General features: G+C 40.3%; 1 protein-coding gene across 2 annotated transcripts; it reads right to left on the bottom strand.

The window, feature by feature from the left end:
• Positions 1–12,997: 12,997 nt before the first annotated feature.
• LOC124242226 (cytochrome P450 3A12-like) lies at positions 12,998–49,794 on the bottom strand. Of its 2 annotated transcripts, XM_046667032.1 has the most exons (14): positions 49,636–49,684; positions 49,149–49,200; positions 45,818–45,911; positions 43,855–43,907; positions 43,171–43,270; positions 39,035–39,148; positions 38,684–38,772; positions 37,198–37,346; positions 32,461–32,588; positions 31,374–31,440; positions 27,753–27,913; positions 25,058–25,284; positions 15,728–15,890; positions 12,998–13,540 (listed from the first exon to the last, which is right to left on the bottom strand). In XM_046667032.1, the coding sequence occupies exons 2-14, from the start codon at positions 49,175–49,177 to the stop codon at positions 13,445–13,447; spliced, it is 1,470 nt and encodes a 489-aa protein (XP_046522988.1). In that variant the 5' UTR covers positions 49,178–49,200; positions 49,636–49,684; the 3' UTR covers positions 12,998–13,444. The 2 variants fall into 2 exon arrangements, with proteins under 2 accessions (XP_046522988.1, XP_046522987.1); XM_046667031.1 differs by lacking the exon at positions 49,149–49,200 and having other exon boundaries at positions 49,636–49,794.
• Between the last annotated feature and the right edge of the window lie 22,295 nt (positions 49,795–72,089).

The raw sequence follows: 72,089 nt of genomic DNA, 5'->3' as shown, positions 1-72,089 counted from the left end.
ATATAAATATGGCCAATAGACACATGAAAAGATGTTCATCATCACTGATCATCAGGGAAATGCAAATCAAAACTACACTAAGATATCACCTTACACCCATTAGATTGGCAAAAACATCCAAAACCAAGAGCAACAAATGTTGGAGAGGTTGTGGAGAAAAAGGAACCCTCATAGACTGTTGGTGGGAATGCAAACTGGTACAGCCACTATGGAAAACAGTATGGAGATTTCTCAAAAAGTTAAAAATAGAAATACCCTATGACCCAGCCATCCCATTACTGGGTATCTATCCTAAGAACCTGAAAACAGAAATCCCAAGAGTCCCTTGCACCCCTATGTTCATCGCAGCATTATTTACAATAGCCAAGACGTGGAACCAACCTACATGCCCAGAAACTGGTGATTGGATAAAGAAGATATGGTATATATACACAATGGAATACTACTCAGCCATAAAAAAAGACAAAATTGGCCCTTTCGCAGCAACGTGGATGGACCTCGATAGTATTATGTTAAGCGAAATAAGCCAGTTAGAGAAAGACGAACACTATATGACTCCACTCATAGGTGGAAGTTAACATATTGACAAGGAGATCTGATCGGTGGTTACCAGGGAAAAGGGGGGTTGGGGGGAGGGCACAAAGGGGGAAGTGGTGTACCCACAGCATGACTAACAATAATGTACAACTGAAACCTCACAAGGTTGTAATCTATCATAACATTAATTAAAAAAAAAAACCACATGATCATCTCAATAGATGCACAGAAAGCATTTGACAAGATGCAACAGCCATTTATGATGAAAACTCTGAACAACATGGGGATAGAAGGAAATTACCTCAGCATAATAAAGGCCATATATGACAAACCCACAGCCAACATTATATTCAATGGGCAAAAACTGAGCTCCAACCCCCTGAACAGGAACAAGGCAAGGATGTCCACTATCATCAGTCTTATTCAACACAGTACTGGAGGTTTTGACCAGAGCAATTAGGCAAGAGAAAGGAATAAGAGGAATCCAAATAGGGAGGGAAGAAGTGAAACTTTGTTGTTTGCAGATGACATGATCTTATATATAGAAAACCTCCAAAAAATCCATCGGAAAACTAATAGAAATAATTTACAACTACAGTAAAGTTGCAGGGTATAGAGCCAACTTACAAAAATCAGTTCCTTTTCTATACTCCAATAAAGAACTTACAGAAAGAGAACTCAAGAATATAATTCCATTTGCAATCGCAACTAAATAAGTAAAGTACCTAGGAATAAATTTAACCAAGGTGGTGAAGGACTTATGCAATGAAAACTATAAGACATTACTGAGAGAAATTGATAATGACTTAAAGAGATGGAAAGAGATTCCTCGCTCATGGATTTGAAGAATAAACATAGTTAAAATGTCCATACTCCCCAAAGCTATCTACAGACTCAATGAAATCCCTATCAGAATCCTAATGACATTCTTCACGGAAACAGAGCAAAGAATACTAAAATTCATATTGGGTGATCAAAGACCCTAAATTGCTAAAGCAATCCTGACAAAAAAGAACAAAGCTGGAAGTATCACAATGCCTGACTTCAAAATATACTACAAAGCCATAGTGACCAAAACAGCATGATATCAGTACAAAAATAGCTACACAGATCAATGGAACAGAACTGAAAGTCCAGAAATAAAACCGCATATCTATGGACATCTAATCATCAATAATTTGCCAAGGATATACAATGGAGAAAAGATAGTCTCGTCAATAAATGGTGTTAGGAAAACTGGACAGCTACATGCAAAAGAATGAAGGGAGACCACTATCTCACACCATACACAAAAATAAACTCAAAATGGATCAAAGACTTGAAGATACAACCTGAAACTATAAAATTCCTGGGAGATAATATTGGTAGTATACTCTTTGACATCAAACTAAAGAGGATCTTTTCAAATACCATGTCCTCTCAGACAAGGGAAACAAAAGAAAAAATAAACAAGTGGGAATTTATAAGACTAAAGACCTTCTGCAACACAAAGAAACTAGGATCAAAACAAAGAAACAACCCACCAATTGGGAGAAAATATTTGCAAATCATATATCTGACAAGGGGTTAATCTCCACAATATATAAGGAAATCACACAGCAGAACAATAAGAAAGCAAACAACCCGATCAAAAAGTGGGCAGAGGTGATGAACAGACATTTTTCCAAAGAAGATATACAGATGGCCAATAAACACATGAAAAGATGTTCAACATCACTAATCACCAGGGAAACACAAATCAAAACTACACTAAGATACCACCTTAAGCCTGTTAAAATGGCTATAATCACTAAGACTAAAAATAATGAATGCTGGAGAGTGTGTGGAGAGAAGGGAACCGTCACACATTGCTGGTGGGAATGCAAACTGGTGCAGCCACTATGGAAAATAGTATGGAGATTCCTAAGAAAAGTAAAAATAAAACTACCATATGACCCAGCTATCCCACTACTGGGAATGTACCCAAACACTTTGAAATCAACAATCCAAAGGAACATATGCACCCCTATGTTCATTGCAGCACTATTCACAATAGCCTAGACATGGAAGCAACCCAAGTGCCCATTGACTGATGATTGGATAAAGAAGATGTGGTATATAGTAACAGTGTAATACTACTCAGCCAGAAAAGAGACAAATTCATCCCATTTTCAATAATATGGAAGGACCTAGAGAGAATTATGCTAAGCAAAATAAGCAAGTCTGAGAAAGACAAACACCAGATGATTTTACTCATATGTCGAATATAAACAAGTATTGGGACAATGAAAACAGTTCAGTGGTTACCAGGGGAAGGGGAGTGAGGGGGCACAGTAGTTGAAGGGGAGCACTTATGTGGTGGCAGTCAAGAAGTAATGTACAACTGACATCTCACATTGATGTAAACTATTATGAACTCAATAAAAAAAGTATAAAAAAAGAGACTTCCAGATTGCTCCTTTTATGGGGTTGAATAGTGTCCCCCACAACATTCACGTCCACCAGCATCCTCTAAATGTGGTGCTATTTGCAAATAGAGTCTTTGCAGACATATTGTGTTAAGGTGTGGTCACACTGGGGTTTCTGGGTCCTAACTCAATGACTAGTGTTCTCAGATGAAAGACTTAGAGACACACACAGATGGAATCCAGCTGTGTGAAGATAGAAGCAGAAATTGGTGTGATGTTGTCACAAGCCAAGGAACACCAAGGATTGCTGATTACCCCCAGAAGTTAGGGAGAGGCATGAAGCATATTCTCCCTCAGAACCTTCAGTACGAACCCACCCTGTGCCCACTTTGATTTCGGACTTCTGGCCTTCAAATAGTGAGAGGATGTATTTCTATTGGTTTAAGCCACTCAGTTTTTTATTTTTGTTTCTTTTTTTTACTTCTTACAGTCACCTCATCTATCATGCATAAGACAGAGAGACTCTTCTCTGAACATGTTCAACTGGACAAACTCTGGATTGGTACACCTGGCAGAAAGAAGGTAGGATGTTGGACTGAAAGCAGGAGAAACAAAGGGATTTCCATCATCCTCTGCTACCGAGCCATAAGGCTAGACTTCCACCTCCTGGGCAGAAGACCAGCGAATTCCTCCATGAGAATCTATACAACCTAAAGGATCTGCAGATTCTGGTATTTAGGGGATTTCCAGCCAGACGACCCTACACCAAAGCCAACCACTGACAAATCTCAGACACTCTCAAGTTCAAGTAGACAGGCAAGGACGAGCCAACATTCAAGGGAAAGAACAAAAGCAAAAGAGAAAAGAGCTCAGACATACTGAAGCAATGCAGGCGGAGGAAGGGAGATTTGAAAACTGATGCAGTGGGCTGAGAGTTGTGCTCATGTGAAATAAGAGCAGAGAACAAAAAGGAATTTGGGGAAATAAAAAAATATATAACAGAAGTGTATCTTTCTGTAGAAATGTGAGAAGATCAAGTTAAGTAGCTCACCCTAAAAGAAAAACAAAGAGATGGAAAATAGGAGAAAAAAATAACAGAACTAGAGAATCATTCCAGGAATTCCATCATATGACAATATGGGGTTTCAGAACACAGAATAGAAAAAAACAAAATAAAGGATTCAATAAAATTTCCCAGAAATGAAGGCCAATACACTGCATTGTTCAACAGAGTAGCCCTAGACACATGTACTTAGTGAAATTTAAACATAAATTTGTTAAAATTAGATCATACAACTCATTGGGCACACCAGCCATGATTCAGATGCTCAATACCCTGGTGTGGTGAAGGCCACCACATTGGACAACAGACATACAGAGAATTTTCATTGTCAAAAAAAGTTTGATTGGACAGCTCTGGTATAGAGTAATGGATGAAGTCAGATGCACCAAGGCACATAGATATGGAATTTCAGAGCACCAGAGATGAAACGAAGATCCCAAAAGCTATGAGAAAGTGTGAGGGGAGCAAGGAACGGGTCACACACAGACTCAGAAATCAGAAGGAGACTAAATTTCTCAACAGTAGTATTAGAAGCAAGACTCTATCTCTTCAAATTCAGAGAAGAAATTCTAGCCTGCCTAGAATTTTGTTCCCAAACTCTCAATTAAATATGAGGGTAGAACAGATAATTATTCAGACAGGCTAGTTCTTAAAAACATAATGTACTCCTCTTCATTGTTCGTCATAAAGCTACAAAAAGATGCCCTCTAACAAAATGAGGGAGAAAACTAATAAAAAGACAGTCACAGGATCCAGAAGCAGGTAATTCAGAGTATCAGAAAGGTGAGGGGAATGCCCAGGAAGATCAACCTACAAAAGCCACCAGAGCAAGAATCTGGACATCTGGACAGAAGCAGGGGGAAAGTCTCAGGAGGGCTTGAACTTGCAGACAGCAGTTACCCTCCTGGTGGAAAACAGATGATGGGGCACAGAAGACTCATCAAATTACAAAAAGGAGCTATTGATTTCAAAGAAAATTAAAAGTTGTCAAGGACAGAAATAGAAGGATAGCAGTGTGCGTGGCTCAAATGTGAATAATACCTATTTAAGTCATATTGATGCAAACACTGAACTGGAATCCCATTCCTATCCCTGTTTGGGGAAGATAGAAAGTGGGTGTGAGGCAAGGGGGATAGCAGAAGATTAACTCTCCTCTTCCAGAGCCATCAAGACAGTAGTATAAGCATGCCATTTAATGACACAGCTGTGAACACTTGGAAGAAGCTAGAAAACAGGTTGAAAGCAGATTCTGAAGGGAAAAACTGGAGTGGGGGATCAGGTAGAGAAAATGTGTGCATATATAAACTATATTTTTAAAAACAATGTTTTAAAAGCCACAGATCATGTGTCATCTTCTCCCTTGGGACAAGTGCTCCATCTCTGTGCTCTGAAAGACTGGCATTGATCTCCTGCCATATTGAATTAGCCTACTATGGATCTGAATTTCCTCCCCCCAAACTGAGCACTACTCATGCCTAACCCAGAGTGGCTCTCAGGAAATGTTTGTGGATCTAAACAGAACCCTACTAAGAACCTTCCTACAGACCTTCCAGGAGTGTTTGAGGTTCAGGTGAAACTCCTGATAGCAGGTGTTGGGAAGTCTTCAAATGACATAAGAATGAGGGGTGCCAGTGGGAATCCACGTGGTGTTTCCAATAGGTGTTTCACAAAAAGCCATGAGATGTATTCACTGAAGGCCTATTATGTGTTCAGTAGCATTGTAGGCCCTGAGAGGACACCACTGGGGCCCACATTAGCCTCAAGGCCAACGCTGCCCTTTGTGTGCCTCCTGGTCACCATCCCAGCAGTGGGACTAATGAGGTTATTTGGAAATGCATAATAGTAAAGGCCACAGGTCTGGAGTGCTCTGTCTTTTCCAGCTCCCTCACCTTGGGCAACTCATTAATCTCTCTGGGCCTCAGTTTCCTCAGTGGGCTATTAGGAGTATTAAATGAGACATCTGTAGAATTAAAAGCTTGTACTCCAACACTGAGACTCCATTCAACTCTCTGAATCTTCTATTTGATCTTCGTTTGTCAATCAACTGTGTTATGGTAACAACTGTAGAAATGAGACATACGGTGCTTTTGAAACTTCACACAGATGCTTAAATAAAATGTAGTATTTTAGCTTTTCATAACTGAGAGCATCTTCCCCATGGGGCCCTACCTGGGGTGGGGTTGGGGTGGGAGAATTTCTTGTTACCAGAAAAGAACTTGTCGATCTCATTTGGGTAACGAGATTGTCTGAGTTTGTTTTTTCCGATTTGCCCCCCTGTTCCCCTGTTCCTGTTAGGATGAGGTCAGGATGTTTGTGGGTATAACTTATGGGAATGGGAAAGTGGGCTCAGACCCTCCTCCTGCCCTGGGCCTTGCAGGTGACAGTTGCTCCATGCCCTGGCTCTGAAGAGGGTCTTCTAGTATTAACTGCTGCATTCATGGTCCTATCAGGCCTGAGAGTCACCCCTGCTAACCTGGGCCCTTCTTGCTGGCACCCAAGTACCAGTACCACCCTCCACCCAGCCTTGATGAGAGTACACATTCACTGCTTTGGGTCCTCTTAGCCCTCCTGTGACAGCCACCTGCAGACCCATGGGCTCCCTTCTCAAATCATATTATAGGTTGAAATGTGTCCCCTCCAAATTATATATTGAAGTCCTAACCTCCAGCACCTCAGAATGTGACCACAGTTGGAAAATAAGATCTTTAAAGAGGAAAGTAAGATTAAATGAAGTCATATTTAGGTTGGTCCTAATCCAATTTGTCTGGAGTTCTTATAAAAAGAGGAGATTAAGACACAGACATGAACAGAGGGAAGACCATGTGAAGACCAGGGAGAAGATGGGCATACACGAGAGACTCAGAGAGGCCTCAGAAGGAATCAACCCTGCTGACACCTTGATCTTGGAATTCCAGCCTCTAGAATTGTGAGAGAATAAATTTCTGTTGATTAAGCCACTCAATCTGTCAGACTTTGCTATGGCAGCCATAGTAAATTAATGCAAATGCCTTCTCCTTCCCTCATGGACCGGAGCAGAGTGTGTCTAGGGGCACACTGGTTGTACAATTGTGTTACCGTCTCTCCAACTAAATTATGAGATCTTCCTGGTAGGAACTTCAATTTATTCATATCTCTATTCCTGAGGGCTGAGAGTGCTATGGCTGGATGGTGATTTCTGAATGAATACATGAATGAAGGAATCATCTCTATTTTGCACAACTATTTTCAAATTTTAGTAAGATGGAGGGTGCAGAGGTCACATCACTCTGTAAATAGACTAATTAATTAATCATTGGTACCAGCGCTCATGGAACAACACGAGAGTCATGGTGTGCAATGATATAAGACACTTGCAAGTCCTTGGTATAGGGAGGGTAAAGTTTTGGGCAAATACGGCACCTGAAGCAGCTGGTTTTAGGGCCAGTGCATGCTTCTGTTCCTTCAACTGAAGTTAATACAAGGTAAGTCAATTCACCAAAACTGTAAGACATTAACACATAAGATATTCTGTCAATGTCATTTTTCTGCCAGAGACAGAGACATAAATACACAAAAACAGAGAATACAATCCTTTGGGTTTAAGGGAAAGCCCACAAATTCACCATTATGCCCATTAAATAGGGGCAGCAGGCTGGGCCAAAGAAAGGGACAGTGAAGGGGATGGGGCAGACATCAGGTCAGGACATAAGTCCAGAATAAAAATATGAAAGTGTTTTTACAGGAAAACCCACTTCTTCACATCTCAGTGCAACACAGCAGAGGTTGGGGGTGGGAGAAAAACTGAAACCTCAGAAAGATCCTCAGGAATCCAGTGAGTAAGTCATTCAGCAAATTGCCTCTCCAGCAAATTGATCTGTGGCACATGCTGCTGCTTTCATCAATTCTGCAGCTCATAAATATAAATCTTTATAACAATGGGCAGCACTGTTTTTGGTTCACCATATGCCTGGAATCATTCTCAGGCTCTCAATTTTCTTAACTTTCTTAAACCTCCCAAACATAGGTGATCTTATCATTATTTCTTCAGAGAAGAGGGAACTGAGGCTCACCGAAGTTAAATAACTAGATCCCCCAGCTTGCAAATAGTAGAGTGTGTTAATGGATCCAGCCAACCTAGTGCCTCGTCAACCACTACATCTTATTAGCAGCAGTAATCTTTACTTTCCCTCAGGAAAACTGCTGGATCCCTACTCTTTCATATGTGTTTACATACACCCATGTACACACACAAGCACACACACTCACACCACCACCACCACCACTAACACCAACTCCTTCCCTTGCCCAGAAAGTCCAGCTGACAGTCATGCCACTGGAGAGTCTTCCGAGTTCTCTGCTGCAGCCATCCGAGATGATGTCTCAGTTCCTTTGTCTCTGTATTAGTTACAGTTTTTTCTATAACAAATTACCCTAAAGCTTAGTGGCTTAAAACAACAATTTTATTATCTCAGATTCTGTAGGTGAGGAATTCATAAGTAGCTTAGTTGAGTGGTTCTGGCTCAGAGTCTCTGATGAGGTTGCAGCCAAGCTGTTGTCTGGGGCTGCCATCATCTGAAAACTGGACTGGACTAGATAACCTATTAAAAGGAGGCTCACTCATGGGCCAGGAAAGTCAGTACTGACTGTGGAAGAATGTCTCATTTCTTTGCCAAGTGGAAACTTGTGTGTCCTCACAACATGGCAGTTGGCTTATCCCAGAGTGAGTGATCCAAGAGAGAACAAGATAGAAGTGTCCATGTCTCTTATGACTCAGCCACAGAAGACCCACACCACCATGCCCAAAATATCCTAGTGGCTTCAAAGGTCAACTCTATTCATGTGGGAGGAGACTATGTAAAGGTGTGAATTCCAGGAGGAAATAATCATTGAGGGTACTTTTGAAAACTGGCTACCACAGCCTACAACCACAGTGTGCCCTACTGAGAGGTATATTGTGGTAACACAAAGGCATGGTGTCAAGTAGACCCAGCACATGGTAGGTGGTCAATAAATTCAGTTCTCCCGAACCATGTGACCCCAAGACTCAGCCCTGCTTAGACCTTAACACTCCTCCCTCTGAGCTGAGCAACTACCCCATTCTGCTTCCAGTAATTCATAGTAACTTAAAAGTTTACTATTTTCTCCAATTTCCTTCAGTTTTCATCTCTCTTCTGGGTCCTATACATCTTACTCTATCTGAAATGGATGGATGTTCCACTTGTCTGTTGTAGCATAATAGACTACCCCAAAAGAGTAAATAGTAATGGTCTTTTATTTTGCTCCTGAATATGGAGCAGCTGGACTCAGCTGGGCAGCTCTCCCTTGGCCTCTCTCATATGGTTATAGATGGGGTGGAGTGAGGGTCATCCCAAGGCTCTCTTCACATATCTGGCTGGAAAGACTCAAACAGCTAGGGGCTGGAATCCATGGGTCTCCTCAAACATTTCTGTCTTTCTATATAGATGCATAGATGATGATAATAGATAGACATAGATTCATCAATAGAGATAGGTAGATGATGGATATAGTTGGATGAATGTAGACAGATGATAGATAAATAGATGGATATTGATGCATGTAGGTGTGGATAGATGCAAAGTAGATATAGATGGATGATAGATGGATAGATAGATGGATAGATAGATGTAAATGATATATATGTAAATAGGTAAATATAGATAGACTATTGAGAGATATAGATAGAATGATATATACAGACAGACAGACTTACACTATGACACTTAGAAATATATTTTGCATTTTCAAACAAGATTCCATGGAGAAGACACTTCTTGGCCTAAAGAGGTGAATATGGAAATTCAGATACCCAACTGAGGGCCTTCCAGTCCCATAGATAATCACCCACTCTGCAGACGTTCTCAGCCAGTCTGTCACAAGAGAGGAAGTGAATCCCTGAATTAACCAATGTTAACACAACAATTCCTCAGTCCTGCCTATCTTTGAGCCCTTAAGGGATAAACCTGTCTCACTCTAGCTTTTCATGTATCCTCGACACTACACAGCCTGGACATGACAGAAAGACTTGTCAGAACTCTGGGACCAGAAAAGTAATCCTAAGGGAAAGAAGGAGACTACCCACATGAATGCAGTGGGAGTGTTTCCCTCAAGTCACTCCAGCGCATCTGCCTCAAGGTTGCCCATGCTTAGTTCTGATGACAAACGTACTCCTAGAATGGGGATGTTTATATTGTTGTTCTTAGGGAACTTATTGAACAGCATCAGCTCTGAAACCAATGATTTCATACTTAAACCTCAGTGAGAGATGTGTGTATTTATTTTCTAAAATAGTTGATGAAGCTGGAGTTGATAATGCTGGAGCCCAAATTTCAAAACCAATATTGGTTTCCTGAGGACCGAGGATATTTTGATGAAACAATAGCTGATATTTATTAAGTGTTCACATCATGCTCAGTGATCTGTGTCCTAAATACTTCACACACATCGTCTGATTCCATCATCACTTGATATAGGTGCTTTGTTATCCCCATATTTGGCAGATAGGGACTCTGAGGCACTAAGTCCTAAGGTACAAAGGTATTAGTAACGTGTTCAAGGTTTTACTTGTAAGCGTATGTAGTGTTGGAAGGCACCAGATCCCTTTGACTAGGCTGCGTACCCATCCACAGTTGCTGGGAGTGCTGGCTGTTGCTACCTCACAGCTTCCCCATTCTCTAGAGAATCACCATTGGCCAAACTAAAGCCACTTCACCTGGAAGTTGCAAGCATTTTCCAAAAACCACTGCTTGGTCCAGACTCAGCCCTGGACTGAGCTTGGATTCAAAACCCAAGAGCTCCAGCTTCGGAGCCCCCCATTTCTCAATCACTGTGTGGTGCACTCTACTTACATTAAAATAACACAAGTAATACTAAGGTGAGAGGGAGAGAGCTGTGTAAGCCAAAAAGTATTGTTGTGGCTCTTTCCCAGCAAACGATGAAACACTTACAGAAGAGTCTGTTCCAAGAACTATTTTTCTGAACCATCTCAGTGTAAATTGCTGACCTGATACTCCATAAACCCTGTAGTTTCTACAAACAAGGATATTTCCCTATTTTACCTCAATATGACCATCCAAGTCAAGAAGTTAATGCCACTACGTTACTGCCATCTAATCCTCTGACCCCATCGAATCCTCCCAGTTGTCCCAATAATGTCCTGTACAGCAGAAGGGCCCAGCCCACTTGTTGTTAGTGTCACCTCTCTATACTCCCTTCGATCTGGAACATTTCATCAGTCTTCAGCTTTCACAACCGTAACTCTTTTGAAGATTACACATCAATGAGAAACCAGGAGTAGATATTCCTCAGTTTGGGTTTCCATGACTGTTTCAGGATTTATTTCAGGTTTGTCTCCTTGGTAGGACTATTACAGAGGTAACACTGAGGTCTTCTTACTGTGAGCCATCAGGTGATGCAGTCAATTTATCCTGTTTCTGGTGATGCTCTCTCTTATCATTTGGTTAAGGGGGTGTCCACCAGGTTTCTCCACTGTGAAGCTATCGTTTTCCCTTGTAATTAACTGGAATTTGGAGCAACAGCACTTTGAAACTGTGTAAATATACTCATCAAACTGCAATTTATCCATATATATATATATATATGTTTTATTTCTTTACTTAGTTTTTTAGTTTATTCAATGGGTCATCATGTCTTACCGTCTTTCTATTATGATGGTCGAATTGTTCCTGATTTGGTCATTAGAAGCCCCACAGGCTGGCTTCTGTGTCCTGTTGACATGCCCCCTCCCTGTTTAGCATTCTCTTGCTTTCTAGTACAACAAGATGTTCCAGGTTCATCTTGTACTTTCCCAGTCCCAGCCCTGGAGTCAGCCATTTCTCCAAGGAGCCATGGCTCCTTTTAGTGGAAAATGGCATGTTTAAACCAAGATCTGGGCACTAGGTATGCTTATTTCTGTTAGGATGTCATTGCTTCTAAGCTCTAACAGTGGAGACAAGTAGAGATCATGTGTTTTTATATCTACATACACAACACAGCCACACATCTATCGATCTATCAACCATCTACTATATAGAAAGAATGAATTTACACTGATACATTAAGTTCAAATCTATGACTCCACAGGGTTCATTGCATTTTCTCTCCTTATCAGTGACTTCCTTCCCAACAGTTTGAAACCTGGCTCCCATCATCCTTAATATATTGACTTATTTGATCAATCCCCCTTTATGTGATCAATCCCTTTCTACTCACTGATGCCCTCCTCATCCTACTAGGCTTCTGCACACCAGTTTAGGCTCTGGTTGCTCTACCCAGGCCACTCTTCTACATGGAACCCCTTCTCACCTTTGTTGGGCTCCCAAACCCAACACAGGCTGCCCCTTCATGTGGACACTCTCACTATCCTACTTTGTCTCAGACATGGAGCCATTGTGACTCCCTTCTCTTCATGCCCATAAGAATATGGCTGCCCACCTTGCTGTTCCCCACATATTGGCTTTAGGACAGAATTATCCAGGAAAGAAAGAGGGAAGGGATGGAAATTAAAGGGAAGTGGCAGAAAAGGAAAAGGAAAAACTTATGTAGCTTCTGAAACCAAACAAAACTGATGAAATTTGTAGCCTGTCTGCCCAACCAATGATCAATCAATCATTTTTTTTTAATTTGATCTCCATTGTATTAAGACAGTTGGGAGCTGAGGAAGGAGTATAAACACATATAATAAAACATCTTTCCTACCTTTCAGAAACGTCAGGGGAGATGAGATGAAAACTAAATCAAAGCTAATATTATAATAATGAGTGCCTCATTTGAGTATTACAAAAAATACGCACTCCAAAAATGGGAGCACTAAAGTATGAATACACTTTCTAAGAAACAGGCAAAGTCACAGTAGATTAACTCTCACCTGTCTTAATATATCAAATGAAAGCTCTGAAAAGTGCCCACCCACTCAGTCATTGTGATGGTTAAAAACGTTTAGTCACTGACTCTCACTGATTCAGTTCTATAGATTTCCCCTAACGTGCAAGAAGGCATCAAAAAGTACTTTTGTAAGGAGAAGTTTATTGATTTGCTCAATATAATATTTTATAAAATATTCAAAATGAATGTGTGATATAAATGTCTCTACTACAGTCACCACACTAATCATTGTGTTCATTAAAAATTGTTGATAAAATTGTTGAGAAATTTTATTCTCGATCAGTGTTCAGCAGAAGTAGATAGTACTAAGTGTGGGAGGATGGAGATCATCCTGCAAGAACCAGACAAGCTGAGTTCACATACCCGGCACTCACTTGTCCCCTGCTTCATATCACATAACATGTAATACTCTACATAGACACTTGGAAAATCAATAAACGTAAGAATCCTCAGGCATCCATCACATGCAGTAGGTTAAGCCCACCTTCATTCTGAATTGTATTCACAAAGTAAATTAAGATCTCTGGTGTTCTGGGATACAGCTTCCTTGAAGAACAGTGGAAGTCCTTAGGGAAAGTCAGCCTCCAGTCACGGTCCCATCTCTGGGCTTAACTTTTAGAACAATGGGCTTTTGTGGTTTCACAATTGCTTCAGTGCCTAATTTTATGGGTATCTGCAACAGTTAAACAAGCATATGAGAACTGATTGAGGAAGCACTGCCAATAACAGAACAAAGTAGACAAGACACATAAAGAACGACAATGTTTTACAAACATATAAACTACTTTTAACATCACATAACTTTAATTCTTTATATTTAGTCTGTAAGTTGCATCAAGACCAAATAGCAAAAGCATTCATCCATCCATCCATTTATTCAAGAAAATATCTATGGAGCACCCATTCTGGACCAGGATGGAGACAAATTCATGTTGGCTTGTATTCCTTTTTGATTTAAATTTTAAGTAAAAAGTATGAACTTCTACAATTAAAACCAGATTCTTATGGATTATAGGAAACTTTTTTGAAAAGCCATATAGAATTAACTTTGTCTATGATGGACTTATCAGGTGATCCAGAGTGTTATTACACATTTTAATTATATTGCTTCATCCTCAACTTCTAGAATTCAGTCACCTCTCCCAGTGGAAGCCATCCAGTTTCATGACTGGAAAGGTTCTTTAGAATATTATTCCTGCTCTCCAACATCTCTTGGATCACTTGAAGAGTGCAAATGGTGAACTTCTGAAATACAGTACTTTCACTGATAGTTTTCGCCCCTTTCTCACCCAGTCACTCCTTAAGTGTTGGGGAGGCCAGCAGCAGAATCGGCTTTGGGACTCAGTTGACTGAAGCGTAAGCAAAGTATCATAGAGAGTAAGAAGTGCCAGCCTGTGGGTGACTAGGAGTTCACAGGGAGTGTCTGTACCATCCCAGGTGTGCCAGAGATCTGCTTTCTCTCTTTATGGAATCTCTTTTGTCATACTTACAGCATTGCCACACAGCTACCCTAAAATCATAAATAAGATGGGATCCATCTCTATCCTCTCCCCTGCAGGGAGCCTACTTAAGGGGAGGAGCTGCACATTACGTGCATGAGTCCTAGAAATAAACCTTATTATAGGGCCTGATTTGTTAGGAATCAAAGGCTAAAGTTCTTCTGTATTCAGAAGAGATATTCCGTATCTTTCTATAAATTTAAAACCTTGTTATTTTATGATTATATATGGTATGCATACTTCTCCCCTGCAGACACATACACACAACACGCACATACAAAAATGTCATTTGTTAAAATTTTATAGTTAAAATTTTTCAAAATTTGTATCCAACAGCTCTAAATAAACTTCAAATTATTCCTTAACCATTTGCTGAATGACTACAAGACACCGATGGAAGTTTATGATGGGAATAAATGAGGTGCAGGAGTTAAAGACATTCATAGACACAAAGAAAACATACAAACCAAACTGGATGGTTGAATAACAAAGTATTAAGTTAGGCGATCTGACCAATGATACCAGCCTGCAATAACTGATAGAGCAGAGGAAAGAATGGGCTCTGGACTAGATGGGAAGGCCCCATAGAGGGGCTTTGGGATTCATCTAAGACTTGAAGGATGAGAACAGAATGAGGAGGAGAGTGAGAAGAACATTCATGGAATTATTACTAGGATGTAAAAGGCACCCAGTTTTACTAGAGCAGGGCTCCTGGAATATGAGGTCAAATAGGTAGGAAGGACCTAGACTGTGCGAGTCTTTCACATCTGGCAGAAATTATTTAAATTAGTGATTCTCAACCTTGCCTGCACATAAGGTACAATAGGAGTGCTTTTAAGCCACACTCTAGGTGAATTATTTTAAAGTCTGAGATTTCTTAAGCATCAGGAGTTTTAAAGATCCGTGGTGATTTCCTTATACAGACAGCAGTAGAGAACTGCTGTCATGAATCTTCTGTAAGTTTTGGCGGAGAAGACCATCCTTCAGCAGTCATGACATGGTGATCGCTGCACTTAATAACTGCACAAGGTTTTCCCTTCCTTCCAGTGGACTTGAAACCAAATTTAAAATTTTACTCAAGTCCAAAGGACTGGGCATAATCCTGTCACACTAACTGCATTGGCTCCAGATGATCTTTATAGTTGGATCTTATAAAGTCACAGACTTAGCAATACAGAGCTAAGCGCCTTAAAGGTCACAGATGGCTCCAAATAGATTCTTCAGCTAATAGAATAAATTTACCTTTGGATAGAATACACACACATGCACACACACACACACACACACACACAGACCCCTTGACATAAAAAAAAAACCCCTCCCAATAAAACGTTATTTGTGAAGAAACTTGACTGTCCAACCTCTGTTTCTTTACAAGGTTTGAAGGAGAAGTTCTGCAGCACTCTGACGACAGCAAGTTTCATGTTCATCAGAGCAAATCTCATGCCAATGCAGTTTCGGGGTCCGGTTCCAAAAGGCAGGTATATATAAGGATTTATGCTGTCCTTGTTCTCCTTACTGAACCTGGATCCACAAAAGTAGATGAAAGCAAGTTATTGAAACATAAAAACCACAAAAGCTACAGGTTTGGAATTCTCACTTAGCCTCCTCAATCAGTAGTACACAGGATACTGTTGTGGGCTAGTCATTGACATGCAGCTATGGATATTTTTTGTAAGAACTGTAAGTTACAGACCATTTCTATTCCTCTTCCCTATAGTAGCTTTCAGTCTTGTTGAGGAGATGAGATGAATGTCATTTAAAAGAAAATTTATCTTTAAACAGGAAAACTACATTCAGGGTGGTGAGATGTTCACAAAAAGAGATGAGAGTGATTCAAGGAAAAGTAAGTCTCTGCCTCCAGTCACTTATGTTGGTCATGTGCACATGCAGGAAGGAAGAAGGAGAAATGCCTCCCATTATTTACAATGTTATTTTCCCTTCTCTTCCCTTATTTTCCTTCCCCTCCCTCTCTCCTCCCTTCCCTCTCTCTCTCTCTCCCTTCTTCCTCATAGAGTAGCTCATTTCAGAAGACTTACATGGGCATATGATGCTACTTTACTATAGTATAATCACTGATTTCTTTATCTTTCTGTTCCACTAAGCCATAAACTCCTTGAAGGTTAGACCTATTTTTATTTCATTTGATTCCTCAATATGTGACTACATTAAGAAAACTTGTGGTAGAGGTGTCAAGATGGTGGCATAGGCAGACTCTGAACTCACCTCATCCCACAAACACAACAAATTTACAACTATTCTTGGAACAATTAGCCCTGAGAGAGAACTGAAAACTGGTTAAATAGAACCCTCACAACAAGGGACAGTCATGACTGCGGTTGAAGAGGCATAAATGCCTTATGCAGAGAAAAAAATCCACATTTGCAAGCTGTGGGGCATCATGGCCTGCTGGGAGCAATCCTAAGGTATGCAGCCTTCCCTGGAGGAGTGGGGGACCTGAGCAGGGGAGAGTTACTGCTATAAGCATCTATTAGACTCAGCACAATCAAGACGAGTCTCATAATATCTAGCTTTGCTGGCTCTTAACAACAACAGGGAATACCCCCAGAAAAGCTATAAGACATAGGAAAAAAAGGCCACCTCTTAAAGGGCCCACAGACAAATTCACCCATTTTGGAGAACAACCTAAAATCAGCAGGAAGAAAGGTACACAGTCCTTTTGTGAAAAGAGACCCCCCAGTAGGCTCTCAGTGCATCTTGGTGGAAGGTGAGACCTCTCCAGGGACTGACACATTGGCAGCAGCCATCATTGCAGCCTAGTACAGATGTGCTGACACAAATGCTGGAAAACGCCATTGGCCTGTTAGCCCAGGGTCTCCTCCACCTACTAGAGTACTGATTTAATCCAACTCCACCAGGGCAAACATCATACACAAGGCACTGGCCACATCCAACAGCAAGCCTTTGGGCAACTTGTGGGCCTGCATTGACTGGGTGCCTGGATAATCTGCAGGCAGGCAAGTGCATCTGCCTCTGTGGGGTGGGGCATGCATAAGGAACAGGTGGAGTGTGTGGGGCCTCTGCAGTGTGGGAACTGGTTCTGCTTCAGGAGGTCAGGTTGTGTGCACAGGACAGGACTGTGCTGATGTTGTGTGTGGCCCTGTGGGAAGTGGGGCTAGTCAGCTGCAGAACATTTGTATTTCTCAAACAGCCACATAGGGATCAGATGCACCTTCCAAAGCCTGAAACAATTGGGTTCTATGTGGCTGGGGCCAGCCCGAATCAGCTGCAGTCCTAAGAGAGCTGACAATAGCCTTGCAGGCCAGGTGTCTACACAATTGTAAGCCCTTGAGCCTTGCAACCAGCCACACTGGGGGTCTACTCACTTAGCAGAAAAACCGCAACAGAAATGTGCTATTAGACCTTGTAGGCAACTGTGCTGGGTCTCCCCTTGCCTGATAAAATGACTGCAGAGACCATAGCAGCCACAGGCAGCTGAGCATTACAACCAGCCAGCCTGGGGGACAGCCTAGCCTCACTGGGCATCTGCAATAAGAGCAACCTTGCCACAGCAGAAGGATACACATAGGCCACACAAGTGTCACTCCTGGAACATTTGGAACTGGTGGCTAGAGGGAAGCACTCTGCTGGGCTTCATAAGGCTTCTCTTACATAAGGAGACCTCTCCAAGGTCAGGAGACGTAACTGACTCACCTAATACATAGGTGACACAAAACTACATAGTCACAGAGAAAGAGGCAAAATGAGGAAGCAAGGGAATATGTTTCAAGTAAGGGGACAGCACAAAACCCCAGGAAAAGAACTAAATGAAATAGAAATAAATAATCTAACTGACAAAGAGTTCAAACAAAAAGTCATAAGAATGCTCACTGATCTTTGGAGAAGGTTGGATGAACTCAGTGAGAACGTCAACAAAGAACTGGAATATGTAAAAAAGAACCAGTCATAAATGAAGAATACAATACTGGAAATGAGAAAATCACCAGAGGGACTCGAAAACAGAGTAGATGATACAGAAGAATGGAACAACGAGCTGGCTGGAAGACTAGAGAAAATCCCCAAAGCTGAACAGATAAAAGAAAAGAGTATTAAAAAGAACAAGAACAATGTAAGGGACCTCTGCTACAACATTAAGCGAGCTCACATTCATATAATAGGTGTCTCAAAAGGAGAAGAGAGAGAGAGACAAAGGAACAGAGAATCTATTTGCAGAAATAATAGCTGAAAAATTTCCTAACCTAAGGAAGGAAACAGACATCTAGGTACAAGAAGCACAGAGAACACCAAACAAGACACAACCAAAGAGGTCCACACCAAGAAACATCATAATTAAAATGTGAGGAATTAAAGACAAAGACACAATCCTAAAAGCTACAAGAGAAAGGCACAAGTGACATACGAAAGAAAACCCATAAGGCTATCAGCTGACTTCTCAGAAGAAGCCTGACAGGGTAGAAGGGAGTGGCATGATATATATAAAGTGCTGAAAGGAAAAAACTTATGGCCAAGAATATGATACCCCAAAAGGTTACCATTCAGAATGGAAGGAGAGATAAAGAGTTTCCCAGACAAGCAAAAATTAAAGGAGTTATCACCAAGAAATCAGTTTTACAAGAAATGCTAAAGATACTTATTTAAGTGGGAAAGAGAAGATCACAAATAGGAATAAGAAGAATTATCAAAAAAAGCAATAAATTCACTGGTAAAGGCAAAAATACGGTAAAGGTAGCAGATCAACAAACTATGAACCTAATATGAAGATCAAAGACAAAAGTACAAATATTACCTATTTCCATGGTAAGAGGGTAATGGACACACACATAAAAAAAAGTTAGATATGATATGAAAAACATAAAAAGTGGGATGAGGGGAGTAAAAGACTAGGGCTTTTGGCAAGAGGTGCAAACTAAAGAGACCATCAACTTAATACAGATTGCTATATACATAGGTTGTTGTATGTGAACCTCATGGTAATCACAAACCAGATGCCTATAATAAATACACAAAAATTAAGAGAAAGGAACCTAAACATAATACTAAAGAAAGCCATCAAGCCACAAGGGAAGAAAGCAAGAGAAGAAGAAAGGAATAGAGAAGAACTAGAACACTCAGGAAAAAAGGTAACAAAATGGAAATAAGTACATACTTATCAACAGCTACTGTAAATGTCAATGGACTAGATTTCCAATCAAAAGGCATAAGGTGGCTTAATGGATAGAACAACAAGACCCATGTATGTGCTGCATACAAGAGATACACTTCAGGCCTAACAGCACACACAAACTGAAAGTGAAGGGATGGAAAAATATACTCCACGCAAATGGCAAAGAAAAGAAAGCTGGGGTAGCAATACTTAGACAGAATACACTTTAAAGCAAAAACTGTAACAAGAGGCAAAGAAGGGTACTACATAATGATAAAACCCAACAAGAGGATATAACACTTGTTAATATCTATGCACCCAACATAGGAGTACCTAAATATATAAAAGCAATTATTAACAGACATAAAAGGAGAAATAGACAGTAATGTATTAATAGCAGGGGACTTTAACACTCCACTTACATCAATGGACAGATCATACAAACAGAAGATCAATAGGGAAACATTGGTCTTAAATAACACATTAGACCAGATGGACTACACAGATATATACAGAACATTCCATCCCAAAACTGCAGAATACACATTCTTTTTTAATGCACATGGAACATTCTCCAGGATTGATTGCATACTAGGCCACAAAACAAGTCTCTTTAAATTTAGGACGACTGAAATAAGACCAAGTATCTTTTCTGACCACAATAGTATGAAACAGGAAGTCAACTACAGGAAGAAATCAGAAAAGAGATAAATACTTAGGGATTAAACAAAATGCTGCTAAATAATGATTGGATCAATGAAGAAATCAAAGGACAAATAAAAAATATCTGGAGATAAATGAATATGAAAATATGGCATTCCAAAACTTATGAGAAGCAGCAAAAGTGGTTGTAAAAGGGAAGTCTATAGCAATACAGGCCTACCTCAACAAACGATCTAACATTGCACCTAAAGGAACTGGAAGAAGAAGAACAAACAAAGCCCAAAATCAGTAGAAGGAGAGCAGAATTAAATGAACCAGAGACTAAAAGAACAAAAGAAAAATCAAGGGAAAAGATCTGGTTCTTTGAAAAAAAATAAACTAAATTGACAAACCTATAGCTAGACTCACCAAGAGAAAAAGAGGGAAGTATCTAATAAATAAAATCAAAAATTAAAGAGGAGAAATTAAAATAGATACTGCAGAAATACAAAAGATTATAAGAGAACACTGTGAAAAGCTATACACCAACAAACTGGATAATCTAGAAGAAATGGATAAATTCTTAGAATCATACAACCTTCAAGACTGAGTCAAGAAAAAATAGACAATTTTAATAGAACAATCACCAGTAAGGAGATTGAAACAGTAATCAAAAACCTCCCAAAAAATAAAAGTCAAGGACCAGATGCTTTCCCTGGTGAATTCTACAAAACATTCAAAGAAGACTTAATACCTATCCTTCTAAAATTCTTCCAAAAAATTGAAGAGGTGGGGAAGGTTCCTAACTGCTTCTACAAAGTCAACACTACCTTGATACTAAAACCAGACAAGGACAACCCAAAGATGAAATTACAAGTCAATATCACTGATGAACATCAATGCAAACATCCTCAACAAAATACCAGAAAATTGAATATGACAGTACATTAAAAAGATCATACACCCTGATCATATGGGATTTATTACAGGGATACAGGGATGGTTCAACATTTGCAAATCAATCAATGTGATACACCACATTAACAAAATGAAGAATAAAAATAAAATGATCATCTCAATAGATGCAGGGAAAGCATGTGACAAGGTACAGCATCCATTCATGAAAAAACGGTGAATAAAATCTGATGGAAAGAAAGTAGCTGAACATCATACAGGCCGTATATGACAAACCCACAGCTAATATAATTCTCAATGGAGAAAAACAGAAAGCTATCCTTCTAAGACTAGGAACCAGACAAGAATGCCCACTTTCACCACTCTTATTTAACATAGTATTAGATGTCTTAGCCAAAGCAATAAGGCGAGAAAAAGAAAAGGGATCCAAATAGGAAAGGAAGAAGTGAAACCATCACTATTTACAGATTGCATGATATTATACATAGAAAATCCTAAAGAATCCACAAAAAAACTTTTAGAAATAAAAATTGAATGGCAAAGTTGCAGGATACAAAATCAACATACAAAAATAGGTTGGATTTCTACACAGCAACAATGAAGTAACAGAAAAAGAAATTAGAAATACAATTGGGTTTACAACTGCAACAAAAAGAAGAAAATATCAAGGAATAAACTTAACCAAGCAGGTAAAAGGTCTGTACACTGAAAATTATAAAACATTGTTGACAGAAATAGAAGAAGAAACAAAGAAATGGAAAGATACTCTGTGCTCTTTGTCTGGAAGAATTACCATAGTTAAAACGACCATAATTCCTACAGCAATCTACAGATTCAATGCAATCCCAATCAATGTTCCAACATTTTTCACAGAAATAGAACAAAGAATCCTAAAATTTATATGGAAGAACAAAAGAGCCTGAACAGCCAAAGGAATCCTGAGAAAAAAGAACTAAGCTGGAGGTATTACACTGCCTGATTGCAAAATACACTACAAAACTATAGTACCAAAAACAGCATGGTACTGGCACAAAAACAGAGACGCATATCAATGGAATGGAACTGAGAACCCATAAATAAACCAACACGTATATGGACAATTAATTTTTGACAAGGGAGCCAAAACACACAATAGAGAATGGAAAATCTCTTCAATACATGGTTTTAGGAAAACTGGACAGCCACATACAAAGGAATGGAAATAGACCATTATCTTACACCTTGCACAAAAATGAACTCACAATGGATTAAAGACTTGAATGTAAGACCTGTAACTATTAAACTTCTAGACAAAAACATAAGCAGCATGCTCTTCAACATCAGCCTTACCAGGATACTGGGTCTGACTGGGTCAGGGAAACAGTAGAAAAAACAAACAAATGGGACTACATCAAACTAAAAAGCTTCTGCACAGCAAAGGAAACCATGAAAAAAAAGAAAAGACAACCTAACAATTGGGAGAAGATATTTACAAACCATATATCTGATAAGGGGTTAATCCCTAAAATCTATAAAGAAATCATACATCTCAACAAAAATAACCCAACAACCCAATTAAAAATTGGCAAAAACATCTGAACAGACATTTCTCCAAAGAAGATATATACATGGCCAACAGGCACATGGAAAGATGTTCATCATTAACTACCAGGGAAAGGAAAATCAAAACTATAGTGAGATACCACCTCACTCCAGTCAGAATGGCAATAATTAACCAGACAGGAAACAATAAGTGTTAGAGAGGATGTGGAGAGAAGGAAACTCTCATACACTGCTGGTGGGAGTCCAGACTGGGCAGCCACTATGGAAAACAGTATGGAGATTCCTCAAAGAACTAAGAATAGAACTGCCATACGATCCAGCTATTCCACTGCTGGGTATTTATCCAAAGAACATGAAAACATGAATGTGTAAGATACATGCACCCCTATGTTCATTACAGCATTATTCACAATAGCCAAGACTTGGAAGCAACCTAAGTGTCCATCAAGAGACAAATGGATAAAGAAGATGTTGTAAATATACATAAAGGAACACTACTCAGCCATAAGAAAAGATGAAATCTAGCCATTTGCGACAACATGGATGGACCTTGAGGGTATCATGCTGAGCAAAATAAGTCAGAGGGAGAAAACCAAATAGCATATGATCTCACTCATAAGCAGAAGATAAAAACAACAAACAATCACATAGAAACAGAGATTGGATTGGTGCTTACAAAAGGGGAAGGGAGGAGGGACGAGGGCAAAAAGGGTGATTAGGCACAGGTGTGATGATGGATTGTACTTAGTCTTTGGGTGGCAAACATGATGTAATCTACACAGAAATTGAAATATAGTGATGTACATCTGAAATTTATGTAATGTTGTGAACCAATGTTACCACAATACAGTAAATAAATGAATAAATAAAAAATAAAATCCAACTTCACAAAAAAGAAAAAGAAATATTGTGGATTTGGGGAAAGTGATAATGGTATTGTTGCATGTACTTTTTAAAGAGTCCTTATATTTTGGAGAACATGATGGGATAGTTATACATGGTATGTCTTAAAATAATATGGGAATTAGGAAAAAGATAGCAGTGGCGTCTGAATGAGGCAGCTGACATGGGCTTATGGATGTTGGACAGGTAGTGGTCACATATAGATGCATTAAAAGTATTCCATAGACTTATGTCTATGGGATATGCTTGTATATATGTCAAATACACATACACTTGTGTATTTGTCAAAATTCCTCATGTTAGGCATTTTTTAACGTTTGTATTTCTCACTGCCTGACCCAGTCCCTGACAAGCAACAAGCACTCTCCGTCTATTTGATGAGTAAATGAATCAAAGAGAAGTACAGTTAGTGGTTTTATGGTCAAGAAGTTTAGGAGGGGGAACTGCTGAGCTTGGAGGAACCGCAGAGGTCCTCTGGTCCAGAAACAGAAGATTTGGCCAACTCTGACTTCTTCTTTCAATGAGTAGTACATGTAGACACTATGCCAGCACTAGGGACACCATGGCCAACAAGAAAAGTCCCTGCCATTAGGGAGCTTATCCTCAGGGGCTAATAAAAGTTTAGATCCAAGCCAAAGCCCTAGAAATTTTGTTTCAAATTTTGCTCACAATAAAATAAGTGGGAAAGCATTAATGCTTTCCAGAGTTCAAGCTGTGCCCAAAGTCGGATCTTGGTTCTGAATTCCCAGAAAAGCATCCTCAAGACCCCTCCAAGGAGGATGTCTCAGACATCTAGAGAGCAGACATTTTGCTTTGGAATTGTCAACCAATAGTAAGAGTAGAAGGGAGTCGGCACAGGACCGCAGCCACAAACAGCACTGAGGGACCTGTGCTTACCTCCATCCTCGATGAGGTTGCTTAAACTATCAGAGATGAGGACCTCTCTGGTCATTACCTGCACACTTACAAGAATGCTAGAGGAAATGGCAGCGAATGTTTAAAAATATGGAATGTAGGAATGTTGGTGGTAAATTCAGAGAGGTGAAGCAAATAGCACAGAAGAATGTAAAGGAAAAATGAACCTATGTTCCCAAAATCAGATAGTGCCTCAATAAATTCTGGCAAATGCATGCAATCATACATAAATATATATATATATTTATGTAAATACATATACATATATAGAGTAACATAAGATGGTTATAGTTTACTGGTAAATAAGGTAAACAGTTCAAAACAAAATAAAATATAATATCATTCCATATTTTAAAAAATTTATATATGCATAAAAAAATTCCATACATAAATACATCACCTTATTAACAAGGCCTATCTTAAGGTATTGGGACTGTGGACAGCTATAATTTTCTTTTTTCTAGTCTATGGTTTGTAGAATTTTGAAAACAAATAATAACCACTCTTGTAATAAAAAAACCTCCCTAAAATAAAAAGATGTACAAATAAATGATTGTACAATTACAAATTTGTCATCTATACTAAGATGTCAGAATATGCTGAAACCAGACTGAATCAGAGCGGGTTCCCTTTTCCAGGGGCCCTGTACCTTTCAGGACGAAACTCTTCAGGCTCTGGCCAGAACTCTGAGGCTCGGTGAAGAACAAAGGTTGGCACAGTCACCAGTGTCCTTTTGGGAATGAACACCCCATTGAGTTCCACATCTTTCTTACAGATCCTCTGAAGTCTACCAGCAACTGGGAATAATCTGAGAGATTCATTCAACACCATGTCAAGATAGTCCATCTGTAGCAGGGCATCATAGGTGGGAGGTACCTGGGAAAAAAGAAACAGATTTTGATAAAGTAAGATTTAGGATCAACTTTCCACGCAGGCTCTACAGTGTTATTGAAAGTGTTAGGTGCACAAAAGATTAATTTATTTTGATAAAGTACCTTAGCATTCCTAGGCATTTTAATATCTACATGTCCTTTGACCTGTTCAGTGGCCCATTGAGATGTGTGGAGTATTTTTGACTATGGAAGACCATTAGGACAATCCTCTATACAAGGCCTGAAATCCCTCACATTAGCACGTCTATCAGATTGGCTTTTCTTCTTTCTCTTGTGAACAAATGTGACTAATGGACTATAACATTTACTCTTAAGTGAAATATGCCCAAGTCATTGTTTTCTTTCAAAAGAGAGACCACACACCTGCACCAAGGAAAGAGAACGTATAAAAAAGCCAATTCCCTATTGAACTTAAGGTTTTTTAGTTGAAAAATACTACTTGTTAACTCTTTAGGTTATATATATAAAATTTTAAGATATGTGCTCTATTATATAAAAACTCTATAAGTAATTTGGGAAGAAACCTGTTCCTTTCTAAACCAAACATGACCCAAAAAAGGTTAAGATGGGTGATACCATGGCACACAATTTCATTTCTAGGAAAAGGTGTAACAAGAACTTTACTCTCAGCCCTACCCTCTGTTATTTGAACAGTTTCCTGGTTGGCCCTTCAGGATTTGACTATAAACTCTGAAAATCTAAACAACACACTTCAGCCCCACTTCCGCCAGGTCTCTTCTCATCATAAAGAAATTCAGTTTGGGAAGAGATCTTAAGACAGTGCGGACAATATGAGCTATCACCTGGTATTATATTGAAGATGGAATATTGTAGAGGTTAAGAGTTTGGCTCAGGAGCCAGACACCTTATTAAATGATTGGTTATATGACTAGCATGTGAAAGTTCTTTCATTTCTCTGTAGTTCAGTCTTCTGATATCTTCTATGGATATAATTAGAGCTGACATTTCATAAGGTGGTGTGGCAGAGACATCACTGCTTATCCAACATTCATGTATCCCCTACATTTCCCAGCCCATTGAACTTGGGGGAAATCACATTTGCCAATGGGCTGTGAGCTGAGGTGATGTATGTCAGTTCAGGGAAAAAACATTTGAAAAGCCAGTGAGCAACAATCTACTTCTTTATTCCTCCGCCAATAGGAAGGCCTCATGTTCCATATAACCAGCTATAAGAAGGTAGAGATGTACAACCTGTATCTCTGAGCGCTACGTGGGGCAGAGACTCCCACTCCCATCCTCGACTGGGGTCCAGTTGGAAATGTAAATGTGAGTTAGAAGTAAACATTTGCTATGTAAATCCACTGATATTGAGGGCTAATCCCTTAGTGAGGCATAAGATTGCCTATCCAGACTAATACAGCATTTTATGAATATTAAGTTCATTTATAAATAGAAATCATTTAAAAGAGACATGTATACTAAGAAGCAAATGTTAGCTATTTGTGTTGTTATTGTCCTTGTAATTATTACTATAAAAAAGGGAGAACAAAATGCTTAGCTCGTCTCCGTCTCTAAGTGAACTTTTCATTATATTGCAATGAAAAGAATCCCAATATGGGCTTAAGCAGATAAAAGAAAGAATCTCTACTTTGGTAAGCCCTAAACTGTATCCTTACTTTACATCTGAAGGACCTATGACTGAGAAAGATCATAAAACTTGTCCAAAACCACACTCAGGAAAGTCATGTCTTCCTTTTCCTACACTGTGCTCTTCCCTGTATACCAGGCTTCTCGTAGTCTGCAAAGTTTACCCATCGTGGTAGATTGCACTAATAGTCCCAATTCACCCCTTCCTGTGTCCATGGCCTTTGCCATCTAACTTTGTGGGGCCTCCAATTCTGACTCTTGGGGTGGCCATCTAGCTTGCTTTGAACCAATGGAATGTTGGCGAACTGTTATGAAAGCACGGTTTTGAAAGGTACCCATATAATTGTGCTTTTTCCTCTTGCACTCTGCCATTGCCCTAAGAAGAACAGGTCCGGGCTAATTTTCTGGAGTATGAGAACTATGTGGGGCACACGCAGAACTGAGTCAGCCTATCCAGCTTATCTAAGGCCAGCATAGATCAGACAATAGCCAGAACAAGTCAAGTCCAGCCAACATCAACACAGATAACTATCCAGAAACTTGACAAATAAATGCTGATTGTTAGATGCCACTGAGATTTTGTGATTTTTACTTGGTATTATTGTGGGAACACTAGGACCTGCACTTTTTTCAAAGATCTTATATTTATGTGAGTAGCATACATTACTTAGATTTCTCTCCCCCCTTTTTTTTTGTCTCTTTACACACTTCCTAAAGAGCACACGTGTAAGAATTGACACACTCTTTTTTCAAATTTCTTTTAGTTAGGGGGAGAGAAAAAAACTTTTTTTCTAAGGGTTCACCCCCCCCCCCCCCCCCCCACTCCAAGTAACATCCATTCACCTTATTGGGGAAAGTCACATCAATCTCCTTCTGCAGCTTCTGCTGGACATCAGGGTGAGTGGCCAAAAGATACATAAGGAAGGAAAGAGAAGTGCTCGTAGTCTCATAGCCAGCAAAAATAAACACAATAGATTGGGCTACAAGCTCGAGATCAGACAGAGCTAAAAGGAGAGGAAAGTTATTTTAAGTAAATTATGTAAATATAAAACATCACAGTTCAGATGATTAGAAATCCAAATGAAACTCCCCAACCACTAGGGAAAAAAACAGAAAAGTAGTTCTGAGTCAAACTGGGAATGGTTTGCACTCTGGTGTCTATCTAACACAACCAAGAAAAGGCCAAAATGGTCTTAATCCAGTTTTTCAAGGGTCTATAGTGTTTTTGGTCTTTTCTCCTGGTTATGCCACACTCCCACCAACACAGCTGGGTAATTTCCAAGAGATACCATTTCTATCTAACATATACACTGATATTAGTAAGTCCCTTGGAGAATCCTAAAAGTACTTTAGCTACAAGTAATGTAGGGTAGCATTCTCCCCCAGGAAAAATTTAAATTATTCTAGATAAAATATAGTTTGAATTTTTTTAAGAGAGTCTGCAATACTAAGGCTTAATTGTAGAGAAAACTAAAGGATGTTGCCTCTAAACATGTTTCAGGGAATTTAAGAGAATAATGTTGGACTACAGATAAACTCCTGTTACTCAGTGTGGTCCATGGAACAGCAGCATCAGCAACATCTGGGAGCTCATTAAAAATGCAGAAATTCAACGCCCACCCTAGAACTAGCAAATCAAAATCTGAACTTTCATAAGGTATGGTGGTTTGTGTGTACAACCTAGCTTGAGAAGCATGGATAGCACCATGAGAGGCATCAGGTAATGGAAGACCTGGGTAAAGTCTTTGAATGGAAGATCCAAGATATGTACCAAAGCTACAGAGACAGAAAAAAAAAAACACTAGAAGAGTGATGATTGACCATGGTCTAACCAATGGCATTAAAATAGCAGAAGACAAATGGTGTCAATAGACGGCATTAACCAGCATAAGACATAGAAAAATATGATCCATTGTGTGGAACTACAATACTTATTCAATCATGGCCTGACTGTCATCTTCCTCAGCACATCCGGGCTCTGTTTGGCTCTACTTTATGCTCAGTAAATAGTCCTTGAGATACGAAGTTGTCTTCCCTTTTGACCTTCTCCTGGAAGAAACTAAGCATGGTCAGGGTCTAATCGATTTGACTGGAACTGGATTAGGACCTTTAGACACCCAGAATACTGAAATAAGCATGGTACCTTCCCCAAACATGTATTTTACAACTAAAACTCTACAAAATGACTGTAAAAAAGGTCTACAGAGTTCTGATCTCCCAATGATGATTTCTGTGATGCTGTTGTCAGTAAATTCAACTACCAAAAACTTTCCATCGGTTAACATGAACCTCATGATACTCAAAGTTTAGAGCTGTGCTCTCCTATATAGTAGCCATATGTGTCTATTTAAATTTAAATTTAAATTTTGACTACTTAAATATAAATATAACTTAAGATATAGTTCTTCATTCACACTGGCCACATGTCAAGTTTCAATAGCCATATGTATCTAGTGTTTACTGCATTGAACAGTGCAGATATATAGTATTTTCTTCATTGCAGAGAGTTGCATTGGACCAGATAGATAGGCAGATAGATAGATAGATATATAGATAATACACAGCTAGATAGAACTAAATGTAGACATAGATATAGATGTATTTATAGCAGTGTGCTGGACTCAGATCATACTTGCACTCTAGTACCAATTATTAAATACTCAGAAATTATATGAGATGATTGTCAAACAACTGGTAGCTTTAAATTAACTATATGGGAATATTCATGTCATGGAAATAAACTATAAATCAAGTCCTGTTTTAGGGAGGCAGAGTATGTTTAGATTACTGGTTATGGGTGGATATAGAAATATTTATGTTTATCAGTTCTGTGTAAATATATTTGATGTTCTTAGCTTTGTCCACTGAGAAGATCTAGAAGCAGTGAAACCCTAGTAGCAATGAGCACTCCTAGACACCCGATTTGGGTATCTAAGTACCATTACACTAAAAGGAAGTGGAGTTCCTTGGAGAAATGGTTGATTCCAGGGCTAGTCACAGGAAATAGAAGAGAAACCTCAAATGTCTTCCATCAGAAAGCAAGGCAGTGGTCAGAAAATGATAGGTGAAAAGGCACAGGATAATCTGTATACCATAGTGATGGGTATACATCATTATACGTTTCTTAAAAACCATAGAAAGCACAACACTGAGAGTGAACCCTAATGTAACCTATGGGCTTCTGGTGATAATAATGTGTCAACATAGATTCATACATCGTTAGAAATGTACCACTCTGGCGAGGGATTTTTATAGTGGAAGAAGGTGTATAGAGACTGTATCATAGAGGAAGGAGCAGGGGTTGAACGGGAAATCTATGTACCATCCACTCAATATCGCTGTGAATCTAGAAGTAGTCTAAAAAATAAAATCAATTGAAAAAATAAAATTTACAAAAAGGACAAAAAAAGAAAGGACAGAGGATCCCAATTGGAAGGGCTTCCAGACGACAAACCTGAGAGAATTTGAGAATCAAAATCAAGAATGATGGAGAGTCACCCCAGTGGCATAGTGGTTAAGTTCGTGCATCGCACTTCAGCATCCCTGGGTTCACGGGTTCGGATCCCGGGTGCAGACCTGCACACAGTTCATCAGGCCAAGCCGTGGAAGTTTCTCACATACAAAATACAGGAAGACATGCAGAGATGTTATCTCAGGGCCAGTCTTCCAAAAAAGAAAGAAAGAAAGAAGGAAAGAAAGGGAGGAAGGAAGAAAGGAAGGAAGGAAGAGGTGTAAGAGAGTAAATTAGCAATATATGAGATCATATTGATATAAATGTACAAACAAATGTAAAGGAGAGAATGAAAATCTCCCCTTACAAGGGAACATCAACTCATAAATGTAGAAAAAAGGATGGAATTAGAAAGGCATCATTTAACAACCATTGCAGTAATAATGGTTTCAGTCAAAAAACATCTACACTGATAAAAGTACTAAGTGAAATTTGAAGAGGAACAGAATGTTAACATGTTCTCAAAGGCTTCCTCCAAAAGATACTTATTAATTAAAAAGGGAAAAATAAAATTTAACAATAGGTTAAGTTAGTGAACACAACTTCAACCAAGAGTCCAAGTTAAGGTCACCAACACCGGGGCAAAGGGCATCAGCTGTGCTGAAGCCTTGATGCAAATTCCAGGCAAAGGTTATAATTCAGTGAGTCTGCATGAGTCCTGATAATTGACAAGGAAACAAGCTCCCCAGAGATTCTGATGTAGGTGATCCACAGACCACTGATTGACTTTGGGGCATGAACTACTTGTATAAGGTTGCCCTCCAAGCGTTGAAGAAAATTCTGCCTACATGCTTCTAGAAAGTGTCTCTGGCTACTATTAATGTCTGAACATGTGTCTTTCTTCAGTTTGGTTTAAAAAGTCATTTGTCTGGAAAACTTCCTTCATGTTTTCAGAACCACTCCCTCCCCCTGCACTTCCCCGTCAGTGGTCCTCTGAAGCCTTCTTTGGTTACCTTTATGGGTGTCCATTTCTTTGGAATTCTGGGAGTTAATCATCAACTGAAGAAAATCCACTCGGTTCTGGAAGCAGAAAGAGACATTTCAATGACAGAAAGACACTTGTGAAGTCAGAAATATATCAGGAATGTAGTGCTTAACCTCTTTCCTGAAAATATGGCCCTTTAAGTCCAGGAGTCTGATTAGTGTTGCCTGAGTCACCGGTAAACAAAAACATCCAGCTAAAAATCTGGAACAGGATGTTGCTTCAGCATTTCTGGCTTTTGAACACAGCTTCTTGGCCAAAGAGTTGCCTGCTCCTGTCATGCCTGCTTGCTCAAGAAAAAGGCCCTGACTTCAATCCTGTTTTTCTTCAGCCTTAATTTTAAATGAATGCCCACATAGATTAATTCTCTGATATTTTCAGAGTTTATTGAAAGCTTTTATGCCAGCATCTTCAAATGCTTCACCCTCTCAGAACACTACATGGTCTTCAGTAACATCCTGGGGGTACCCAACCCTTTCTCCTTGACCTGTAGACATCCTTGTGTTGAACTCCAGGCCTTATGAAGGCAAAGCTGGGTTAGCCATCTTGCAGCCTCAATGCCCAGAGAAGACTTCTGTCCACTATGAGGGGGCTCAAATATAACATAGACTATACTCCACCAGGTAGCCTGATGGGGGCTTCCATTAAAGAATGCGTAAAATAAGAGGCCTGGAATGAAAGTGATTTTTTTTCCCAGTATAAGATCTGGGAAAATTGTAATGTAATTTAAGTATAAATAATTTTAAACAGAAATTTTTAGCCTTTGATAATTTATTGAAAGGAAGTGATAAATTTTTTACCTCATCAATATTCATGCAGTGACATACTAATTGTCATGCATATTATTAAATTTTAAACATTGCCCTCTGATTCATTTTTTTATCTCCCTCCCCATCCTCCACCTTATTCATTTTCCTGAAAATATTAGAACTCTCCTGTCCTAAAACCTAGAAATCTCCCCACCAGAAAAAAAAATACACCGAAGTGCACAAATCCTGAGTACAGCTCAATAAATTATGAAAAGTGAATAGCTTCGTGTAACTACCACCATATTTTACCGTTTCTTTATTTTTGAGGCGACTTTCTTTCATCCTTTTTACAGATTTTATGAAAAAATCAGTTACACTTTTTGGAAACACACTGATATTTAATGCTTCATAAACTGGGCGAAGAAATGGAAAGAGAGCTGTAGGGAAAAAGAGAAAAGAAAGCATGATGAAAATGAAAATTTCACCTTGAGCAATTATAATTTGCTTTACCAATCAAAAGAGTAAAAGACACCAAGCTTCTCAACCATAAGCCAATTCCTCCATCATCTTTGCTCAGACTTCCTAGCTAATGGCTAAGCAAGGGAAAGTCCACACATAGGGGCCATCACTATAGCAGTGAGATCAATGACCCCTTTTGCATCTTTGAAGTGACAGAAAGAACAAGATTAAATTCCTTGACCACTTAACCTTTTATCTATCGGACTAGAGTTTCTTTGGATAAACCAGACCATAGTCTGCTACCTTAATTAATTGTGCTGTTCAATAAAAGGAGTCAGGAGAGGAATAAAACATGATGGTTTTCTAACCACAATGGAATGAAATGAGAAATAAATAACAGAAAGAAAATTGGGAAACTCACAAATACATGGAAATAAAACAATACACTCCTAAATAACCAATGGGTCAAAGAAGAAGTCAAAGGGCAATTAGAAATTGCTTTGGGAAAAATAAAAGTGAAGACATGTTATACCAAAACTTACTGGATGTAGCAAATGCAGTGCTCAGAGAAAATTAATGAATACAAATTTCTACATTTAAAAAGAACTAAGATCTCAAGTCAATAACCTAAATTTCTACCTTACAGCAGTGAAAAAGGAAGAAAGAATGAAAACTAAAGCAAGCAGAATGAAGGCTATAATAAAGACAAGAGGAGGAACTAATGAAATAGAGAATAAAAACCAATAGAGAAAATCAATGAAACCAAAAGCTGATGCTTCAAAGAGACCTTTAGGTAGATTGACCAAGGAAAACAGAGAGAAGAATCAACTTAAGAGCATCAGAAAAGAAAAAGGGGACACTACTACTGACATTAAAAAATAAAAAGCACTATGAAGAAATTCTATGAACAATTGAATGCCCAGAAAACTTAGATGAAATGGAAAATTTCCTAGAAAAACACAAACTACACGATCTGACTGAAAAAGAAATAGACAATATGTGGTAGTCGCCAGAGGGGAGTGGTGAAGGGGGAGGGCAAAAGGGGTAAAGGGGCACATGTGTATGGTGACAGATGGCAGCTAAACTTTTGGTGGTGAACATGATGCTGTTATAAACAAGTTGAAACATAATGATGTACTTTTGAAATTTACATAATGTTAGAAACCATTGAGACTCCAATAAAAACAATAGACAATCTGAATAGACCTGTAACGAGTAAACGAAAATTGAGTTAGTTATGTCTGGATGGTTTAAATGAGGAATTCTATCAAATATTTTTAAAAGAAGTAAGAAAAATTTTTCACAAACTCTTCCCAAAAATAGAAGAGGGAGGAATACTTCCAAACTAATTCTATAAAGCCAGTATTATCCTGATACTAAACCAGACAAAAGCACCACAGAAAAAAAAAAAAGCTGCTGACAAACATGTCTTATGAACATGTTTGCACAAATCCTCAACAAAATAATAACAAACTCAATCCAGCGACATAAAAAGAAGCATACAGGGTAACCAATGGGGTTTATTCCAGGAATGCAAGGCTGTATAATACCGCACATTAACAGAACAAAAGACAAAAAAACACATGATCATCTCAATAGATGCACAAAAAGAACTTCAGAAAATCCAACACTCTTTTGTGTTAAAGAAAAAACTTCAACCAACTAAGAGTACAAGGGAATTTCCTCAACCTGATAAAGGGAATCCACCAAAAAAACATAGCTAACACTGTACTTAATAGCGAAAGGCTGGATGTTCTCCCCTGAGATATGAGCAAGACAGGGATGCCTCTTTCACCACTTCTATTCAGCATTGTACTAGAGTTTATAGCCAAGGCAATTAGGAAGAAAAAGAAATAAAAGGTATCTATATAGGAAATGAAGAATTAAAACTATTTCTATTACCAGATAACATGATCTTGTATACAGAAAATCCTAGGGAATCCACTAAAAACCTATTAGAAGTAATAAACAAGTTTGGCAACATTCAAGGATACAAGGTCAATATACAAAATCAATTGTATTTCTATACATTGCAAAAAAAAAAAGATTGAAAAGTGAAATTAAGAACTTCATTTATATTAACAACAAAAAGAACAGAATAGTTAGAAAGAGACTTTTTAAAAAGCAGTGCAAAATTTATGCTCTGAAAATTGCAAATATTGTTGAAATAAATAAAAGGATACCTAAGCAAATAGAAAAGCATCCCATGTTCATGGATCAGAAAACTTAATATTGTCAAGATGGCAATAATTCCCCAAATCGATTGACAGCTTTATCACATACTCTATGAGCATCCTACCTGGCTTCTTTATGGAAATTGACAAGATGAACTTAAAATTTGTATGGAATTGCAAGGGCCCAAGAATAGTGAAAACAATCTTGAAAAAATAAGAAAGGTGTAGGACTCACACTCCCAATTTCAAAACTTACCACAAGGATATAATAATCAAGGCATTGAGATACTGGCATAAGATTAAACATATAGATCAATGAAATAGAATTTAGAGTCCAGAAATCAACCTACATGTCCATTATCAACAAAATTTTGAGAAGGATTCCAAGACCATTCTGTGGGAAAATTACTCTTTTCAATAAATCATGCTGGGACAACTGGATAGTCACATGCAAAAGAATGAATTTGGTCTGTTACCTCACTTCATATACAAAAATAAACTCGAAATGGATCAAAGACCTAAACAAAGAAAACTATAGAACTCTTAGAAGAAAACCAAGGATAAATCTTCATGATCTCATATTTGGCAATGGATTCTTAGATATAACACCATAGGCTCAGGCAATAGAATAAAAATTCACAAATTGTATATCATCAAAATTTAAAATTTTCTGCTTTGAAAAGCATTATCAAGAAAGTGAAAAGACCCCTACAAAATTGAAAAAAATTCAAAACCTATATCTGAAAAGGAACTTTTATCTAGAATATATACAGACCTCTTACAACCTGAGAATGAAAAGACAAACAACCCAACTGTAGAAGGGCAAACACTTTGAATAGACATTTATCTAAAGAAGTTATAGAACTAGCCAACAAACATGTAAAAAGTTGCTCAACAGCACTAGGCATTAGGGAAATGCAAATCAAAACTGCAATGAGATATCACTTCACACAGACTAGGATGACCATAATCAAAAAGATAGAGAAGTGTTGATCAAGTGTTGGTGAACGTGTGGAGAAATTACAACATTCACACATTGCTGGTGGGAATATAAAATGGTATAGCTATTGTGGAAAACAGTTGGGCAGTTTCTTAAGTGGTTCAACAAAGAGTAATTATATAATCAGCAATTCTACGCCTGAGTACATACCCAAAAGTACCGAAGGCAGGTATCAAAAAAAAAACCCAAAAAACTTGTACATGAATGTTCATGGGAGCACTATTCACAATAGCCAATAAGTGGAAACAACTCAAATGTCCATCTACTGATGAATGGATAAACAATACATAATATGCCCATACAATGGAATATCATTCAACCATGAAAATAATGAAGTACTGATATATGCTACAACATGGATGAACCTTGGAAACATTATACTAAATGAAGAAAGGCAGCCACAAGAGACCACATATTCTATGATTCCATCTATATAAAGTGTCCAAGCTAGGTAAATCTATAGAGACAGAAAGTAAATTAGTGATTGCTTAGGACTAAGAGTGGGAGGGGTGGTATTTAAAACATACAGGGTTCCTGAGATGGCAAAAATATTCTAACAGTTCACTCTAGTAATTGTTGCACGTATTTTAGAATATAATAAAAATCATTTTTAGTTGTATTGAACTATAATTGACATACAGTACTGAATAAGTTTAAGGTGTACAGCATAATGACTTGACATATATATACTGTGAAAAGATGACCACAATTAGTTTTGCTAACATTCATCATTTTATGTATTCCAAAACATTTTTTCCCTGTGAACTCTTAGGATGTGGTAAGTACAGCATCAGCTCTTCCAACACAGAATTGAGGACAAGGGCCATGTTCTATGCCTACCGTGAGAACAGAGCCTGCAGAGGGCATCCTTTCAGAATTGACTCTCTTAGTAGCTTACAAGTATACCACACAGCAGTGTTAGCTATAGACATTGTGTTGTACTTTACATCCCCAAGTACCTATTTATCTTATAACCAAAAGTTTGTATCTTCTCACAACCTTCATCCAATACCCCAACTCTACCTCCAGCAGCTGGTAACCACAAATCTGACTTCTTTTCTCTATGAATTTAGTTGCTATTTTCTTTTAAGATCCCACGTGTAAGGGAGATCACACAGTATTTGTCTTCCTTTGCCTGACATTGCACTTAGCATAATGCCCTCAGGGTCTATCCATTTTGTCACAAGTGGCAGGATTTCCATCCTATTTACACAACATTTTCTTTGGTCATTCACCTGTGGATGAATACTCAGGTTGTCAAAAGAATTGAATTGTATGTTTTAAATGGGTGAATTCTATGGTATTTGATGATATCTCAATAAAGCCATTATAGAAAGAAAGAAAGAAAGAAAGAAAGAAGGAATGAAGTCAAGAGGAAGGAAGGAAAGTAAAGAAAAATAGTAGTCCACATACTTATTGAGAGAATGAGTGGATCAAGGAAATCAAGTCTTAAGAGCCTCTTGGCATTGTCCACAAAGGGATCTTGTGGGTTGTTGAGGGAATCTACATTCACTCCAAATGATGTGCTAGTAATCACATCCATGCTGTAGGCCCCAAAGATGCTGAGGAGAGAAAGAAAGACATGGAAAATTAAAATCATCACCTCTTTACTGTCCTTATACAAAATACGCAGCAAGAAGAACATGTAAATTCATAAACACAGGCAAGACAGGTAAAGAGCCACACACCATCAGAAGTTTCTGTTGGATCATCTAAAGAGTCTATACTACCATTACACTCATTCATAAGGTGTTTATCAGGTGCCGTTGATGCAGCTGTCCCTGTGCTAGTGGTGATAGGGACACTAAGGGTAGTTAGACCCAGCTCTGAGTTCAAGGAACTGAGTCACAGAGGGATAGACACCCATAACAAGACAAATTACTGTACTGTGTTATGAGTATGGGCAACAGTATGTATATAAGCACTGTGTTTAAGCAGAACAAAGGGTAGAATAAGTGACTCTTCCTAGGGGACTCAAGAATGCTGAAATTGATCTGGTATTGCCTCACCACAGTATCCACACTCAGAGTTGATTCCTTTTTTGTATATTACAGAATAGCAGCAGCCTGTTCTGCCTTGCCAGGAATGTCATCTCTCCTTCTCTACACCCCTGTTAAGGGTCCTGAAAGACAGTCTTCCTCAACTCTAGTAATCTCAGGTTGCCCTGAGGGTAGACTCATTTCCACAAATATAAAAACTGTGGATGTTCCTAGTTAAAAAATAGTAATAACAAATCACTCTAAAATTGAATTGGGGATACTATAGCTAAGAGATTATGTATCCCTAGTTTTCCAAGGACAGTCCCAGTTTACACCAGTTGCTCCTGAAAAATTTTTAAAAATCCCATTTTAGAGAATATGTGACATGGTCACCCTACCTGTAGCCTATATAGGGACTTCTCTCTTTTGAAACGGAAGGAAGGAGAATTGGTGGTAAGATTTATTATCTAGTATTTGCTGGTATATTCAGCAGAGGATGAAGGTGTATAAGTTGTTCCAAGTTCCACATTGTAACTTTCCTGCCCCACCCACTGCTCATCAATAGGTACCAAGTACCTCCCCTTCTTTTCATTCCATATCATCTACACTCAAATCCTTGGTATGATCATGTTTCTTCTTTATAAACTATGTAATTTTTTCTTCCAGAATATCCAAGGTGGCAATTAACCAGATAAATTAATTCTGGCTCATGTACACAGATGAGAAGACCCTTCATCTCTTGGCGCCCTTCTTCTTGGGTGAACATCTCCTTCTTGGGTAGCCCACTGAGGTGTAACACCACATACCTACTTTTGTTTAGTCACTAGAGGAACTGAAAAGTAGGAATTTTGGTTCCATGGCAGGCAGTTGGAGGGTCTCGTGACAGAACTCAGAATCCCAGCAGGTGCACTCCTACTTACTTTTTCAAGGTGACGGGTTTGCCTTTCTCTGCTTCATTCCTTAGGTTCCTCACCAACACATCTCCATACTGGCCAATGATGGGGAACATCTAGACAATATACAACACCACCTAAAGTTAAATGGGGGAGACTTGCGTTCTAGAAAGACCTGGCTTTCACAAGCATGGGGCAGTAAGAGATATTTTATAATGAATCTTATAATATCTCTTCTAGGGCACAAAAACAAAAGACTACTTCTAGGGAGTTCAAATTCAGCAAAATACCCCTTGGAAAGGAACTACAATCTTATTTTCTACCTGACACCAGATGCATTCTTTAAGTTTCTAATTAAAAGCCCTCTTAATTTCTTACCTCCTTGAGCTTTCCACTGGTGAAGGTTGGCGTCAGCAAAGTTCGTATTCTCTTCCATTGTTCATCCTCAGACCGAATGATGGCATTTTTCATAAATCCCTCTGGACCAAAAGTCTAGACTCAAAAGCAAAAGACATTTTGCCCTACATAAGTTTTGGAGGTCTCAATAGGTACATAACATTTCTTAAATGGGCAGCAATTATTTATCAAATATTTAGTGACTGTCATCTTAGGAGCAGATCCTATGATAAATGCTCAATAAATATTTACCACAAATGCCTAGCTTCCTGTGAGGGTGAAGGAGACACCCAGTCAACTGATGTGATGTCCAGCCTTTGTTTTCCAATCTCCTTTTAAATGCAAATGACTCATGTGGTAGGGAAACTGTTGTTCCAGAGGAAGAGATAGGAATAACACTTACTACGTCCTCCAGGGCTACACAGAATAGAAAGGGATTGGTAAAAGATAGACTTGGTAAAATATATGTTGCCTCAGACCAGTTTCATCTTTACAAATCTCTACAGCAAAAGCAACTCAACAAGAGACATATCTTGATATGGTGATTTTCTTTAAAAAAAATAGTAGTTATTACTTAAAAGATTTGTAAGCTATTTACTATTCTGAAGAAATCGTACAATCATATGGAAATCCCTTGCCATTACATTTTCTCTCCACAGACAGAAAAGAAAAGAAAGTGATAATTCTATTTCTCAGCTTGGGACTGGCCTACCAAGCCAAACTGCTTGAGAATTTCCAAACTATTTTGTCTTAAGATGGATATCTCCAACAGCCATTCACTATAAAAACTCAAAAACTAGGAAGAGAGGAAAACTTCCTTAACTTCATAAACAGCATCTACAAAAAAACCCCTACAGCTAACATGATGCTTAATGATGAAAGACTGGACTGACTTCACTAAGATGGCCAAGTAGAAAACTCCAGCCTCCAACACCCCCCCGCCCCGGCAAAGAACATCAGTGAGACAGCCATCCATGAATGAAAATAGATCCAGGAGGGCTCAAGGTTCTACTTAAGAAGCTTCAGGAACACAGTGGAGCAAAACACTGAGAGTAACTGCACATAATGAGTAGGGAGAGTATTTTCACTTGCCTGCATCATCCCATGCCCCAGACCAGCACTGATCAGGGCCAAGAGAATTCCTTTGGTAGGAATAGGACAGTGGGACAAGTGAATAGTTTCTCCAGTCTTTCAGGGCACTGCACAAATGGCCTGCTTTGGTTTCAACCCACCCAGAGACTGGCATAGCTGACATGTCTTGAGACACCTAGGAACGATAAAGAAGAGCAGAGAGTGCCAATATCAGCCATGTGGCAGGAATGACGTAGTTCTCTGTGGCCTGCTTTGCAGAAGACTCCAGAGCCTTTGCTGCTGAGGAAACCAATAACCAGCTTCAATTCTGAGGACACCCTATAGATTTTGCTGCTGATAATCCCACAGATTTTCATCTCCTCAGACTCCAACTGCCTGAGTTTTGCCCTGTGCCACTACTCCCCAGCCAGAGCTGCCCTAGCCAGTGCCACCAATGACTCCCTGAGCGCTGTGGTCTGTGACAAAAGACAGCCCCAGTCTCTGTGGCTGGGTGTGTGCATGACAACAGACCAGGCCCCTGCAGCTGCTCAGGTTCCTAGAGACAGCCTTGACTCCTGTCAGTGGACTGAACTGCTGCTGTGCCCACAGCTAACTCCTGCAGCCATACACCTGCACTCTGCCACCCTCAACTCTAGTCATCAGCTCCCACTGCAGTGCACGTGCCTGCAGTCAGCGCCCACAGATGAGCATGTGCACACCACCAACTATGGCCACTGGTGCCTGCCTCGGTCCCTCAATACTGGACCTGGAGGTGTTGCTGAAGACCCAAATAGCCCTCACAGCCACTGTGGACCCTCCACAACTCTTGCTGCCGTTGTGATGGTGTGGACTCCAGCTACCCAAGTCAACCATGCCTCCCTGGACCTGGAGCTGCCACATCCCCACGCTTCACACCCCAAAACACTAGACTGAGGGCCACAGCACACTCTGGTGTGCCTCAACCCACAACAAAGGTCTTTCCTTACCCAAGTTAGTTTGTAAAGTCGGGAAGAGGTGACTGCTTCTCCAAATGCACAAACACCATTGCAAGACTACTAGGATCACAGAGAATTAGACAAACATCACACTCTCAAAGGAATGCTATAAACTTCCAGTAACTGACCCCAAAGAAATGAAGGTCCACAAATTTCCTGAAAAGAATTTGAAGTAAATGTTCTAAAGAAGCTCGGAGAGATACAAGAGAACACAGATAAACAATTTAACCAAAACGGAAAAAAATATGAAAAGAAAATGAAATTCAACAAGAGATATAAAATGTAAAAAAGAACCAAAAAGAAATTTTAAAGCTAGATTACAGAGATTGAACTAAAAAATGCAACAGAGCGCTATAAAGGAATCCCCATAAGGATATGAGTGGATTTCTCAGAAGAAACCTAGAAGGCCAGGAGAAGGTGGAATCATATATTCAGAGTGCTGAAAGAAAAAACTACCAGCCAAGAATGCTTTACCTGGAAATGCAATCCTTCAGAAATGAGGGAGAGAGACTGACATTTTCAGAAAAACAAAATCAGAAAGAGTTCATCACTGCTAGACATGCCTCAAAAGAAATGTTAAAAGGAGTTCTTCACGCTAAAAAGAAAAGACACTAGCTAGTAACATGAAATCATATGAAAGTATAAAACTCACTGGTAAATGTAAATATATAATCAAATTCAGAACTCAGTAATATTGTAGTGGTGGTGTGCAAATCACTTACAACTCTAGTGTAAAGGATAAAAGACAGAAGAATTAAAGATAACTATAGCTAATCTGTTAACGGATACACAATATGAAAAGATGTAAATTGTGACATCAAAAATAAAAAAGGTGGGGGAGGCTGGCCTCATGGTGCAGTGGTTAAGTTTGGTGCACTCTGCTTCAGCAGCCTGGGGCTTACAAGTTCGGATCCCTCGTGTGGACATACTCCAGTTATCAGCCATGCTGTGCAGGGACCCACAAACAAAATAGGGGAAGATTGGCACAGGTTTTAGCTCAGGGCAAATCTTCCTCAAAATAAATAAATAAATAAATAAAAAACAAAAAAAGGGGTGCAGGGGAGTAAAAGCATTGAACATTTGAATGAGAACAAAGTTAAGCTGTTTGCAGCTTAAAATAGACTGCTATAGCTGTAAAGTGTTTTAGAAGCCTCATGGCAACAACAACGCAAATACATGTGATAGATACAGAAAAGATTAAGATAAATGAAATAAAGCATGTCGCTATAGAAATTGTCAAATCACAAAGGAAAACAGGAAGAAGAGAGAAAATAGGAAAAAAGGATATGAAACACCCAGATGAACAAAATGGCCATAATAAGTCCTGACCTACCCAAAATTACTTTAAGTGTAAGTGGATTGATGAATGGATAAGGAAAATGCAGTGTGTGTGTGTGTGTGTGTGTATATATGTATACATTCATATATTCATATATATATATATATATATATATATATATATATATATATATTCAGCCTTTAAAAAGAAGGGAAGCCTGCCATTTACAACAACATGGATGAACCTGGAGGACAACATGATAAGTGAATTAAGACAGGCAAAGAAGGACGCATATTGCATGCTCTCACGAATCTGTGGAATCTAAAAGAAAAAGTCAAACTCATAGTAGCAGAGAGTAGAAGGCTGGTTATCAGAGGCTAGGGAGGGGGAAAGAGAGACATTGATCAAAGAGTAAAAACTTTGGGTTACAGCAATGGAACAGTTCTGTATTTTGATTGTGGTAGTTGTCACACAAATCTACACAAATGATAAATTTTCATATAGCAACACATGCACGGACACACAAATGAGTGCACATAAAATTGATGAAATCTGAATAAACTCTGTGGATAGTACCAATGTCAATTTCCTGCTTTGATATTGTACTATAGTTATGCAAATTATTATCATTGGGAGAATCAGGATGAAGGCCACGTGACATGGCACCTCCCTGTACCATTTTTTTTTGGCAACTTCTGTGAATCTATAATTATTTCTAAATAAGAATTTAATAAATAAATGCAATTTTAAATTAAAAGAAAATGGATGCGTACTCGCCGGTTTGTGAAGACAGAATAACATTCTTTCACTAGTACGGTTTTGATCATGTCTGGATCTGTGATAGCCAATGCAGGAAGCCGGCCTTCATAAAACCTGTTGAGGAAACAAAGCTGAATAAATTTGACAAACTGGCTTCTGCTGCTGTTACCATACCTGGAAGTCCAGATTTTCATCCTGACGTTACAGAATTCATACGCCCGGAGATCATGGTTAGAAATAACATTGGAACACTTGTTAAGTCTGGGTGGTACGTATATGGGTATTTCCTATACCATTCTCCATAATTTTTCTAGGTGTAAAATATTTCATTATAAAAAGGAAGTAAGGTTAGTAAATAAGTAAAGGAAATGAAACTACATAAGGACAAAATAATAATTAAGGAAAGTCTACCCCCTCAGTCATGAAAAAATATAATTTTGAAGATGCATCAACACATGACAAATGCATGACATAACAATAGATGAAAATTGTAGACACACTGATCATAAATATGTAAAAATGGTCTACAAATGGAAAAAGATTTGGAATGCTCAAAAGGCTATAGTAGGATAACGTATGATTTAATTCCCCTGTTTCTAAAATTTCTAAAAGAGTCTCTGGACTGAGATTGTCTTACATACAGTGAGGACATAATTATAACCACAAGTCTATCCAATTAAAGTTTCCAGAATACTTACCCCCACGTTTTTCCATACTTTTTAAAGCATTTCTTGTCAAAATCCCAAATACCCTGCACGGAGAAAAAAAAATTAGATTAATCTAAATATATTGAACCCAACCTGTCTCTTGGAAGAAAATGACTCAAATTCCATGCAATTGGGCTTACTATCTTTCATTGATAGTGAGAGGGACCTCTTATGCAAAAACATCTCAGGCGAAAGGAGAGAAAATAGAGGAGCTATTTGAATTGGAGAATTTAAAGTCACTCTAGAAATTTCTCTGAGTATCATAGATACTAAGTGATTACCCATGTCTATGAATACTAAGTAACTCCTCCTCTTTCTAAAGTGTTTTCACTTGTGCATCTGTTGTCTCTGAAATCAAATAACTCTCTGAATTATTACCTCCATGGACATGTGAGAAAACTGAAGCTGAGGGAAACTGAGAGTGGCCTGTACCCTCTTTGATCTCCTATTAAGGATCCTTTTCATTTATCTAATGAGCTCTCCCTAGAATTCTAACAGAATTAGGAAGTTTAACACTACAGTGACCTCTTTTAGTCCAGCAGATTTAAATAAATCTAAGTCATCTTTGTTGAGTAAGAAAGTGAGTAAGTGAATGAATGAATGACAATGTGGATTCGCCTTCCACTTTTCCAGGTTAATACGGAAAGGATGGGGAGATGCTACCAGTCCATGTAGGACAGTACAAATTAAAACACTTCTTCTGAGCTGCCACATCTGTAAGTTAAGGAAAAAGAATCTTCTTATCATTAAATTTAGTTGTGGTGTTTTAACTCTGGAAAAGAAGGTCCCAGAAATGTGGGTGTTGGGGTGCATCTACTAAGGAGCTGATCTGGGAAAGGTGGAAATGAAATTATTGCTCTTTCAGAGGGAAAAACATATGAAAGTTCTTAGCCAGTAATAAAGCACTGAAAGACTCAATAAGGAAAATTGGGATCTGAGAAACAAGCCTCAAGGCTGTGGGAAAGGAAATCTGAGGCAGAGAGGAGCCTCCACGCAAGGCTGTGCCTGCTTGCTTTCTGTATGTGAACTTGAAACCTCCCATCCAGTGGCCAGGCCCTGGGAGAGGCATCAGAGCTGGATTAACCACAAAGGTGCCACCAAAACTCACAGTCCATGTGTCACCAATACTCCATTCTGTTAAATTAGATTCTTAATAATGTTGTCAAATCATCTCCATTTTAGTGGTTTTGTATAAGTGATTCTGCCTTTGTTTAAAAAAAACCCACAACTCAATTAGTCGATAAATATCTAAAGTCGATAGACAACCACCATCTTGTCTTATATCCATTCCCTGATCAGACTCACCCATAGGGTCCCTCTTCTGAAGACAGAGAAGTAAAGCAGAAAGTTCTTGTTCCATCTCTCAAATCCCAAAAGGTCTCATGGGTAGCAAAGTATGAGTTAGATCCATGAATATAACTGCCAGGGTTTAGCAGATCTTAAGGGAATTTCAGTATATGCAAATTACCCAATGGTGAATTCTGGGGCTGCCTAATTGAAGTTTCAAAGCCTTCCAGGAGGATGGGGAAAAAAATGACTACCCAGAGCTTACGTTACAAACAGGAAAGTTTGACTCTAGAGTACAGAGCTTAATGAGCCACTACCGGGGACTCCCTTCATTCTCTTCTCCCAATACTAAGTACCCATTTTGCCTTTCTGGGAATCTGCATCTGGCAGGAAGATAATATTCTTCACAATACTCACAAGTTGGAACATCACATACTGTGCTGAATCGGCCAGAGAGCTGGGCTGTCCAACTGAGGCAAACCTGAGACTCATAACAGATGAAAACAGAGTCCTGGAGTAAACCTGGCCACGTGCTGGGTGGGGCATATGACATCATTTCTAGAAAGTGTGGAACGTCAGAACTTCCTCCAGAGCAGGGACATTTTCACTATAGAACTAAACTGGGATTTGCAAATATGAGCAGCAAGAGAGGGAGCTCAAAAAATACCTTACGGTAGCTCAGAATATTTCCAAAGAAAGGCAGAGGTGTCGGCCCAGGAATTCCGAGCTTCTTAAAAAGTCCATGTGTATAGGTGCCAAATCTATAAAGTGAAAGAGAAAGCCAGGTCACAGGGATTGTGGAATAGATGCTGAGGCTGGCCAGTCCCTGACTCAGACCTGGAACAGTCAAGGAAGGAAGGTAACATGTAGGAGATAAATAACAACAACAACTCCGATAGCAATGATTACATTGAATCATCATCTTCTTTCCTACCTCCACTGAGACTTGCAAAAAGTAATGATGAGCAGCTGAAAGCAGCTGAAGTATTCATGGTGTCAATCCTAGAGTGAATGCTGATAAATGTTTTTAAACTTGAGTGCTCCTGAGAGGTTCAGGCTAGAATTCTTCCAGGAAATTCACTTAGGTCGATTTAATAAGTTGACTCTCCCATAATTTGGAGATTCTCATTCTAGATAGAAAGGGAAAAAAAAATTTCTACTCTGATGATATTTTACCTAGCTGCCTCCACTCAATGAAAGAGTGTTACTGGGAGCCATGTTGCTGTTGCTGTTCTTACATTATGTTCTCACATGAACATGATGTTGTTCTTACGGTTTGTTCAGAGCTGTTTATGCTTTTCCTTCCCTCTACGCCCTGACCTCACTTTAGGATGTGATCCTTCTTAAATCTATCTTCATGCAGGCATTGAAGCAGCCAGTTTTCTCTTTCTACAGAATGAAAACCATGTTCAAGCTGCCATTGGCCTCGTAGAAATGCGAGTGACTCTCTGCTACCCCCAAGTCTCTGTTGTCAGGGAATTTGGTTTACTTGAGCTAGATAGAAGGGTGATTGGCCCATATGCTTCCTGAATAATACTATATAAAGGAACCAATGACTAGATAATCCATTTCCAGACTATTCTTCCCTCGTGGTCTCTGATCCTCCACCTGTGATACTCATCTGCTAAGCACAGTTCCAGGGACATTCTGTTTTCTCAAGAAGGTCAGTCACAAAGTGGTTAGTTTACTGCTTCTGTGAATCAGCTATCTCAAAAAAACCATTAAGCCTTGAGCTCCCTACGTCAGGGCTGTCTACAACTCATCTTTCATGTGTCATGTGTGGAATCTCACAACTAGGGGCTCTGGATCTTGCAAGTCTTGCCATTCTGTTGTTACTGAGACGTGGCAGAGAGTGGGAAGAAGAGACACTGGAAGAACAGGCTGCTGAAAACCATTTTAACCATGAAGCTGCTGGGCCTACAAGGCTAACTCCCTAGAGGCAAATTAGGAAAGTATGGTTGAAAAGCATGTTATCTATAAATGGTTCAATATGCTCTACAAATCTTTTCAGCTAAAAGATAAGGGACCATCCAAATTTCAGGGCTCTTCCAGTTGATAGTATAGGATGCATAACGCAATACAAAATGAGTAACTATAAAATGTTCCTGAGAGTTGAATTCAGACTTTTTCTTCACTTCTTTGAAGGTTAACCTTTAAGGTAGTACAGTTTCAAATCATTTAGTACAAATCCAACAAATATTTTAATAGGTAATCAAATAAACCGAAAAAATTGCATGAAATGATGTGTGTTTTAAGGACCCAGCAGAGGCATCTCATCCTGGGCCTAGCTGGGCCTTTGGATCCTTCCTCCAGAAGAGCTGATGGAAGCACGTGAATTGACTGCCAAAAATGTGTATGACTCAGTTAGTCCTACCCCAGTTCCTTCCTTTGCCATCACAACTATGGCAAATCAATTGAATCAATTTCTGCTTCTACACTTTCAATGTCTTACGTGAACACTCAAGTGAGGCCAAGCAATTGAGTGAATGTGTCTGTAACATTGATCCCCAAGGGAAGAACTGGTCTAGTGTCTAAACTCATATGGTTCCATATCAAGGCAGAGGGTGGGCTGGGTGAATTCTTCAGTTTCTTTACAACTTCCCTCTTTTGAATAGAGTAATGCTGCCTTTGGTATAAATGAAGAGGCTAACATCAATGCCACTCATTATTTATTACACTTATATTATGTTGGCTTAAGGAGGGCATTGTCCACTCTGCAGCAACTGACTCTTGGCTGCACCAGTGTCTCTGAGGCTATGCTGTTGTTGGTTCAGTGGCGACACTATCTAGTGACAGTCCTACTGTCAGACAGACCAGAAACAGAGTGATTTAGATGGCATCCCTGTCTCCAAGCTTCAAGTAGATGAGATGCTAACCCTGCTACCCTGTGAGGGACCACCTGTGGGACCACGACTGAGGAGTATCTCTGAGAAGTCAGCTCCAAGGGATGAGAAATATTCTTCTACTTCATCCTGACTCCTACGTGGAGGCCTCTCATATCATCACTGGCTCCGAAGTCTTGCTTACTCACCTGCACTGAGAGATTAATATACCTGCTGGACAGGTATATTTTAAAACACATATACATTCTATGTCATAGAAGTATATTTTTGTACCTAGATTCATGTTCTTGACTTTATCCCAGAAGGGTAAGGTTATTTATGCACTTTTCTAGTCACAAATACTGAAACAATAACCCTCTTTTATCCTGTATAAAAAGTATATGCCGCATGAAAGTATATGCTGGAAATAGTCTTATTTCCTTTAAAAAAATCTACTATTAAATAGAATGAAATTAAATCACATTAATTTTAAAATGTCATCAGTCCGAAAATATATTCCCACAATATCCGGAATTCCTAACGTTTCTTTCAAAGAATTAAAACCAGATTTATATTTCATATGTTCACATCTGTGTTCACGGTTTCCTACTCTCAGAAAGTGAAATTGACACAGAGGTCAAATGTGACATGCAGAGACCTTTCCTACTCACACATAGAAAAGAATGCTCTCCCGACCTGCTCCATGATACAGGGAATCCCACCATTGAAAGGAATTCCTATGATGCATGGTTTTGATTCATCCTCCTGTACTGTAACTTCAAAGGAAAAAATATTTAAAATCCAAATTGGCTTTTTGGGCTTGTGCCTTTGCAGGCTGCTAGCAAATTTCATATCCGGGGGAAAATAAATCTCTATACTGATGCTAACAATCCCAGAGGCTGGAAGGAAAAGGTGAAGGAGAAGAATACAATTTTAAAATTTCTGCAGGGTCTTCTCCACCGTAAAGATTTCTCATTGAGGAGTAAATAGTTCTGTATATTACAGGATAGGGGAATTGAGTCTTAGGAGGGAATTTGAGAGGAGGGGCACAGCAAAGAAGGATGAGCTAAGTCTGAAGAGAAGGGTAAGCAATCTCCAGCCTTAGCAAAGTCAGGGAGCACCAGGTGCCTTGTGTAACTGATGCTGGGCCATGAGAGGGAGAAGAGCAGAAGCCACCTGAGTGACACAGGCCAGTCTTGCTGCATGCCTTTTTCAGTAGATGCAGAACCTGGAAGGTGAAGATAGTGAGACAAAAATGAAAGCCAGTCCCTCCTGCCTCCAGTACCCTCAGACCATGAGAAGGGAGGAGGACCTCATTGCACAGGACCAGGTGTTTGCAAACTGCCTCTGCTGAATTCTGGTTGATTAGTTTATGTCCAAACTGGTAGTCAATCAAAAGATCACCCTTAGGAGCAAATAATGTCACTAAACCCTCCTCTACCTACAGCAGTTATCAGTGGTAGTTGTGCGGGGGGGGGGGGGTACTCCTTCAGCAGATATGGGTCAGATCAATAATAATACCTCACGTGTTTATAGCACCCAACAATTAAGCAGCTTCTCCTTCATTAACTCTTTTCATCTTCAAAACAGATAAGGTAAAGCAGGGCTGATTAGTTCCCCAAGCCCAAGGTTACAGAGGACAGGAGCCTTGACAGTTACTCACAGATAGAGGAACACAAGGCTGGTAGCCAGGAGAACCCAGGTTTCTGTAGAAAAGTTGGGGATCAGGTCCATGGCCACTTTCCTTCTAAGATTCTCTCTTCTGAATTTGCCTTTCAGAAGTCTGTGCTACTGTTTGCAGCCTGTGGGTAAAGAGCTTCCCTTCTCTCCCAGTGGAGATTCAGTGAGGCTGGAAGATTTATGTGCTGGGAAAGGAGGCAGGGCTGGAGCTGCAGCCAGTGGAAAGGCCACCTGCGCTCGAAAGGTTGGTTCTCTCTCCAGCCTGATACTTGGCCCAGCGTCATGAACACTCTCAGTTTGACCTCCTTTGAGGTCATATTTTGTGACAAATCAATAAATAACTCAATCATTGTTGTCAGTGAGCCTAAAGGTTACAAGTAAAGCCATTGGCTTTCAATCTCTAAGCTGCCCTTGACTCTGGCTGCATGCACTCCAAAGTACTTGAAATCATTCTAACAAGCTAGGTCTTCAGATTTTTACCCATGCAGATCCCGCTGCCTAGAAATGCCCCTGTGCCCCTAGAAAGCTCCTATCCTTAAAACTCGACTTAGAAAGAACCCCCTGTGTTAGAGTCTTTCCTCACCAACCTCCTTGAACAGATAATAAGTACTTCCTACACTGGGCAAATTCTATCTGCCCCTAATTCTATCATTGTTCTCTCTGCCCTCCAGCGCTGTTGGTGGTTTCAACAACTAGTGTCCTTCTCAGATTGAGAGATTCTCAAGGGCTCAGTCTGGGTATTATTCACTGATATGTCCCTAGTCCGTAACAGAGTGCTTAATGAAGAGGAGGTGTCCTAAAAGGTTGGTGGCATTGAGTTGGTGGAGGTGAGATTGCTGGGCCCCTGCATGTCCTTTCCCTGTGGCTCATTAGTGACCACACCATTTTCCTGGATAGTTAACATAATAAAAGGGCCTGGATACACTTTGGCAACCATCACTGCACGTTCAGTCTGATCCATCAGGATTCTAGTGACAAGAGGGCCCCTGAAGGAGAGGCAGGACAGGGACAAGATGGTGATGGCTTTACCAAGTGGTATCATTTCATATTACTTCCTGTCCTCCCCATCAGAAGGTCCTGCAGTAGTCAGACAGTTAGACAGATCCTTGACCAAAGAATGCCCTCCTCTCTCTCTGGAAAGTTTATGTCCAAGAACAATGAATGTCAAGGGAGTGAAAAGGAGAACAGTAGCTTGAATGGTCAAGTGGACCCCAACCACTTTAGCCACCAAAGTGTCACCATAGTCAGCATACAGTAGCACACAGGACCCCAAAAAGATGCTATGAGCTTTTTCTCTGGGGCAAAAGGGTCACAGTAGATGGCCTTCTGCTTTATGAATAATGGGAGACTCTCTAATAAGTGGTGAGGAGCTGGTAGGGGGAGGCCTGTAATTGCAGTCATTGTCACCTGTGAGCCCCACACCACATACTGTTGGGAAAGATCCAAAGACTGAGCATCTGGAAATTATACCAGCTCATTATCATCAATTTGACCCATGTTCTGTGTCTTCTTTGCCTGAGAAACTGTGGATCATGTGAAAAATAAAACCTGTTAAAACTCAACAGAAACAGAAGACATTTAATCTCTGTTTGTGCACTTCCTTCTCTCTTTATCTTTTCTCACTTTCAGCTCTTCTGCAGAAAGTCATACTCACCCCTCACCAACTGTTTCCAACCCACTGACCTGATAGTCCCAAGGGCTGTCGAATATTAGCCTGAGTAGGTGGGTGTCTCACTGGTAAAATGCAGTCACTCTTAACTACCTCACTCACTTGCTTTTATTTACTTGGGAGTTTGTCATGCAGCCGGAAATTTATACCATCACACTTTTCTGTCTTTGGTTTAAAGTTTTCTCAAGAGGCAGCCCTTAAAATCCACAGCTACCACTGGAAAGTGTGATGCATGAATACATCTATTTGTCTTTGCATGGAGTCAAGGCCAAGTGGACGAATATTACATGTAGTTATTTTGCAGGTTGTGGACTAGAAGACATACAGTACGCTTCTTCAGGAGTAGCCTCCCAAAGGAGTGAGACACATACCAGTGATGAGAATTTTGCATACCTCTTGAATCACTGGGATAATGGAGCCCTACTCAGAGGGAATTAACTAAAGAGGTGACTGCAAGCTTGAACACCAACAAAGGACAGACATGGGAAGCTTGAAGATGATCCCCAGGAAAAGATGGTAGAAAATACAAGGAATTCCAATGTTTCAGCCTCCTTTGGATGCCTTCCCCAGGTAGTATTAAATAAGGTCATTCTACCATCTCCAGTTTACAGGTATAGAAACTGAGGCTCTATGACTGCAAGTGGCTTCCCAACAGCTATTGATCACAAGAACATAGTATATACAAGCTAATAGGAAGGGAGATTGAAATTTCTGGTGCTGCTCTAAAATGCTAATGTTTGCCATTTTCTGGTAAGGGCCACAACGATGACTAATGAGAACCTAGGGTGAAAGAGCAAACTGGTTAAAATTCTGGTTCCTATCTCCATGGCCACCCCCAGAGCAGCTCCCCCATGAGTCTTCCAGAGCAAAGGACTCTACTTCATCTCAGCAGGAACAAAGACAGATGCAAGTCAGGAAGATACTATGGGTATTGTTGGGTAGGATCTCCCCTCTATGCTCCCAACCAGAGTGGTACTCAAAATACATCCAAACAAAGAAAGACTAGAGTGTCATCTGACAACTATTGAAAACTTAATTCTCTCACCTAGACACAAAGCCTTTCTTATTCTTCTTGGAAACAAAACCCCTGTGAAAACTAATGTGCTTTCATCTTTCTCCACACTAGCACACAGGACTTGGCTATGATAATTTTGTAACTAATCCTAATGTGACCATTCACCTGTCATAGTCACCTCAGGGCCTGGTCCAGCTGCTTGGGATGTATCCCAAGGGTGATAGGCTCATCATTGCTTGGGCCAAAATGTATCCAACACCACGTCATAACCAATGCAAATGACATTTTTCTGCAAGTGGAAATAATAGAAGGCATGATCTCTGTGCCTCTTCATTCCACAGAAGGGAACACTTAACATGAAGAGAATCTCATAACAATTTTGCTGAATATGTGAAGGAAGACACTGTGTGTCAGAAGAATACCCTACACACCTTGTGTCTCTCACCTCCTCAGTTGTGTACTAATGGGCTCATCGTGTACTTTCAAATCTCTGTTCTAAATCTTAAGACACAAGTGCAACTAAGACCTAGACATTATTCAATTTGAAGACAGAGACAAAGTAATCGATAATTATAGTACAGCCAAGTAAAAATTATACAGGTAGGAGAAACAGTGTCCTCCTCAACAGAGAGTGGCTCATCTGTTTTATCAGTCTCCTAAACAATACAAGTTGAAGCTTAAATAACATTCAGGGAAGCAGTAGGCTCGGAAATCAGTATAGATGGACAACCTGTCATGGATCAGTGATTCAAGGACCCATCAGCCTGACATTTTCATCCTTTTGTATCGTTAGCCCAAGTGTCTCCTCTTCTAGGAAGCTTGTCCTGACTTCTACTGGCTGAGAGAAGTGCTCATGGCATGGGGAGAAAGTGTTGCTCTCAAATGGTTTGTGCATTCGATTCAAATTCCACAGGTCACAATCTGGAGTGTGCAAAAAATGAAAGCAAGATTGAGTATCTGTAACTCAGCTCTGAAGCCCCCTTTCTTCTTAGTAGGGAAAACAGATCTGTCAATTCAGGGTAAGCAGGTGGTATCTAAGTTTGGGTGGCTGACCCTCACTGTTGGTGGAGGAGTGGTGAGGAAAGTGGCAGGTCCATGGACATACTCTCTTGGCATTGGAGGAGAGGGCACCACTCTCCAGTGTCATTGTATGTATGCTGGCTTGGTTCTATGTGTGCTGTGTTCAGGCCATGGGCCAAGACTGAATATAAAAGACACAGGATTCTCGACCTCAAGAAGGCAGAAGGGAGAGAGAGATCAAACAAATAACCATGAAATAAATATTGAGTTATAAATCGAGACACGTACTACGAAGCAGCACTATTGGACAGAGTTGACCCTTCTTTCCTTAAACTCTCTCCTCCTTTGAAAGATATGAACAAAACAGAATCAAGAGGACTTGCCACATTGGAAGTGTGTGACCTCGGGCATGCCTGGGCTTGTGCCCTCATCGCTCTGTGATGGAATTGACCAAAATCAACCTAAGAGGACTTTATCCCAACCACAAGACCTCTTAACTGCCTAACTCAGCCTCCATGTCCCCCTAGGATTTTCTAAATCCTCCTTCCCCCTCCTTTATTCTCCTTCCCTTATATGTCATTTAGGGTCCCCCAAATCCCCCAACCCAGTCAGGAACCAAGTATCCTGAGGGCAAGAGGGAGAGCAAAGATGAAATAGGATGGACCTGGGAGAAGACAACCATGGATATAGGCCGAGAGCTCTAAATTCTAGAGTGGTTTCTCAACTGGGACTGCTTCAGAGAAAGAGGCGCAGCACATGCCACACAAGCACACACAGAACAAGATATAACCTCTGGCAATGAGAGATAATATTTATTGTTCTGAGTCCTTGACCTTCATTAACTAATTTAATCCACCCAGGGATCTTAGGAGACTGGTATTGTTATGATCCCTACTTTACAGATGAGCAAGCTTGGGCAGAGATAAGCTAAGTGACCATTCAAGGTCTCATCACTAATTCCTAGCAAAGCTGGGATTCAAATTTAGATCTTCTAGCTTTAGAGCCCAAGGTCTTATCTTTAACCAGGCTCATCATTGCCCAAGGCCACACAGACTTAGTTGGGGGACTAGCACTAGAGCCCAGGCCTTCTGAGGGGGGAGTGACCAATGCTCTGCCCCAACACATAGACAAGGAGAGGCCCCCTAACAAGCTCGTTGATGAGGGCTGGGACAACGGTGTGATAAAAGGGAATGTTCATTCTGACCCACACACATTGCACCATGCAGAAAGCCCCCTTGTCCTGAAGCAGAAACACTTCTGTAGACATCACAGCAAAAGTGAGAGGAGGAGGAAGACTTCCTTATGGCTGCTCACTTTCTCCTCCATCCCACATCTTCTCAATCTTGATAAACTAAGCGCCAACACTTCTACTTCACTGTGCAGTTTATAAAGTCCTTTCATGTCTCTCTTAATTGATGCTCAAGACAAGCCTGTGATGTATGCAGTGTTGGGATTATTTTAATTCACACTTGACAGATATGGAAACAGTAACTCAGGGCAGGGAAGAGTCTTGCACCAGTAATTAAATCATAAATCCAGGGCATGGAGAAAATTTGTGATTCTGAATTTTGCCAGTGGCATGCTTGCTTGGATTTCAAGGGTCCTCCTGAAATAACACTGCAGGTTGTGTCAGCCTCACATGGGGTATATATTTACTCCCATGCCTCCCAGCACACTTCCATAGTAGGTACAAAAATACTACAGAGCTGGTTCTGGCCACAAAAACAACAAGTACATCCTTCTATACATTACTCAATTGTGTGTTCACTGATCTGGTCATGACAGCAGAGGTGAGATGTTGAAAAGAATTCTAATGTATCACAGTCAGAACCATTTAGGTTTCCAGGAAGCAGATTATAAAAGGTGATGAACCAGGTGATGAGTAAAAGAGGAATCAGAGAACGGGAGGCAAACTTCAGAAAACCACATGCAAGAGAATTAATGAAACAAAAAGTGTAATGTGAAGGAAAAGATGAGTGTCATGGGGTGTGTTGGAAAAGGGGGAAAAACTGTGGTGGTCTCTCCTAATTATTGCAGTGGCTTCCTAACATATTTGGCTTACCCTTAGCTGGCTTCAGCCAGGAATTCCCTACTCAATCATTAGACAGAGCCTGGTAAACACGGACCTTGTAACATTCCGCCATTGCTCAAATCCCTCCAACCCCTCCCATAATTCCAGGGTAAAATCTAAACTCCTCAGAGTAGCAATGCAGGAGGCTTGTTTATCTTGCCATAGCTGGCTTCTTCAGTCCACTTGCCCACATATCCACCACGTTTTGAGCAAATGATATGATTTGCCACTCTCCAAGCTTCCCAAATGAGACATGTGTGTCTCTTTCTTTCTGCACAGGCTACTCTTATGCCTGGAATGGGCTCAACCCATTTTCCATTAGTTGAATTCCTAGCCTTCCTCCAGGAGTCAGTCAGAGCATCATCTGCTCCATCACTTGTCCAATGCCTCAGTAGGTTGTGGTAGGAAGCATCCCACTTCTGCACATTCAGAATTCCTATAGAGGAACACATAGTGACTCAGCCCAGGATGCTCATTACAATCCATGTGCATGGGGAGCTATAAAATTTACAGATGTCTGGGACACCAGAATATCTAGAAGTAGGAGGAAAGAAGCACCATTAAAAAACAAAATAACAACAACAAAATTAAAACCTTTCTCCTCCAAGCAACTCTAACATGCAGAAGATAACCACTGTTGGAGATGGGGTACACATCACGTGGATTTTCTCCTTGAGAGCAGGAAGTTTGTCTTATTGATTCTGAATCCCTGGCCCAGCACACTTCCTGGCATATCATAGGCATTTAAAAATATACGTAAAATAAATGAAAGCCTGAGTGAATGAACAAAACATTTGCAGGTTAATCAGACTCGAGAAGGTAGCAAGGAATAGCCTGGAAATTCCAAATAAAAAACACTGGTAAGCTAGAAAGTGAACATCTCCTAAGGTTTTAACTAGCAAGTAAGCTACTAATGAGTGAGATAAACTTGAAAAAGCGTCAAGTAATGAGAGCAGTGACCAAGAAGGATCTGACTGATCACGTGAAGCAGCCAGCGAAGTCATGGTAAAATAAATGCAAGCACCACTTAGGGAAGCTGATTTATTTAAGGGGGTTGTTTGTTCCAGAGGTAAGGAAGGAGAACAGTTTCCCATGTAAAATAAACTTATCATCACTGTCATTTGAGAGTCCCTGGATACGTCTGTTGTCACTGCTCCCATGTGGACCAAACTCAAAGCAGGGACTTGCAGAGAAGGTAGGGGGAAAGGCTGGTTCCAGTCCTGGCCACAAATTAGAGAGAAGGCAACTGATTCTAGAAGCCATGAGTCTATTTTCATGAAATATAGATATTTTTAATTTTATCTTACCAACTATGACATTATAATACTAAAAAAACAAACTGTATCACTATGACATGTGACTTGGAATATAAGGTTATTCCCACAAGTATACATTTATGAGGAAAAAAGCATAATCAGCCATTTCTCAGTTGTTCAATTAATATTCACTTTCTTCTTTTGCATTCACTTTGTCAAATGCAAGCACTTACTAGCAGTTAACTAGTGGCACATACTGGTAATCTTTTTTTAATTTGTGGGATCAAGATGTAAACTGAAGGAAATCATACCTATTAATTCACTTTTTCTAAGAATTGTGAAAATAGTTGTTGAAATATTAGATCAAGAGGCTAGTTCCCAAGGAAACATAATCAACCAAAACCAAATCAAGAAGAAATAGAAAGATAAAGAGCACAGAAACTCCTAAAAAAATTAAGAACAGTCAAAATCTTCCCACAAGGAAAATGTCATGCTTAGAAGAGTTTTACAGTCAACTTCAAGGAACAAATAGCTCTTATCTCAGTTTCCCAAGAACAGACAGGCTGAGACATGGCCTTTTCTGCCACCGTTTTATTTGGGAATATGATCCCAGGAGCGCAAGAGTGAAGGAAAATGGGAATGAAGCCTGGAAGGAAGGAGAACCTATATGAGGTTTTCTTACCAACCTGGCCAACATTTGATATCAAAAGCAATACATTCTTTGATCAACAGAGACAGTCTTCTGAGAGGCCATATGACCACTACATCTCAGTCTGTCCATCCAAGAGAAGGAAGGTGGAAGAAAATATCCACTGGTTTCCATCTCCCATTAGTCAAATGTTCTTCCCATGGACCATTAACTTTCTAAAACTTTTATATTACAGATGGTTTGGCAGGTTGGGAAGCACTGTCAGGCTATACCTATGCAAATTAATCTGGAATCCATGCAAAGGTGGTCCCTGCAGTGGTGGCTAGAACCAAGTGGCCAAAGATGAGATTACGTCAATTAGTTAGTAATACTATATAACAAATTACCCCAAAATGTAACAACTTAAACAACAATGATTTATTTTGTCACAGTGTCTTGGGGTAGGAACCCAGATGTGGCTTAGCTGGTACCTCTGGCTCAGGCTCTGATGAGGTTACACACCTGCTCTCAGGCTGGGCTGCAGTCCCATCCAAAGTCTTTACTGGGGGAGGATCCACCTTCAAGCCTAATTAGGTGATCATTAGCAGGATTCAGTTCCCAGAGGCCTCCCTTAGTTCTCCCTCCACCTGGCCCTCTCCATAGGGCAGCTCACAACATGGCAACTGGCTTCCCTCCGAGTGAATGAGTGAAAGAGGACACCCAAGATGGAAGCCACAGTCTTTTTATAAACTAATCTCAGACGTCGTGTCCTATCTCTTCTACCATATACTACACATTCAAAGCACCTGATCCAGCCCATGCCAGGAGAGGAGATTAGACAGGGGCATAACTACTGGGAGGCAGAGATCATTGATGGCTGTCTTAGAGGCTGTGACAATGGAGAGGAAGTCAGGAGAATCTGAAGTGTCTGATAAAATCAATCCAAAAAATTGAAAAAGAACACATCATGCCTAGCTCATTATATGAGATCAACTTAACTCAAATCAGATAAAAACAGGACGAGAAAGGAAGGTTGAATGCCTGTCTCACTCATGAGCTTCAGTGCAAGAAAACTAAACAAAATAGTAGCAAACCAATTGCAGTAGCGATGATGAACCATGGCCAAGGTGAATTCGATCCTGGAAGTCAAGGGTGGTTGACAATTAAAAAATATAAATCTCAGTTATCATATTAACCAACTGAAAGAAAAAAGTCATATCACTTAAATTGTTTCAGAAAAAGCATTTGACAATATTCAATTCCCAATTATGTTATTAAAAAATCTTAAAATTCTACTACCAGGGAATGTCCTAAATCTGATGAATCTATCGAAAAACCTAAGAAAATATCAATCTCCATAGTATAAAAGCATTACAATCTTCTACCTCCATGTTAATGTTCTACCATGTGCACATATAGCCTTTCCAAAAATAGTAACATCTGTTTAAATAAAGAAAATCTCATCAATTAAATTTTGCTATAAATGGGGAGAATGCCATGGCTTGTTTTTGTCAAGAATGCAGCCTGTGGATTCCAGGGTGAACAGTTCAAAAATCACTGAAAAATTAAATACTTTTCTTCCTTGTGAGACAGTATAAACTGACCAGCAAGAGACCGGAGGGAAAGGAGAGGGCCAGAGGTTCATTCAGCTGATCACCTAGGTTCACAAGCTGGAGTTCCTGATCACTAGTTAGAACACTGGCTCCTGTGAAAATCAGAAATAATGCACCATCTAAACCCAGAAAATAAACAAACACTCATCATTTTTGCATGCAGTTCCAAGGGGTCAGCGTTGTGCCCAACTAGCCCCGTGACTTTTCCGGTGGCCCAGCCCAGCCAAGTTCAGCCCACTCCTGAACTCTACCACAAGATGCCCTGTTCTGACCCATCATACAGTGGTCTACAAGGCCATGGGGCCCTCTCCATCAGTCTGAATTGGGTCTTGACTGTACTGGTGCTATGATAGACCATAGGGGCAAAGTGTGAACAAGACTGTCACAAAGGGTGCTTACACAGAGGACCCAGATGGGATGCTCCACTGTGAGCAGATACCTCCAAAGGCATCTGGAGCTCGGTGGAGGCAGAGATAAGTGGGATCTGGAGCCACTTATTGGTGAGGATGAGAGAGCTTCCCAGAGAAGTTGACTCTTGGCTTGCACATCATGGACATAGGAAACTTTGGCCAGAAGAAGACAAGGAGAGAGGGCATTTCGGTCTGTGAGAGTGGCCCAGCTTACCATCATTATCACTGTTGAGTGTATTTTTCATTTCTTGGTTGCAAAGCACAGTGTCTAAATACAGTCAACTTTTATTACTGCTAAAAGGAATTATTCAGCTCACAGGCCAAACTAGGGATCCTCTGTTTGCAGGGCCAACAGAGATTGTCCCTGAACCAGTCAGAAGGAGGCTGGAGGCTATGCAAGGCGTCTGGAAAAAGCCACTAAGCATGGCAGGCACCAGAGTGATCTGTCTTGTAGTTGTTAGGGTACATTTCTGGGAGTTTAAACAATTTATTGATGTAAAATTACATAACATATAATTAACCATTTTAAAGATAGCAATTCGGTGTCATTTAGTACATTTACAATGTTTTGCAACCACCAAATCTATCCAGTTCCAATGCATTTCCATTCCACCAAATAAAATCCCATGCCCATTAAGCAGTTTCTCCCCTCTCTTTCCTCCTCTCCCCAGCCCCCTAGTAACCTCCAGTCTACATTCTACCTTCTTGGATTTACCCATTCTAGATGTTTTGTATAAATGGAACCATGTAATATGTGGCCTTTGTATCTGGATAGTGTTTTCAATGTTCATCCCTGTTGGAGCATGTGTCAGTACTTCATCTCTGTCATGGCTGAGTAATATTCTACTGTACGCATGTGCCACAATTTCTTTAAACATTCATCCACTGATTTGCGTTGTTTCCACCTTCTAATTATTTTGATTAGTAGTACTACGAACATGTAGTACATGTATTTATTTGAGAAACTGTTTTCCATTCTCTTAGGTGTATAGCCAGGAGTGGAATTGCTGGGTCATAGGATAATTCTATGCTTAACTTTTTGAGGAGCTGCCAAACTGCTTTCTACAGTGGCTGCACCATTTTATATGCCCACCAGCAATGTCCAAGGATTCCAATTTCCCCACATCATCACCAAAACTTATCATTTCCTTTTTTCTTATAGCCATCGTAGTGCTTGTAAAGTAGTTAAATTTCTGGGATTTTGACTTTGTGCAACCACATGGTTAAGAATCTGAGAGAACATGACAGAGCTAGAAGGGGACAAAGAAAAGATCTGGCTGGAAATCTGGCCCAGCTGGCCCCTGAGCTCTCTACGGACTCCAGGGACATCTGTGCTCTCTGTTGTGTAGACAGCAGGCAGGTAAGGATCCACAGAATTTGACTGACATGCAGGCCCTGTTTGAGTCAGGTAAACATGATTAGCCTCAGTTGCCTAATCTATAAAATGAGCATTAATAATTACATCTTTCCTTCCAAAGGAGCCCAGACCAGACCATCTCTGGCCCATGACCCAGGGCTTGGGGCGTAGATCTGCAAGTCTGGCTCCTGGTGGCTTTGAAATGTGACATTTCCCAACCAGGTACATGACCCTCAGCAGGCTTTCCAGAAATGTTCTCTCAATGTGAACTCATGAACTCAACTAGTGGCTGGGAGAGGACAAGAGTTATAGAGTAACCACAAATTGTGTAATGTATTTTCTTTTATCGAGAAGAGGACATGTGAGTTCAATCAGTTGAAAAAACAACTGAAAAGTGGAGAATTTACTGAGTGTGGACTGTTTGCCTTTTTCCTTATGGCTGGTATTTATATATTGCATGTATTTATATAGCTCTTTTTTACCACCTGCTGTATAGAAGCCACAGAGGTCACAAACATTTAGAGACAATTTTCTTGATTCTAATTGTGGCTGTTGGTGTCTATCTAGCTGTGTGAGCACAGGGTCCCGAGCAGGACCACCAGTCTCCCTTTTCCCCACCCCTGTAGGATCTCGAAGACTGTCTTGGTAGAAATCCCTCCCACTTTCCTCATCCCAGCCTTGGGCAGAATCTGTTTATAAACAGTTCCCAAGTTGAACACTTTGTAGGCAGAGAAAAGGCAAGTCTCAAAGGAACGAAAAACAAGAGCAGGGAGAACTAATTCCCTCTTCACAGACGTAGTGTGTTTATAAAATTCCATCAGGACTTCCAGGTAGGGCCAGGACCAGGGCGAGAAGAGTGAGGCATTCCTCTTGCGCACAAAATTACCAAAAATCTCAGTAATCATGATAAATTATACTATAATTAATATTTTTAAAAATCAATATTAATGCAAAAACATCTATGAGGGACCAAATAGCAAAGTTTTAAATAAAGATGGGATCAGTAGGTTAATTTTACTTACACTCTAGGATTCATCTAGTGAATGAAATGTGTGCTGCAGTGTTTAGGGGTGAAGTGTTATCATTCTGTAACTTACATCGAAATGTAAAACAGGTAAAACAGGTCATTGATGGATAGAGGGGTGGAGAAGGTGATAAAGCAAACAAAGCAAAATTCTAATTGTTCAGTCTAGATGGTAGGTAATTAGGTGTTACTTAACAATTTCTTTCATCTTTCTGTTCACAGTTTCTGTATTTTAGAATTGCCATTATAAAATTTTGGGAAACGATAACTAGCAACATTTTTTAAGACCTTAAATGTCATTCAAACTTTGCCCTTCTCCTCACTCCCCATTCCCCCTGCCCTAATCAGACCCGCATCATCTCTGACCTAGACAATAACCACAGCCTCCTTGATGATCTCCTTACAGAGGGCCACTTTTGCACATTTACTCAGGGTGCTCCTGAATTTTATCCCACCTGCAGTCAGGTGCTGCCTGTGTTTCCATAGTAAAAGGTGACCGTGCCCAGCTGGGCCCCCAGTGCCTCACCTCAGACCCCACGCTGCATCAGACTGGAGTCTTTGCAGATCTCTGCACACCTGGTGCTTTACACCTTTGCTCAGGCTGTTCCACCTGCCTTTTCTCTCTCAAACACCTCCTCATCTTTAGGATTCCTTCAGAAAATTAAGCATGGTGGAATGAAAACATGCGTTTATCTCTGAAGCTACATGAAGTCCCAGTAAAATGCACTAAAGGGCTTTCTTAAGAGGCATAAATCCACAAGGACAAAGACACCCAGAGAGGAGACAAGAGCCGCCAAATATTTGAACCTAGCAAGTAGATATAAGCAAGAGTGGAGAGTGGTAGCTCTAATTCAATGTCTGGTGTCCTTATAAGAAGAAACACAGTGACACACATAAGGAAGGCAGCTCAGTGAAGATGAGGCAGAGAACAGAGTTCTGCTGCCACAAGCCAAAGAATACCAAGGATTGCTGGCAACTACCAGAAGCTTGGAAGAGGCATGGCAGATTCTCCCTCAGAGCCTCCAGTAGGAACTAACTCTGCCAACACCTTGATCTTGGACTTCTAGCCTCCAGAACAGTGAGGCAATAAAATTCTGTTGTTTTAAGCACCCAGTTTGTGGTACTTTGTTATGGGCACTTCTCCTACCCTACAGAAGACTGGGGGACTATTCTCTGTACTGTTGAACTGAACAGACCCTGGGTAGGGGACTCCTGGCAGATAAGAGGATGAGGATGGTGGAGTAAAAATTGGAGGGGTCCTGAGATTTCCATCACTCTCTACCTCTAGGGCAGAATTCCCCCATGAGAAAGTGCACAGCCCAAAGGATTTACAGATCTTGATATTTTGGGGTCCTTTAGCCAGATGGCTCTACACCAAAGCCCACTATTGATAAATTCCACGCACTCTTAGATACCAGTAGACAGGTAAGGACCAGCCTTAATTCAAGGGAATGAGCAAAACAAACAGAGAACAGAAGCAATGTGGGAAGAGGAAGGGAGCTTCAGAACACCCACAGTGGTCTGAGAGCTGTCCTCATGTGAAATCAGAACAGAGCAAAAAGGAACTCTTAGAAGTAAAAAAATATAACAGAGAATGTAGCATTCTACAGAAAGGTAGGAGGGTGAAGTTAAGTAAGTCATTCCAAAATTAAAATAAAGAGATTGAAATGGGAGAGATAAAAGCTAAGAAAATCTAAGAATTATTCCAGAAGTTCCATCATCTGAACAATAGGGTTTTCAGAACAGAGAACAGAAAAAATAAAGGAATAATTCAAGAAAATTTCCCAAAACCAAAGGCCAATGCACTGAATTATCCACTGTGCTGGTGCCCCAGCTATATGTGATTAGTTAACTTTAAATATAAATTAATTAAATTTAGGTAAAATCAGAAATGGATTTCCTCACTCACATTAGACATATCTCCGAAAGCTACAAGAAGATGCCTTCTACCAAAGCCAGGGAGAAAACAAAGAAAGAGAAATAGGCAATTCAGAGAGGTGAGTGGAATGCAAGGGACCATGACCCTACAGATACCACCACAGTAAGCAGCCTGGACTAAAAGCAAGGAGAGAGTCATGGACTACTTGAACTCGCAGAGAGCAGAGTTATGCTTCCAGCAAGAAATGGATGATAGGGACAGAGAAAACTCATCAAATTACAAGAAAAGGAATTTTTGACTCTAAGGAAAATGAAAAGTTGTCAAAAACAAAAATGGAAGTTTAGAAATGTGTGTGGCTCAACTGTGCATAATAAGTATTTAAGTTACACTGAGGCAGACACTGATTAGGAATTCAATCTCCATCCCTCTTTTGGGGAGGCAAGAAGTGGGTGTGAGACAATGCAGATTTCAGAAACCTAAACTTTCATCTTCCAGAGTAATCAAGAAATATTAGTATAAGCCTGTTTTTTTAATGACACAGCAATAAACACCAATAAGAAACTACTAAACACGTTGAAAGTGGATTCTGGAGGGAAAAACAGAGTGGGGATCAGGTAGGACAAGGCACTCCCAGTTTTCTTATAAACTTTCTAGGATTATAGGGCAGTTCCATGTTCTAAAGGATGTACATCTATAAATTTGATTTTTTTAAATAAATTTTAAAAGTCTCAGATTAGGCGTCAGCTCCTCCCAACCCCGTTTGTAGCACTTGTCTCCAAATGGGGCTGGGAGCTCTCAAAGCACTGGACCTGACCTCTCACCATATTGAATCCATGTTTTCATGGATCTGATGTTTCCCCACCAGTTTAGTGTAGTCTCATGCCTGAGCCAGAGTGATACTCAGGAAATGTCTGTGCATCTGACCAGAAGCCTGGGAAAGAGGCTTCCTGCTCAGCAGTGTTATGGGCCCTGAGGTAACACCAGTGGGGCAAACACTAGCCTCAAGGCCACCCCTGCCCTTTAGGGGCCTTGGGTTCCATCCTAGCGGTGGGACTAATGAGGTTATTTGGAAACAGTGCAGCATAATGGTTTAGGCCGCAAGTTTGGAGGGCTCCGTCTTTTCCACCTCTCTGGACAAGTCATTAACCTCTCTGTGTCTAAGCTTCCTCAGATGGCTATTAGGAGGCTTAAATGATAAATTTGCGAAATTGAAGGCTTGAACTCGAACTCTGAGACTCCTTCCAACTCTCTGCTTCTTTCATTTCATCTTTGTTCATCAATCATCGGTATTATAATACCAACTGCAGAAATGAAAGATATAGCACATTTGAAAATGTACACAGATACTCAAAGAAAATGTAGCTTGTTAACTTTTCATAATTGTTATCTTCAACCCCATAAGATTCTAACTGGGGTAGGATTGAAGAGGAAGAGTTTCTTGTTACCGGAAAACAACTTCTTGGTCTCCTTTGGGTAACGAGCTTTTCTGAGTTTGGTCTTTCTGATCCACCTCATTCCCCTGGTCCTCCCAGGATTAAGTTGGGATGTTTGGGTATAACTTATGTGAGTGAGAAAGTTGGCTTAGAGTCTTCTCTCACCCTGGGTCTTGCAGGTGACACTGCTCCCTGCTCTGGTTGTGTAGAGTGTCCTCAAGGGGTCACTGCTACATTCCTGGTTCTATGAGGCCTGAGAGTCATCCCTGCTGACTGGGCCCTTCTCACTGGAACCCTGGTCCAGCCCCACCCTCCACTAGCCTTGATGAGAGGCACATACCCTCCTGAAGTTCCCCTTAACTCACCTGTGACAGCCACCTTCTATCCCATAGGCTCTCTCTTCAGATCCTGTTATATGCTGAATTCTGTCCCCTCCAAAGTTATATGTTGTAGTCCTAACCCCGAGCACCTCAGAAGGTAAGCGCAGTTGGAGACAAGGCCTTTAAAGAGGTAAATAAGGTTAAATGAGGTCATATGGGTGAGTCCTAATCAAGTATGACTAGCATTCTTAAAGAAGTGGAAATTAGGACAGAAACATGCACAAAGGGAAGACCATGTGAAGACAGCCATAGGAAAACCAATCAGAGAGGCCTCAGAAGGAATCAACCCACCTGACACCTTGATCTTAGAATTCTAGCCTCTAGAATTGTGAGAGAATAAATTTATGCTGTTTTTATCAACTCGGTCTGTCATCCTTCATTATGGCAGCCCTAGCAAGTTGGTGCAGATCCCTTCTCTTTCCCATGTAGAGAGACTTCTTGAGCTTTGTCACCACAGTTGGAACAGAAGGTGCCTATAAGCAAGCATGGGAGGACACCAGGGCCTTCTGCAAACCTTGCTCTGCTTGTATGGTTCCACTTCAGACATTCCTGTGTAGACTTGGGCTCACTCTCCACAGCAACCTCCTCCTACACCGAGACATCTGAATAAGGGATCTCAACACCCCACCTTCCCTTCAGCCTGTATGACCGTCCTTCCAGGGTGGAAGCCACAGGGCAGATCCCAGCTTAACTCCACCTCAACCATGGAGGCCTGCAAGGCCCTAAGCAAGGCATGAGTGTGAGGCCCACTTTCCTGTTCCCATTAGTCCTAACTCCCTCCCCATACACTCTGACACCATCTTGGAGGATCAGGGAAAGCAAGCAGAATCACCAAGAACTCAGGTTACCCAAACAAGACTGAGAGGCTGTTAAATAAGCACATTAAGAAGTGAAGTGTGCAATCCACTTCCCGTGTCTGGCCTGCAGTTCTACTCTTCTAGGCTCTCACCTCTCACAACGAGCCCATGGAGCACCCAAAGAGATCAGACATGCATGCCCAAAAGAATGGGAGGTATGTACGAAACAGGCTAGAACGAAAGTCATTGTGAGTGAAGACAAACTGCTTAAGCCAGATTCCTCCCTCTCACTCACTGCCACTTTCAGTCCATCATCAAGGTCTGTCCATTTCTCCCACAAAATGCATCCTTGGTTGTCTTGTCCCAACACCTCCATGGCCATCACCCTGGCTCATGGTGGCATCATGTTTCACCTGAATGCCTGTGATAACTCAACCAGCCCCTCACCTCCACTCTTCCCCCTGTCAGCCAGTCTCCATACTGCCACTACAAGGAAAAAAATTGCCTCCCTCTCCTGCTAACGACCCTCCAGTAGGTTCCCAATGCACTCAGTAAAAGTCAGACTCCCACCATTAGCTCCGAGGTACCTGCCCACCACTCCAGCTTCATCTCCTTCACCACCTCCATCACCCACCACCATCACCCACCACCATCCTGCCTCATGGGCCTTGTGTCCTTGTCTAATAAAACAAGGTCTTACCTGCCTCAGGGTCTTTGCACTTGCTGTTTCTACCACTGGAATACTCGTCCCCTCTCTGGTCATGGGATAGGCACCTAATTCTTCATGTCTCAGCCTAAAATACCTCCTCCTCAGAGAAGCCCTAAATGACCTTCTGGGGTAATTGGATCCCCTGTTACTTGCAATCTCAACACTTCCTTCATTTCCTTCTTGGTGCTTAAGTGATATAACTACAGTGTTTACCTTCTTGTTGGCTGTCTCTCTCCCCACAGGATGTGAGCCCCCAAGGACAGGAACCCTGTCTGTCTAGTTTGAACTTGTATCCTCAACACTGAAATAGTGCCTGGAACACATTAGGAGTTCAAAACTTCAATGTTGGTTGAATGAATCAAAATTCTGGAATGGTAGGGACAATATTCAAGATACTCCAGATGGTTTCAGGCTGCTTTCATAGAACCTATTACCTATGAGAATGACTGATGCCCAGCACACCCAGTTCTCCCGGGAGGGCATTTCCTCTCTTCGCTCTGAATGAGTGGGCTGCTCAGCTGTCCCAAGGTAGTCACATATGCGCAGGAAATTTAAAATTTCACTGTTATTTCAGAATCCATCACTCACTTGAGATGGCAACTTAATAGGAGGAGGAACGTTTGGAGCTTTCAAAAACAGAATCACCATGCCTGAACCTGATGTGACCTCCCCTGTGGAAAGTCACAAAGATGCTTATGCTCCAGTAACCCTCACCAGGAGTGCAGCCTCAGGGATGGTTCTGCAGGAACAAAACACTCTTTGGCCAACATGTACTACAAAGCAGGAATTATTCAAAGTGCCTTACATGTCTAACTCATTGAATCCCCAAATAACTCTGTGAGGTGGATATTATTAGTATTTGACAGATGAGAAAACTAAGGCCTAGAGAGATGAAGGAATTGCTCCACATCACGCAGCCTGTCTATGTGGATTGTGACTCAAACCCAGGCCATTGGACTCTAGAACAAGTGCTCCAGACCATACTGCTATCTGCATAAAAATATTCTTCGCAGCAGTATTTACAGCGGTGAAAATCTGGACACAAGTCTCTTTACTCCATTCACTTTCACCTATTGCCCCAAAACCCTTGACATTAAGTCCAGGGCCATTTGAGCCCCTGACCATTACTTTTCTTTTCTCAGATCTAATCTCAACTCTCTTTAGGGCTTCTTTTCCTTCCCCAGGTAAATCTAGCCCTTTATTGTTCAACACAGCAGCCACTGGTTATAGAGTACTTGAAATGTGGCTGCTCTGGATTGAGATTTGCTATAAAGTGTTATATGAATTTACTGGATTTTGAAGATTTAGTATAAAAAAGTGACACATTTCATTGTTAACTTTTATGTTGATCACGTGTTTAAAATGATAGTCTTTTGGATATATTGTGTTAAATAATATGTAATATGAAAATAAATTTCTCTCTTCCTTTTTATGTTCCAATATGGCTACTATAAAATATAAAATATGTATGTGGTTTAAATTGGGCACTTGCTCACCCCTCACTGGATCATTTTGATGCTGATTCGCCAGGCCTGGCTCACTTGCCTGATCCTGAAGGAGAGGGGGCTCAATCTCTTGATAATGCACAGAATGGGAGTAGGAGAGGAGTGGTTCCTAGAAGAAGGGACAAGTAAAGCTAGCGGGCTAAGTCAACAGAGCTGGACAAACACAGTCTGCTACTTTCTATTACTTCAATCCTTTCAGCTAACTTGAATAGATTGCATGCATACCCCCCACCACACACACAGAGAGAAACATATGTGGTAGTTAGTCTCTTTCAAGGTGCAAAGAACAAAGATAGACTTTGGTGACCCCAGGTGAAGAAATTTTATTTCAAGGATACATGCAAATGTGAAGAGATACAAAATATCAATTATATTGGAAAGGATGCCTCTGGCTTCAAGTAGTAGACAAACAATAGTGACGTAAGCAGCAACAAGTACATTGAAGTATCTCCCAAAATAAAGATTCTGGAGGTAGGTAGTGCCAAGATTGGTGCAAGAAAGTCATCAAAGGCAAAACTCCTTTGATCTTTCAACTCTGTCATCCTCAGAGCATCTACCCTGCTAGCTACAAGATGTCTCCTGCAGGTTTGAGCATCACATCTTCATATGACAATAGGAAAACATAGGAAGAGAAGGCAGGGGTACAAGGAGTTCTCTCTTCACACACTTCCCTCTTCTCATGGAGGAAAATATTTCCCAGAAGCCCTGAGATTTCCTTTTATGTCTCATTGGCTAGAACTAGGTCACATGTTCTCTCCTAGAAACATCACTGGCAAAGCAGATAATGGCAATGTTTGGCTTTGACCAGTGATGATCCATCCCCTATTGACTTTGCCACTCAAATGAAATTTCTGTTGTTTTGAGCCATCCAGCTTATGGTAATTTGCTATGGAAGCCCCAGGGCACTACTACAAGCGTCGTCCAAACCTGCTGTGGCAGAAAAAGGGCCTCAAATAAGATTCACTTCCAGTGGGCATCTTCTGAACTTCCTGCTAGACTTACCTCATCAGAGAGCCACATCTCTTAAGGGAGAGACATGATTTTCATCTCAGGAAGTGTCAGCTTATTACCAAAGAGCTCGAAATAGTGGGAGCAAATACAGGTGAGGTAAGCTTATGATTCTCAAGTTATATTAGCAAAACAGGGAGAGTGAAAGCCCCAGGAGAGCAGGAGGAGAGTGGGGCTTTCGAGGAAGGAAGAAGTCATGCATTCAACAAGCATTGCTCTTGCTTAGCACAGCCTTGAGAACTTTTGGGCAGTATAACCATAGGAAAAATCATCTCTCCTTATAAGAACTCAAAATCTAGTTAGAAAAATGTGAATCAGTTAACTGGATTAATGGTGGTTTAAGGCTAGAAAAGAGATTACAAATAAGTCTATTGTTGTCCAGATTCCTTCATTCAGCAAATACTATGTATTAAGTGCCTGCTCTTTGTCAATCTCTGTTCTTGGAATTTGAATAAAAAATGATCAACAAAGTCTTGAATTTCTGAGAATTTACTTTCAAGAAATAAGAGGTAGATGATAATTAAAAAAAATAAATGACATTCAGAGGAGCAATGAAGAAAATAAACCAAGGCAAAATGATGGGAAGTGTTGGAGGGTAGCTCAGGATAGTTAGTCAGCAGAAACTACTCTGAGGATGTGACGTTTGTGTGTAGTTTTGAACTACAAGAAAGAACAATGAGAGTGTTCAGTAAAGGGTTAAGTCTTCAGGGCTGAGCTGTCCAAACCCTGCACATTCCAAAGAAAAGACTGACTCTGACCAGTTTCAGGGAGATAAACTCTAAGCCCTTGGAATATGCTGCTGAATAACAGTGTCTTTTTATACCTGGGGACCATGGGCCATAACAGATAGTTTATGCCAACAATGTGCATGATGTTAGGGGTCATGGGCCATGCTGGATCAGTTTGACCTTTGGAGGGGCCAAAGGCTGAATAAGCAAGGTCAACCATATGGGCAATCCATGTTTATATGACCATCAATAAAACTCCTCAACAGCAAGGTTTGCATGAGCTTCCATTGTTGGAAAAATACCTCATGTGCTCTCAACACATCATTGCTGGGAGAAATAAGGCCTGTCTCTACACCTCCATGGGAGGAGGGAAACTAGAAGTTTGGATCCTATGTGACTTTTACTTTTGCTGATTTTTAGCTGTATCCTTTTGTTGGAATAAACCATAACCACGAGCATAAAAGCTTTACTGAGTTCAGTGAGGGCTTAAGCAAATCATTGAACTTGAGGGGGGTCTTCCAAACCCCTGAACAGAGAGAAACTAGAGAAAAAATACCTCACGCAAAAAGAATAGTTTGTGCAAAAACCCTGAGGTGGGAATGCAAATGGGATTTAGACAAAGAACAACCAAGGGGTCTACCCAAGGTCACACATTGATGTGCAGGAAGAAATGAACCCAGTGTTCAGGTCTGCTGACCCCCACCCAGGAGTTTTCCTCTGAAGCTGCCTGGAAGGGTAGAAATAGGAGTGGCTTAGGAGTCACACAGACATAGGTTCAAATCCTGGTTATACCCTTGTTAACTGTGTGACCCTGGGGAATCTGTTTAACCTTTCTGAACCTCAGCATCCTTATCTCTAAAAAAGATTTAATGTGAAGGTGGCCCAAAGGTGTAGCGGTTAAGTTCACATGCTCCACTTTGGCAACCCAGAGTTCACCGGTTCAGATCCCAGGTGCAGACCTAGCACCACTTCTCAAGCCGTGCTGTAGCAGGCATCCCACAAATAAAATAGAGGAAGATGGGCATGGATGTTAGCTCAGGGCCAATCTTCTTCAGCAAAAAGAGGAGGACTGGTGGCATAAGTTAGCTCAGGGCTAATATTCCTCAAATAATAATAATAATAAATTTAAAACATTTGATGCATATTTCATGGCTTGAGTGAAGACTAAATGAGACAATGGGTGTAAAACCCCTGGTACATAATAAGGCTCTTAATTTGAATTTCCCCTGAAAGCAGACCCTGAGACAAATATTTGGATGTGAATAGTTCATTTAGGGGGTAATCCAAAAGCACTTTGAAAGGATGGAGAAGTAACTCAAGGAAGGTAGGAACACAAATACAGTGCATGGTCATGAGCAGGTCACTGCTATGAGAAAGTAGAGCACCACGCTATGGGGGACGTTCAGATCAACTATGTAGAATGTGCCTCAGAATTGTGTTGAGGTAAAAGTAAGTGGGATGTTTTCCCATCTCTTAATTGTGTAGGATTGCTCCTTTGGGTAGTAACAACCTGGAACTTCCTGCCGGTCTCTGGGGTAGCCAAGCACATGCCAGTGGGCACAGAGCCTCCCCAGTCTCTGAAGGACAGGAAGCTCTCAACATGGAAATAGTCTACAGGGATCTGTGAGGGCACCAAAGCACCTACTCCAATACATGCATGAGTGAATATTAGTTTTCCTTATCTTTTCTCCTTTTTACGTGGAGAATATTCTCAGGAGAATGAAATTAATAGGTAATGGGTTGAAAATCTTGATAGAAATAAAATTATTTTCATTTCTCCACCAGCAGGCACCATGCCTGGCAAGAGAGTTTAGGAAGACTTGCTTATCCAAAGGGATGATAGTGAGGGTCTTTCTATGTGCAGCCTTCTCCCTTGACCTGAGAACTGCTGATGCTGCCCTCAGCTCCTATTCCAGGCCCTTCTACAAGCCACTC

This window comes from Equus quagga, chromosome 7, assembly GCF_021613505.1.
Source record: "Equus quagga isolate Etosha38 chromosome 7, UCLA_HA_Equagga_1.0, whole genome shotgun sequence".
Classification (NCBI taxonomy): Eukaryota; Metazoa; Chordata; class Mammalia; order Perissodactyla; family Equidae; genus Equus; species Equus quagga.
The sequence above is the reverse complement of the archived record's forward strand: the minus strand, read 5'-3'. Positions and strand labels throughout refer to the sequence as shown.

What these genes read in the sequence shown, in the direction of transcription:
- LOC124242226 (XM_046667031.1), bottom strand. Translation starts at nt 49,706, where the DNA reads ATGGACCTGATCCCCAACTTTTCTACAGAAACCTGGGTTCTCCTGGCT. An exon ending in TCCACTCATTCTCTCAATAA is followed by an intron (nt 32,589 to 37,197) that starts GTATGTGGACTA and finishes TTTTCCCTACAG; the next exon opens with CTCTCTTTCCATTTCTTCGC. An exon ending in GCCTCAAAAATAAAGAAACG is followed by an intron (nt 31,441 to 32,460) that starts GTAAAATATGGT and finishes TTCTGCTTCCAG; the next exon opens with AACCGAGTGGATTTTCTTCA.